At 33.4% G+C, this 72089-nt stretch overlaps 2 protein-coding genes and 1 long non-coding RNA gene across 16 annotated transcripts; 2 read left to right on the top strand and 1 right to left on the bottom strand.

The window, feature by feature from the left end:
* The first annotated feature begins 22161 nt into the window (after positions 1 to 22161).
* Positions 22162 to 26421, top strand: LOC147389086 (uncharacterized). Of its 2 annotated transcripts, none has more exons than XR_015171057.1 (5): positions 22162 to 22460; positions 23225 to 23310; positions 25094 to 25645; positions 25745 to 25800; positions 25873 to 26421. It is a non-coding gene; the product is annotated as an uncharacterized LOC147389086 (long non-coding RNA). The 2 variants fall into 2 exon arrangements; XR_015171056.1 differs by having other exon boundaries at positions 22163 to 22460; positions 25763 to 25800.
* Positions 26422 to 38702: 12281 nt separating this feature from the next.
* Positions 38703 to 47238, bottom strand: LOC147389085 (anthocyanidin 3-O-glucosyltransferase UFGT-like). The gene is made up of 2 exons (XM_086418938.1): positions 46623 to 47238; positions 38703 to 39820 (listed from the first exon to the last, which is right to left on the bottom strand). The coding sequence occupies exons 1-2, from the start codon at positions 47128 to 47130 to the stop codon at positions 38940 to 38942; spliced, it is 1389 nt and encodes a 462-aa protein (XP_086275064.1). The 5' UTR covers positions 47131 to 47238; the 3' UTR covers positions 38703 to 38939.
* A 939-nt stretch (positions 47239 to 48177) lies between these two features.
* On the top strand, positions 48178 to 55431 carry LOC147389084 (lactoylglutathione lyase GLX1-like). Of its 13 annotated transcripts, none has more exons than XM_086419336.1 (11): positions 48179 to 48529; positions 48879 to 48998; positions 49886 to 50146; positions 50272 to 50351; positions 50438 to 50600; positions 51000 to 51071; positions 51272 to 51477; positions 51959 to 52016; positions 52586 to 53076; positions 53212 to 53301; positions 55168 to 55431. In XM_086419336.1, the coding sequence occupies exons 4-7, from the start codon at positions 50338 to 50340 to the stop codon at positions 51350 to 51352; spliced, it is 330 nt and encodes a 109-aa protein (XP_086275462.1). In that variant the 5' UTR covers positions 48179 to 48529; positions 48879 to 48998; positions 49886 to 50146; positions 50272 to 50337; the 3' UTR covers positions 51353 to 51477; positions 51959 to 52016; positions 52586 to 53076; positions 53212 to 53301; positions 55168 to 55431. The 13 variants fall into 13 exon arrangements, with proteins under 13 accessions (XP_086275461.1, XP_086275462.1, XP_086275460.1 ...); XM_086419326.1 differs by having other exon boundaries at positions 48186 to 48529; positions 50244 to 50351; positions 50448 to 50600; positions 51000 to 51125; positions 55168 to 55422; XM_086419325.1 differs by lacking the exon at positions 51959 to 52016 and adding an exon at positions 54856 to 54958 and having other exon boundaries at positions 48186 to 48529; positions 50244 to 50351; positions 50448 to 50600; positions 51000 to 51125; positions 55168 to 55421.
* The last annotated feature ends 16658 nt before the right edge of the window (positions 55432 to 72089 follow it).

Genomic DNA, 72089 nt, shown 5'->3' with positions numbered 1-72089 from the left:
CACGCCAAAAATTGCATGTTTGATATGTTTAATTGTATTTTTTAACAAATTATACGTGGGTAAGATATTTTAACGGGTTATTTCTATAAATTGGGTCTTGTGCACTGCTTAGACCCCGTTTTGATATGAAATTTGTATTTTTTTTTTCAATATTATTGATAAAAATAAATTCTTTAGTTGGAAAATGTGATTTAATATTCAATGAACTCATATTGAGTTGATGAATATAAGAAAATGGATGTTTTATTGAAGAGATTGAAAATTGTAAAAATCGGATAGAGGGAAAAAGGGTATGAAACGGTAAAATGTCAGAGTCACACCCGAGGGGTAATGTCTGCATTTTACGTTGTTGTGTTGTGTGTAGGTTGGTGAACAGATATCCAGAGATAATATTACTGGTTGCATGTTTATTTACTTTCTGTTAGCGCGAGGCGCTATTTACGTTTCCGTTTGTTATTTATTTTAGGCCGGGTGGCCACACTTGCATGGTAGGAAACTGGATATCTATTCTCAACCTTGTATTGTTAATTTCTCTTTTGTTTTCAAATAAAAATTATATGTATATGTAACTATTTTGTGAGCTGTTAAAGAGTTTGTGAATGCTTGAAGGGATAGTGCATCATATCATCAGGAGTGGTGTACTATCTTGGGATGTACGGTAGGGACCACCAAACTCATACGTGGTATGGGACGCGTATGAGAGTTGAGTCACAACTGGAATCCGAGTTTATTCCTCTCTATCTTTACCAGTGAACTTGTACTGTAAAGGTGGTCATATACGAATGGTTTGTATATTTGGGAATCACATGCACGCCTGATAGGCATAGACGAAGATGATTGGTCAGTGATCACTAACAATTTATAGTAGTCGAACGTTCTAACACATCGAAAAGAGACCCATTGCTTACGGTCACGTCAAACGGCCAGCCTGAGCCGGATAAATGGTCAACCAAACGTGGTAAGTGCAGCGACCAGCCACAAAATCAGGAACTAAAAGCTAGAGAGAAATTGTAACATCATGTCCCGACTGGGAGCGATCTAGTCGTGAATCCCAACACTCTAATTCCAATACTCCACCATTGTGTATTATGTATCTGTTGCTTATTTTGATATATAAAATTAAATCCATGTTTAATGTTTCTATTTGATCAATTAGATTTGTATAAAAAGATAATGTTATAGTAAGTACTGTTGATTGATGTAATGTGAGTTTTAAAATGTTTAGTTGCTCATCCATAGTTATATGTACCAGTTGATCGTAGTTTATTTTGTAAAATTTTATATTGTTAAAATGATTTAGTATGCTTATTCGTTCATGCTAGGAGGGGTTATTGGCAGAAATTGTGTTCTTCCTTACTGGGTAACCATTGTTACTCACCATTTCCTTCTCCATTTTTTTAGTTTCAGATCTGAAGCTTGCGAGGCAGGTATAGAGCATGAGTGAGAATCATCTGGTAGGTCAGATAGACAGCCATAATTCATCACTTGGTGAGTATTGGGGTTACACCCCCTATTGGTGTCGATTATTCCAAGAGTATTATAGATGTTGTTTTGAGTGTTAGGATTTCTGTTAGAGTGAGGAATTTTGTATAATCCTGTATTTTGGTTATTCTTCCACACTCTGATCTTTCGTACGTTATTAGACGTATATAAGCTTCCGCTAGTATTATATTTTGTACATGTATGCAGGATTGTATGTCGTTTATCAGGTGCAGGTTGAACGCCTTGGAATGCTAACATAAATAGAAGAGATCATGCCGAAATTTCGAGGTGCCACCTAGTACCTCGAGATCTGACATGTGGATTTGTGTTAGCTTTTCGGCGAGGCGCCACATTCCCCTCTTTGGCAGAGGGTTAAAACAAACTAAATAGCAAATCTATTTTGGTAGATAGTACGATATTCGAATACCAAAACTAGTAACAGTTCATTTTGCAACCTGATTTAACAATTCGTCGGGACATTCGGATCCTTGAGCATAAAACTCTCATCGAACTAAAAGTTGTCAGGTCCTCAAGCTTGAACTCTCGCTGACAATGTCAGATCCTCTAATTTTAGAAAATTTTCCTTGACTAATGCAAAAGTGCACGTGTGTGCAATGGTATGATGCTTACTGAGTAAAATGTGTCAGGTCCTACAGATCTTCTTTCACTGACAATAATGATTCAAAAGTGAAATGCGCTTATGCAACGAAAGCAATCATGACAAGATTGAACAATGAGGTAATTGGATTCATAACATTGTAGGAACTTCGTTAAATTCTATTTGAAATTCTTTTTAGAATTCGAAAAAGTTTGAGTCTCGTTTATCGGACTCGAGCCTATTGTAGTCACGTTTCTCGGGCTAAGGACTTGAACAATCCTGTTAATTCATTCTATGATTCAAAAAAAAGTTGGAGTCTCGTTTCTCGGACTCAAACTTTTTAGAACTATGCTTCTTGGGCTAAGGTTTACAGGAACTTAAATAATCCTATTAATTCATTCTATATTTCAAAAAAAGTTAGAATCTCGTTTCTCAGACTCAAACTTACTAAGCCACGTTTCTCGGATTAAGGTTTACAAGAACTTAAACAATCCTATTAATTCATTCTATGATTCAAAAAATGTTGGAATCTCGTTTCTTGGACTCGAACTTACCAAGCCATATTTCTCGGGCTTAGATTTATAAGAACTTAAAATAATCATATTAATTCATTCTATGATTCAAAAAAAAAGTTGGAGTCTCATTTCTTAGACTCGAAATTACTAAGTCACGTTTCTCGGGCTCATATTTATAGGAACTTAGACAATCCTATTAATTCATTCTATGATTCAAAATCGAGCTCAAAGTTTGAAAGATCGGACCTTTATTAGCTTATCATACATCTGGATTCATAATTATCATCGGACTTCATCGGACTTTTAAGTAAGATTTTCATTTTTATCATGTGATTAAGAACAAAACTTTGAAATTAAATGACTTTCAAAAATGCCCATAGTTTCAAGGTTGACTTTAACTGAAACTTGACTACGAGACTGATGGAGTGAATTACACTTGAAAAATATGAACTCTGATGTATGACAGATAGAAGAACTGACAATCCCTTAAATTTAAGGCTCTTAAGATTATCATATGTGCAATAAGGAATTGATTATTTTCTTTTGAATTTCTTTTGAAAAATGCTTCAGCAGGACTTAAAACATCTTGATAAATGTTAGAATAGAAGATCTTTCTATTCAAAGTGGTTGATGATTCTACATCTTCCATTAGCGAACACTTGAACAAGTAAACATACTCTTGGAGATCTTACAACGTTCAAGATGATTTCTGATTTTTTCAACTTCAACATTGTCTTCATCGGATGTGAGCTCTTGACCGAAAAATGAATGTTGTGGTTTGAATGGTTATACATTTTCTAATTTCTGCACAAGCTTCCTTATGAATTTTTCTTCTTGGTAAGACATTTCCTTCCATTTGATGATGTTTTAATTTTTGTTTAGGTTGCCTTTCCAGGTTTTCAACCTAGTGGGTTTTTTTTTTCTAAAAATACCTTGATTTTTGCCTAGGTCGCATTTTTAGGTTTTCAACCTATCAGGCTTTATGGTTATGCCCTAACTTTTGCCTAAGTTACCTTTTTGGGTTTTCAACTTAGCGGGCTTCTCTTTTTTCTCGATGATCTTGAATATTCAACTTGACAACTTCTTGGCTCCCTGCATCTTAACTGAGTCAATTAGCATTCAGGAGGACTTAATAGGTGAGCTTAGGATATGGTTCGGAAAAAAAGGGTAAAAGGCTCGACTTCCCAAAATGCCCCTAGTTTAATATTATCTCTTTTCTGTCAATTATTTTGATTTTTTTCTCAATGCCCCTAGTTTGACATTTTTTTATCAATTCTTTTGATTCTTTTTTCTAATGCCCTTAGTTTGGCATTCTTTTTTTTTATCAATTCTTTTGATTTTTTTTTTCTAATGCTCATAGTTTAGCATTCTTTTTTTTGAACCTTTCAATAAGGGATTTTCCTTTTAGATGACATTTTTTTAAGAGAATACACATATTCTTTATATGATTGGGTCTGAAGTAACTTCTCAGGTTGCCTACGTGCCTCAAATATTTCTTTTTTTCTTCTGGGATCAGGTCAAAACGTAGTTCATACTTAGACTTGCTTCCCGAGGTTGATTGGTGTGGTTTAGAAAGAAATATATTATTTGATTTTTTTAGAGACTGCGAGGGGCTAAAGAAAATTATCTTTATTTTTTGGTAAGACAGGGAAATAGTTCGACCAAAGGAGCCTCCTTTGGTGAATGTTGCTCGACTTGGTCAAAGTTTTAAGAATTCGATATCTAGATTGCTTTGTCGAGTAAGGTCTTTTTTTGAGAAAAAGTAATATTCATTCTTCTTCTGAGAAGGGGTAATCTTCCGTCTTTTTCTAAAAAGGAGTAATTTTTAGTTTTCTTTTGAGAAGGAGTAATCTTTAATCTTCTTTTATGAAGTTGAGTGAGATTGAGTTCTTTGTATTTGACATTGACTTGTTCAACCATTTTCATACTTCGAAGAAAATCTCATGTTCTTTTGTGAATGATAACTCTTTTCTCTGAGTGAAAAACATGATGGATCTCTTCTTGTAGGTTTTGACACATTTGTGATGATTTCAACTACATCATTCTTGATCAATAATCTTTTATCTTGAAGTTCATCCTCGATTTTATGCCTTGATCTATTTTGGTACAATCTATCCTCCTAAGATCATATAAGAACGTTGTTGAATTTCTCAAGTAAGTTTATTATTTTCTTACGTTCTCCTAAAGATAACGTAATACCCATTTGTACTTTTTGAGTGTACTCTTTAATTGTAATATTTATCAAATTTTATTAGTGAGCTTTAAGTCATTTCTCATGTTAGATTTTATCATTATTGCACATATGATAATCAAAAGCTTCTTTATTTATTAAAATAAAAAAGAACATAGACTGACAAACTTGACTAAAGCCCAAAGTTAAAAATGACTATTTGTACTCAAAGATTGATGCAGCTGAAGCTAAAAAAACTAAAAAGACTTAAAAAGACAACATCATTCTGAATAAAGGGACACAATTCTAAGGTTTATGCCATTTCGATTATCTTCGATGAATGACTTGAACTTGCCTGCTTTTATTATCTCTTCATATTTTGATTCAAGCCTGCCATGTGTTGGACAACCCGTTTCTTCAATAATCTCTATGTTCTTTAGTTCTAGTACTGCCTTGGGGTAGATATGCTCATCTCGACATAGTGGAAGTATACTGTTAGGACCGACTGAATAAATGAAGGAAATTGGGTCAATCGACTCGAATTTGAATAAGGATACCAAGTTCAAAGTAGGGGAGGTTGATTTTGAAAGGTATGTAAATGATTAGTTTTAACATTGGGTATGGTAGGAGCGGGTATGTTGACCTTTCCTTGTTTAATCAAGTCTTGGATAGCATGACAAAGAGTAATACACCTGTCAAGAACATGACTAGGCATCTGATGGAATTCATAGAATTGCCCATTATCCATGTTTAAAGGAAGATGATTAGGCAAAGGCTTAGGTTGTAAAGGTGTCAACAATCTCCTTTTCATCAATTTTTGATAAGTAACACTAAGGGACATTCAAAGATTGGCAAATTGTCTCTTAAGCTTGGCTTGTGAGGGTTGAATAGCTTGAGGAAATAGTGTGAAAGAGGTGTTGGCCACTTGTAAGGAATTGACATTAGGTTTGAAATGTTTGGGTTTTGACTCAGGTGGGTTACCAAAAAGTCCTGAAGAGTAGGCATCTTCAACTTGATTTTCAGTCTCAAGGAGGGATTGAACAGTGGGAAGGTATTGAGGTATCAAGTATTTGGCATAATTTGGAGTGAGATTCATGAGGATAATCTTAACTTGTTCCTTTTCTTGAGGTCATTCCCACAATTGAGCGATTTTAGTTCTCCATCGAACAATGAACTCAGTGAAAGTTTTCCCGGGTTTCTATTTAGTAGTTTCTAGGTTTCTTCTTATGAGTTTAATATCCGTGTTGAATGAATACCGACCAATAAACTCCTTCATCAATTCATGCCATGTTCTTATCCGAGATGAATCCAATGAAATTAGTCAGCGTAGGGCAAGACCTTTAAGGGTTCTTTGAAAAAGTTAAGCCATCTGTTCTTCACTCAAATCCTAAGATTGCATGATGCAACATATACTTTTAAGTGAGTCGTAAAACATCCAATCCCATCAAACTTTTCCATGTCTGGCATTGTGAACCTCTTTGGCCAACGGACCATGAGAAATAACGTCATTGCCTCTAATCCAAGAGTAAGATCATCGGGGTCTTTGATGTTCTTCAAAGTAGTTTCAACCTGAGTTATTCGATGAGTTAAGACAGGGTCAACGTGTAATTGATCATCTTCTTGATTTTTGACGAAGTCAAACACATCCTGAGGTTCTATAACTTTATCTTTTTCCTTTTCAGTCTTCAGGACTTCAATTTGTGTCTGGACAGAAGTGATAATTTTTACTTGAAAAGATTCCAAAATCTGACAGAACGTTGCTCATCCATTATTTTTTTTGTGACGAGGGCTGACTACTTGAAATTGACAATGATACTTTGGAAATACGACTTTTTCCACGGATCCAAAGTGGTACAGATGGTGGTTTAAAACGTTTAGGAGCAGTTATTACCTGATTGGAAGTAAACCAATGTTAACATTTGACTCTTAACCACATGATTAAAATTTCGATATAAATTAGCCCAAGTTTGATGGGAAATATCGAATCTAAATGTACTATAAGTCTATAGTGACCAAGAAAGTGAGAAAGGTTAGACGCGGGTCTATCCCTGATTGGGATTGAACCTTTGATCGAATCTTTTTTATATAAAATAGTCTGTATCTTTAAAAGTGAAACCAATTAGTCCAATTGATTTGGTATTGATCAGTTTGATCCATTTGTCAATTGGGCCAATTGGTTTAATTGGTTTAAATTGATCGGTACATTTCACCAATTGAGTCAGACCGATATAGTGGGTTTAGTTTGAACAGTCTGGATCAGTCCACCCACTTACCTGTTGGTTGGATTAAATAGAGTAACCCGAGAACACCCATAGTTAGTTCAAGTCGTGACCTATAGGAATGCTTCTAGACTCTAGGTCTACTATGTGCAATGCAATTTATCTGGCCACCCTTACCCAAATACACTTATATACCTCTCGAGCGTACTTTATCAGACGGTAGATGGTGATTTGGTTTGATATACCGTATAGGTGATAATCGAAGACTCCAACCCACTTTTCTAAAGTGAAAAGCAGTCAATTTAATCCCTAGTTGAGATGTGGCGCACAATGCTGAGCAAGGGCCCTCTTAAATACTTCTCGTCTAGAATAGACGTAGTCTATCCCCCTCGTACAGTAGGGTACAGCGGGACAAGATTTTGCTTAGGCACTGATTTTGACAAAGAAATGCAATTGGTGAACTTTGATTATCTTTGATATACCGTATAGGTACGAGTCTAAGATTGTAGCTTTCTTAAATGGTTTGGCATCCCACGAGGGGACTAACTATGTTTTAGTACTACGTTGGCAAATGGGACATGTGACTTTGCGGCTTACAATAAGACAAATGCTCAGGTCACTTTAGCCTAGGTGCATTGATATACCTTTCAGTATCACCTGATCGAATGGTACTGATGCCCCAGTTTTGTATATCCTAAAGTACGTGACTGGAGTTATGATTTTCATGAATGATATCGCGTCTCCGAGTAGACCGGGCCATGTACTAGTGCCACGTTGACTATAAGGGACATGCAACTTGCAATGCAATAATATAAACGTGCTTGTGGTGTGTGCAAAATAGGGTGGGGTGTGCCCGGGGCGTTTTCAAAATTAATGGGCTCATGGGTTAGATCAAACCATCAAAATATGGATATTAGAAAATGTGATCATGTAACATAAATATCCAAAGCATCAAGATTAAAGCATGCACGTCAAAATATATATGAATCAAGATCATGACATATCAGACATGCAATCAATCAATGTAGTGCAAAAGAGAGTAAGATGATCAATCAATCAATGTAGTGCAAAAGAGAGTAAGATGATCAATCAATCAGGATCGCATTAAAATGAATATCAATCATCAATCAGACATGAGCACTAGAACCACCAACAATCTTTCCTTTTTTAATTTTTTAATTTTTTAATTTTATCGAGTAGACTTGTTGCATTTTTAGCACAAAAATTCCCTTGCCTTATTAATTTGCTACTCAACCAATCTTGTGAGTAAGAACTTGGGCTGTCCTAACCAACTAAGCATGATTTAAAACTTTACCAAGGGTTATTGAGTTCATATGGACCATCATGTCGCAAATCCAATGTCACAATCTTCTAGATTTAATGGAAAAGTTTGGATCTAAAATTAAAATTCACCTATATATATATATATATATATATATATATATTTTAGCTTTGATCCACGGTTTTGAAGATGAGCGATTACGAAATCCCATATATAAAATTAACATTCAAAATAAAAATGAATTATTTTATTAAAAATCTTCTTTTGAATGTTTTTAAAAATTCAGCTTCCACAAGCTTATGACATTGGATGATGATTTCAAGTGGCGCACGATAAATTCAACGACTCTTACTAACAAAGAAACCTTATTAGATTAGTAAGGCTAGTCCCATTCAAAAAATTTATTAAACAAGAGCTTTTTCATGTTGCTGTCAGCAACATTCACAACCCATCACTTTTGAACACAAAATAAAAAAAAAAAAAAATGCTGCCATCAATGCACCCAATCAAAATTTTCTTTTATACCTTGTTGGCAGCAACACCACTCACACCATTATTTTATTTTTCTTGTTTGTTTGGTTGCTGCCAACACACAACTCCCATTTTTTTTACTACAACCACACACAACTCACGCACATAACTCACTTGTTGTTTTTTTCTTTATGTTGCTGCCAGCAACATTCACAACCTCATTTATATATATATATATAATATATATATATATATATATATATAGGGTCCCGTTCGCCACCCTTAGTTTTACCACACACACTTTAACAAACGCGTTTTGTCTTACATGGGTTAGAAGTTTCGGAATGAGCTGATTTTTGGTGAGGATGATCTCTATGGTGAGGAGATCATCCTCACCAAAAATCAGCTCGTTCCAAAACTTCTAACCCCATCAAAATTGATTTACAAAAAATGGACGGTCCACGATTTTTCAACGTGTAAACATGGGGCTAAACATTTCAGAATGGGCTGATTTTTGGGGAGGATGATCTTCTAATCATAGAGATCATCCTCACCAAAAATCAGCTCATTCCAAAACTTCTAACCCATGTAGGACAAAAAACGTTTGTTAAAGTGTGTGGTAAAACTTAGGGTGCTGAACATTTCCCATATATATATATATATATATATGGGAAATGTTCAGCACCCTAAGTTTTACCACACACTTTAACAAACGTTTTTTGTCCTACATGGGTTAGAAGTTTTGGAATGAGCTGATTTTTGGTGAGGATGATCTCTATGATTAGAAGATCATCCTCCCCAAAAATCAGCCCATTCTGAAATGTTTAGCCCCATGTTTACACGTTGAAAAATCGTGGACCGTCCATTTTTTGTAAATCAATTTTGATGGGGTTAGAAGTTTTGGAACGAGCTGATTTTTGGTGAGGATGATCTCCTCACCATGCTGAAAGGGACCCTATATATATATATGGGTCCCGTTCGGCACCCTAAGTTTTACCACACACTTTAACAAACGCGTTTTGTCTTACATGGGTTAGAAGTTTCGGAATGAGCTGATTTTTGGTGAGGATGATCTCCTCACCATAGAGATCATCCTCACCAAAAATCAGCTCATTCCGAAACTTCTAACCCATGTAAGACAAAACGCGTTTGTTAAAGTGTGTGGTAAAACTTAGGGTGCCGAACGGGACCCATATATATATATATATATATAGAGGGTCCCTTTCAGCAACAAACATTTTGGCAAAACATTTTTCAAAACATGGGTTAGAGGTTTTGGAATGGGCTGATTTTTGGTGAGGATGATCTCTACGGTGAGGAGATCATCCTCATTAAAAATCAGCCCATTCCAAAACTTCTAGCCCCATGTTAACAGGTTGAAAAATTGTGAACCGTCCATTTTTTGTAAACCATTTTTGATGGGTTAGAAGTTTTGGAATGGGCTGATTTTTGGTGATGATGATCTATTCCCTGTAGAGATCATCCTCACCAAAAATCAGCCCATTCCAAAACCTGTAACCTATATTTTCAAAAATGTTTTGCCAAAATGTTTGTTGCAGAACATTTCCCATATATATATATATATATATATATATATATATATATATATATATTTTTTTTTTTTCATTCTTGTGTATATATATTTTCATTCTTGTGTTGCTTAACAGCAAAACTTTTGCTATTTTTTTTTTATTTGGTTGCTAAAGGATAGATGCACACCCTTATTTTTTATCTGATTTTTTTTTGCAAACGACTCGTGAATACAATATGGGCTTGTAACTCAACAAACTCGATTTGACCGAGTCTGACTCGAACCTGGATCGAGTTCAACCTTCCACGAATGAGAAAAAAAAAATGGTTCCCCAAAATTTTGAACCTGCATCTGGTTTTTAGATGCATCTTTTGTGAAATAGTAAACATGAATCAAGCGATCGTAAAGGCCAAGGTTTTGATTCAGAGTAAAAAAAAAACTGAGAGATGATTTTTGCAAGAGAAAGGTCAAATTCTCTATAAGTTTCTAAATAAGAAACAACGTTCAAAAATTTCAAAACTTAACTTCGTGAAAAATGGATCAATCGAGAGTAATCTGCTTCAAATTCATTAAATTTTCTGAAAATTTCAAAGCTTCCAATGTATCCGTTTATCCAATTCCGATATATTTGATTATCAAACCTTTAGATTCAAACTCAAAAACAGAGGATCTTTAATAAAAAATCGAGATCTTAATGATTGATACCAGATCGAAAATCTAAATGTGAAATTCAATCTCTCATTCAGAGAAAGCCATCACCGATCGCTTGCGACAAATGTGAAAACTATGAACTATTGTATTTGAACAAATGAAACAGAGAGAGATAGAGAGAGAGAGAGAGAGAGAGAGAGAGAGAGAGATTAAGGAGAGATAGAGAGAGAGAGAGAGAGAGAGAGAGAGAGAGAGAGAGAGATGAAGGAGGAAAGAGATTAGCAGAGGTGTTTTGTTTTTTGACTGTTTCTTCTTTTTCATGTTGAGAAGAAGATAGAAATAAAATTTGGTTTTTTGTTAATGGCACTCCACCTATACGAAATGTAGTTGTGGCTGTTGCCAACAGCACACCATAATGGTTTCCTTTTTTGTTTTTTGTTTTAAACATGTTGTTGTTGTTAACAACACCTCAATTTATGAAACAAAAAAATTCTTCCTCTTTTTTATTTATTTATGAAATAACAAATTTTTTTTTGTGCTTGTTATCAATGGATAGCACAACTCTCATACTAAACTGAATATTAAAAAAAAAAAATTTAAAATGTTATCAACTGACAAATCAAAACACACACTCAATAGAAAAATAAATCAAAAGTTTTTTTTTCTTTTTTTTTATAAAAAATATCAAAGGATAAATCGACCCATGCCTATTTTTTTTAAATAGCCAACAACCTCCATGCTTCAACAATCATTAATCCATTCTTAACAAAATCAAATTTTTTTTTTGAAATCTTGTACCATTTAGGGTCACCCTAAGTAACCTTCGATTGAACCATAAGAAGCAATATGCCAAATCAAGATATTCATAATTGAGCCAAATGACATTAACAGAAGATAATAAGAATCCAAAAAATAAACCAATTAAATAAAATGGGTCAACCCCCATTTCTCCACATCATCATCCTCTCAATATACTACATTCTTTAGGGTCATCCCAAATAATCCCAAATTGAATCATAACAAAAATGTGCCAAGGAAAAGTATCCAACATCCCAATTAATGATCAATAATAGAGCTAAAAGAATGATAAAAATCATAATAAATAAATAAAAATTAAAATAAAAATTAAAATTAAAATTAAAATAAAATAAAAAATTAAGTCCTATTGGCAATAATTCCCATACTTGGGGCTTTTCAAGTCCGATCCTCAACGGTTTCCAGCAGAGTTGCCATTGAAAGCACCCTCGATCCACGGGGTAGGTGGATCCGCTTTTGACTTTTGAAGTTTAAGAGTCGCCACCTAGTTATTACAGTCTAGGAATCGATCATTGACTTTAAAAATAAAGACAACTAATCTACGAAAAAAAATACAGGTCCGGGGATTACGTTACGGGGTTGGAAGGTGTTAAGCACCAACCCCGCCCGACAAACGTCGGTCTTTACTATTCTCAAATAAAACTACATTGCTAAAATGACCTAAAAAAATAATAATAAAAATTACCTCGCGGATTGCAACGATTCCCTCAGTACTGGCAGAGAGTATCCTCGTATGTATTTCTTTGCTATTCGCCCATCACCAAATTTGATTTCTGATATCCAAGTTGAGGTATCTTTGTGGCGTCCAGCCGAACTCTAACACAAATCCCCATGTTAGATCTCGAGGTATTAGGTGGCACCTCGAAATTTTGGCTTGATCTCCTCTGTTTATGTTAGCATTCCAAGCCGTATAACTTGCACTTGATAAACGACATACAATCTTGCATATATACACATAAAATAAAATACTAGCGGAAGCCTATATACGTCTAATAACGTACGATAGATCAGAGTACGGAAGAATAACCAAAATACAAGATTATACAATTATTTCTCACTCTAACAAAAGTCCTAACGCTCCGAACAAAATCTATAATACTTTTGGACAATTCGATACCACTAGGGGGTATAACCCTAATACTCACCAAGTGATGAACTCTGACTGTCTATCTGACCCACCAGATGATTCTCACTCATGTTCTACACCTGCCTTGCTAAGCTTCGGATCTGAAACTAAAAAAATGGAGAAAGAAATGGTGAGTAACAATGGTTACCCAATAAGGAAGAATACAATTTCTGCCAATAACCTCTCCTAACATGAACGAATAAACATACTAAATCATTTTAAAATATGAAAAGTTTTACAAAAGAAACTACGATTAACTGGTACATATAGCCAGGGATGAGCAACTAAACATTTTAAAATTCACATTACATCGATCAGCAATACTCACTATAACATTCTCTTTTTATACAAATCTAATTGATCAAATGGAAACATTAAACATTCATTTCATTTTATATATCAAAATAAGACAACAGATACATAATACACAATGGTGGAGTATTGGAATTAGAAAGTTGGGATTCACGACTGGATCGCTCCCAGTCGGGACATGATGTTACAATTCTTCTCTGGCTTTTAGTTCCTGATTTTGTGGCCGGTCGCTGCACTTACCACGTTTGGTTGACTATTTATCCAGCTCAGGCTGACTGTTTGACGTGATCATAAGCAATGGGTCTCTTTTCGATGTGTCAGAATGTTCGACTACTATAGATTGTTAGTGATCACTGACTAATCATCTTCGTCTATGCCTATCAGGCGTACATGTGACTCCCAAATATACAAACCATTCGTATACGACCACCTTTATATTACAAGTTCACTGGTAAAGATAGAGAGGAATATCCCGGATTCCAGTTGTGACTCCACTCTCATACGCGTCCCATACCACGTATGAGCTTGGTGGTCCCTACCGTACATCCCAAGATAGTACACCACTCCGGATGATATGATGCACTATCCCTTCAGACATTTACAAACTCTTTAACAACTCACAAAATAGTTACATATATATATTATTTTCATTTGAAAATAAAAGAGAAATTAACAATATAAGGTTGAGAATAGATATCCAGTTTCCTACCATGCAAGTGTGGCCACCCGGCCTAAAATAAATAACATAACGGAAACGTAAACAACGCCTCGCGCTAATATAAATTTAAATAAACATGCAACCAACAATATTATCCCTGGATATCTTTTCACCAACTTGCACACAACACAACAACGTAAAATGCAGACATCACCCCTCGGGTATGACTCTGACATTTCATCCGTTTCATACAATTAAACATATCAAACATGCAATTTCTAGCGTGAATTTTGAAATAACAAAAGAATTCTATATTTTGGAAATACATCAAAAAAATTTCAGATAAAATCTTAAATGCAATTTTCACAATTTACGATTACTAATAGAAATTGAGAGTTCCTTACTATCTCTAGGCGAAAGAATCAAAGCGTGTGCGCAAAAATCGAGGCGATTGGCATGAAAATTGAGATGGACCAAACTTTCAAGTAGCTGATTTTTGAAATCGACCTGGTGGTTTCGAAGATCTCGATGTGGTCGTCATTTCTCCATTCTGCGGTAGAAGACGGTTTGACCCTGAAACGGATGAAAATCGAGGTCAAAGTTACGAAATCTCCATATAAAAATACGGCTGATTTTTGACTATACAGGGTGAAAAATATGAGAAAACGGAAGAAATTTGGGTGGGTTATGCAGAGAATGAGGCTGCGGGCGTTTCTCCCTTCTGCGTCGGAAGACGGTTTGACCCCGCAACGAACGAAATCCGAAGTCAAAGTTTCAAAATTTTCGTATACAAATACGGCTGATTTCTGACGATATTGGATGAAAAAGAAAGTGAAATGAAAAGAGGTTGGGTGGATTTTGTAGATGTCGAGGCTGCGGATCTTTTTCTCTTCTGCGGCGATTGTCAACGGTGAGCCGTTTGTCGTAGATCTGTGGTGGAAGTTTAAGAAAAAAATATAATTTTTTTTTCTTTAAACGTTGGCTGTTGGACGGTTGGAGAAGTCGAGTTTATAAAAAAAATTAAAATTTTTATTTATATAAAATTTCGGACGAATTCGATATTTTGTCAATTGTTTTGAGCGATAATAACTTGATCATCCGGACTCCAAAACTGACAAATGAATACTCTATTTCGTCTAATTTTTCATTTCGGATCTAATGTTGCAGTCAATTTCTATAAATTATGTCTCCATCAAAAATTTACATTTTTACCCTGAGATGACCCCTAACTTGATGTTATTTTCATTTTTGACGATAATTCGACTTCCTGATCTCCAAAAATGACAAATAAATAGTCCATGTTCAATAATTTTTTGTTACAAATCCAATGGTATGATCGAATCTTAACAATTCTTTCTCTACCAACAAGTCACTATTTTAGTCTGATTCGACTCGATAATCGAGGATTTTACAATTTTTATATTCGGACTCGCTTTTAAGCATGCTTATAGGCTAAAATATGTTTTTTGATAATTTTGAATCTAATGGTGAGGTCAGATTCCATTAAAAATGATCAAAAGCATCCTAAAGTTTTACCCCTAAGTCCCACTTTCAAGATTTTATTAAAATTCTACTATTTATTTTTTTCTCGAGATACAAATTAAAAACTTGGGGTTTTACAATCTTCTTCTTAGATCTATGAGTTTTTTTTTTTTTTTTTTTTTTATGGATTTCAAGGTGTTTTGAAAGGGTTTTTGGTATTTTTTGCGTTAAAATTGGGATATGGATGTTAAGTAAGGAGTTATGACTCCAAAATTAGGGTTTTGGGAAGGTTGGGGAGGTTTCTTGACCTACTTTTTCTAGGGTTTATTTTTTTATACGAAAATATGTTATAGAGTATTTATAGATTTTTTTTAGTGCTTGTTTTGATAGAGTTAGTGTTTAATTAGAATTGTTTTAGGTAGAGCTATATTTTAATTAGAATTGTTTTAGGTAGAGTTATAGTTTAAGTAGAATTATTTTAAATAGAGTTATTGTTTAATTAGAATTGTTTTAAATAGAGTTATTGTTTAATTAGAATTCTATTAGGATTTTGACTTTTAGTCTCACTTGATTGACTTTAAGATTTTGACTTTAGTCATACTTGATTGACTTTAAGATTTTGACTTTAGTCTTACTTGATTGACTTTAATTTTGATTTTAGTCTTACTTGATTGATTTTAAGATTTTGACTTTAGTCTTACTTAATTGACTTTAAGATTTTGACTTTAATCTTACTTAATTGATTTTAAGATTTTGATTAGAATTTACTTTAATGTTTTAATAATTAATTTCAGAATTTTTAATTATTAAAAATTGTAAAATTATCGTTTTGCCCTCGGAGAGGACTTTTTAGGTTTTAAATCGTTTTTCAATATTCTAGGATATTTTGGAATCAATTTTTTGTAAGAAATTTGATGGGAATATTAGTTTGTGTCATTTATAAAAATTTTTGTGTGAAATGATCGTGAACTTTATAAGGAGCATTTTCGTAATTTTGTCAAATTTTGTGACAATTGACGAAATGATTTATTTGATTTTGATTTATTTTTTTATGTGTTTGAAAGGATTTTTCTAAGTGTAATGTAGGCTCTAAAGATGTTTTGATGTTAGGGGTATTTTGGTAATTTGATCATTTTTTAAAATGATTTTTACCGTAAAGTTTCTTTTTGTATGAAAAATGATGATTTCTATGTTTTTGGAGTTATATTTTCCTAGCGTAACGTAGTTTCTAAGATTTTGTTGGTTTGAGATACCTCATCCAGATTTCTGAAACATATCTAGTAACAAATAAAGCATTGGACTTATTATCCATCATTGGGAATCGTTGCGATCAGGTTGACGAGTTGATTAATCAGGCGAGTGCAAAATGGGGTGTTTATAGCAGGTTAATGCTAAGGCAGTAAAATATGTAATACTTGGAGATCAACTGTATAGGAAATCTTATGAAGGGCCATTGCTAAGGTGTTTAACCCTAGAAGAAGCCGAGTTAGTTCTAAAGGAAGTGCATGAGGAAGATTGTGAAAACCACTTAGGGAGAAGATCCTTGGTGCATCAAGTACTCTCACATGGCTATTTTTGGTCGTACATTCAAAAAGATGCACTCAAGTACGTAAAGAAATGCGATAAGTGCTAGAGACATGCTTGACTTATACATCAGCCAGTAGTCTTGCTGAACTCAATATTAAGTTTGTGGCCTTTTGCTTATTGGGTGATGGACTTGGTAGGACTATTCCGATGGCTTTAGGAAACTTAGTCTCCCTTCTAATAACAACAAGGAACAAGAGGTCAAGAAGTTCCTCTAGGATCACATTGTCTGCAGGTTTGGTGTTTCCCATACTATTATGTTGGACAACGAGAAGTAGTTTACAAGAAATCAGGTTAGAGCTTTTTGTGAGGAGTATGAGATCAGGAAAACCTTCTCTACTCCGTAGTATCCACAAGGAAATGGTCAAAAGAAGTCACACATAAGGTGTTGATTGATATGCTGAAGAAAAGTTAAATGGGGCTAAAGGAAGATTGATGTCTGCTTTGTACGGTGTAATATGGGCATATATGACTACAACTAGAGTGTCAATAGGGGCCTCTCCATTCTCAATGGCATAAGAGATGGAGGCAGTAGTCCCTACATTAAATGTTCTTCCCATGACTCCATCGAATGTGATCACAACATGGTAAAATGAAAAGAAATTGCTATTGGAGTTAGAGCTATTGGAAGAAAAGAGAAATGACGTAAGGGTCAGACTAGAAGCTTACCACTCAAGGCTGTGAAGGTATTGCAGTAAGAAAGTGAAATAAATACATTTTTGAGTAGGAGAGATGTTTTGAGGAAAGTGTTCTAAAATATAGTAGATTTAAACTTAGACCTGAATTAGGAGAAGCCATATTTGGTATCTAAAGTATGAAGCAATTGAGCTTATCATTTAACAATCATGAAAGGGAAAAATGTGCTTAGACCATGGAACACATGTAATTTGAAAAAATATTATCAATAAAATAGCTCTGACATTCAATCATGAACTAAGAGTAGATAGTTGAGCCCTTTTGTGGGTCAGGATCCTAGTGACCTCACTTTTTCTTGAGTAGTACAACAGTAAGTTTGGCTCTCTTGTGAGTCAGGATATTAGTGACCTTGCTTTGTCCTGAGTGGCATTGAAGTAAGTTGGGCTCTCTTGTGAGTCAGAGTCCTACCGACCTTGCTCCGTTATGAATGGCCGAGTAGTGAGTTGGGTAATCTTGTGAGTTAGGGTTCTAGCGACCTTTTTCTGTTTTAAGTGCCAAAACAAAGTTATTCCTACTAATGAGATAAGACAAAATTTATCTTGTTCCGCCATGAGAAGAAGACCACAAAGTTTTTAAACTTTAATGAGTTAGACTTGATGGTCTTGTTATTTCATGAAGGACATGGTTATGAGTAGAATGTACTCATTGAATAAGGCCCTTAGGGCCTTGTTTTGCTTTGGGTGGAGGGTCACAAGGATAAAAACTAAAAGTTGAAAGTTGTTCTACATAGAGTTGGCATATTATCTTGACACTTAGATATCTTCAGTATATGATTTGTTTATGTTTATGAGGAGCATAATAGAAACTGGGGAGGATGGGATTCCAATGAGTATCTATTTTGCCTACAACAAGCAAAATAGATATTGGGGGGTAGTATGAAGGGGTGATAAATTAGATGTGATGTAGATCAATTGAATTGATCGAAGTAAACATTTCAATAAATGAAGAAATAAATAAAGGTACACAAGGTGTTATAAATAAATTTCATTTCATAAAAAAATTGAAATTACATTTACCCTTAAGAAGGTCTATTCCAATTTTTTTTTCCAAAGAGTTCTATACAAGATTAGGATGGGTAAATATCTTGAAGAGTAAAGCTTGGTTTGGTTGAGTAACGGGATTGGAAGGCAAAGTTGGCACCAAAGTAGTAGCAATAGTTGGAGACCCCTCATCCACTTCAATTACTTTAGCTTTGCTGGCAGCTTCTTCGTTCTACTTAGAAGGGACTGAAGGAAGAAGACTCCCAAAAGTGTAAGCATTCCACTTCGCCAAATGGAGTGGGTTGTTATAAGGAGGGGGTAGTGAATCCTTTTTTTTGGAAGACGACACCACGTCATATTGCACCTTGGCATTGCGAAAGCCCTCTTAGTAGCCAGTCTTCTTGGCTTCACTCGGATGAGGATGTAATTTGCTTTCAGCTTTGACAGAAGCTCCCTATTTCGGTTGGTGTCCTCAACAACCTATTCGCTCCTGGCTTGGTTGACCCTCTTTTCCTGCTCAGCTCGTAGGGTAACATTCTCCTCTATACCAGCCATAGAAGGCTAAGAAATCCTCCTAGCAGTCTTTTATCTCTATGTCCCATCAGAGGATACGCTCTTTGAGCTCTAGATTCTTAGGCTCTACCTGTTTGTACTTGAATTCCAAGTGTGAATGCTCAACTATCAAGTCTTCAAGATGTTAAAAGAGTTGCAGGTTGATGTCTTGAAGCTCGACAAGCTGGAACTTAGTAGCTTGAGTAGAGGCAATGAGTCATCCCATCTTCTCATCTTATAACTAAGCAGTAGAAGCTTGCTCGGTTACAACATGCTATAGTTTGAGGATCGCTATAGCTCCAAGGAAAAGGGCCTGCATAGAAAAAGAAATGGAAAATTAGCTAAATATTAAGAGAAATACAAAAATAAAAATAAAGAGTAGGGGACAAGAGTTTGTGATTGTACCTAAAATAGCTATTGTAAAAATTTGGCAAGGAAGGCCTTTAGGCTATCCTGCTCCATGGACTCCATATCCTTAAGGAGGATTATGCTAGAGAGTAGGATAACGGCCTTAGGATCCTTGAGAGTAGTCATGTCTCCTTTTTTCTAATGCCCTCTTAGTTTGGCATTTTTTTAACCTTTCAATAAGAGATTTTCCTTTTGGATGACACTTTCCTTAAGAGAATATATTTTTGTGTATTTTTTATGCGATCGGATCTAAAATAATTTCCCAAATTGCCTACATACCCCAAATTTGTCTTTTCTCTTTTAGGATCAAGTCAAAACCCTATCAAGGTTGGTTGGCATAGTTTAGAAAGAAAAGATTATTGATTTTTCAAAGGCTGAAAGGGGCTAAAAAATGTTATATTTTTCTTGGTAAGATAGGAAAATTATTCGACTAAAGAAGACCTTCTTTAGTGAAATGCTACTTAATTTGGTCAAGGTTCTAGGAATTTGATGTATTGATTGCTTTATCGAGTAAAATCTTCTTTTGAGAATGAATGGTCTTCAATTTTCTTTTGTGAAATCGAGTATGATTGAGTTCTTTGTATTTGACATTGACTCGTTCAACTCTTTCAAAACTTCAAAAAATCTCTTATTCTTTTTCAAATGAAAACCTTCCTCTCTTAAGTGAGAAGTATGATGGATCCTTCTTGTGAGTCTTAACATTTTTGTCGATAGTTTCAATTGCATCATTCTTGATTGATAATCTTTGACTTTGAAAATGACCTTTGGTTTTATATTTTAATCTATTTTGTACAGTCTATTTTCGATAAAAGGCAACATGATGCTTATAACCAACATATTCTCATAAGATCATACAGGAATACTACTGAATTTCTTAAGTATGTTTATTGTTTTCTCGTGTTCTTCTGAGGATAATGTAGTATCAATTTTCACTTCCTAAGTGTCATTTTTAATTTCAATAATTATTAAGTTTGATTAGTGAGCTCTAAGTCATTCTTCATGTTTTTATGTTCATATCATTATTACTCGCATGATAATCAAAAGACTTATCTATTTTATTGGAATAAAAAAATATAGATTGACAAACTCAATTAAAGCTTGAAAATTAATAAATCCTAACATAAATGACATGACCAACTGAATTTAAAGACTGACACAACTGAAACTAAAAAGAAAACTCAAAATGGGGATATCATTCTGAATGGAAGGACACAATGCTAAGGTCTATGCCACTTTAGATAGCTTCACGATGAATGATTTGAGCTTGTACGCTTTCGCTACCTCTTCATGTTTTAATTCAAGCTTGTTAGATGCTGAATAACCCATTGCTCTAATAATCACTTTGTTTTCAAATTTCGTCACTTTCTTAGGGTAGATATGTTCATCTTGACATGGTAAAGATGCACTGTTAAGACCGACTAAGTGAATGAAGGAAGTTGGGTCAACTAACTCGAATTTGAATAGGGATATCAGGTTCAAAGCAGGTAGGGGTTGATTTTGAAAAGTAGACAAAGGGTTAGTTTTAACATTGGACGTAGTCGGCACGGGTATGGTAACCTTTCTTTTCTCAATAAAGTCTTGAATAGCATGATGGAGAGTAATGCACCTATTAAGAATATGGTCAGACATCTGATGGAATTCACAGAATTACCTATTATCTAAGTTTGGAGGGAGAGGATTAGGCAAAAGCTTAGGTTGCAATGGTGTCAATAATCTTCTTTTCATCAATTTTTGAAAGGCAATACTAAGGGACATTCCAAGATTGGGAAATTTTCTCTTAGGCTTGGCTTGTGAGGACTGAATGGCTTGAAGAACTAGTGCGAAAGAGGTGTTGGCTATTTGTAAGGAATTGGCACTGAGTTTGACATTTTTAGGTTTTGACTCAGACGAGTAACCATAGAGACTCAAAGAGTAAGCATCCTCAACTTGATTTCTATCCTCAAGGAGGGATTGAAAAGTAAGAAGATATTGAGGCATCAACTACGTGGCATAATTTAGAGTAAGATTCCTAAGGATATTCTTAACTTGATCCTTCTCTTGAGGTCAGTCCTATAATTAAGCGACTTTAGCTCTTCATCGAGTAATTAACTCAGTGAAGCACTACTTTGTCCATGGTAATTATTTTGTGGCAAAGACTGACTACTTGGACTTGACGATGGTATTCTAGCAAGACGACTTGTTTAACGAACCCAAAATGGCATAGACGGTGTTTTAGAACGTCTAGGAGCAATTATTATCTAATTGAAATGAAATAGGATTAACTAGTGATTCTGAAGGTTGGACTTTTAACCACATGATTGAAAATTTGACATAAATTAGCTCTTGTGTCCAGTGGCAAACATCGATCTAAATGCACTATAAGTCTATAATGCTCACAAGGGTAAAATAGGTTAGTTACAAGTCTACCCCTTATTGGGGTTGAACCTTTGGTAAGACAAATTAGTTTGATCGTAGGGTGAAATCTTTTTCAGCAAATTAGGTCGAATCTTTAAACCTAAAACCAATTGGTCCAACCAGTTTAGCACTACAAGAAAATTATTAATTAAGAACGAGGGCGTCAAACGGTTAAAAGCCGTTTCTAAGTAAAAACGGTACTAAACCGTTTTAGTACCTAAAACCATTTTAATTTGTATTTTTAAAGAGAAGAAATCGGGATGATAGGTTTGGGTCTCTCATTCTCACAGGAACAAAAAATGTGAACGTGAGAGAACTTTAAAAGCTTACGAAGTTCTTCATCTTTGATGTTTTGAAAACCATCCTCGCAAAACCTTAAAGCTTGTTTCTCCCTTCTTCATCTTCTATTTTTGATTACAAAAACCCTAGATCTCGCTTCTTTTGCATCGATTTCTCCATTCTTCAGCTCGATTTGTCTTGTCTACTTGGGAGCTCCTTCAAAGGAACTGTTGATTCAACCAACAGCTATGCAGGTTCGATCATTCAATCTTCTCTAAAAACCCTTAAGATTTCTTCTTTTTCTTACTCTCTTTTAAAGTTAATTAGATTTAAATCTGGCAATTTTTTGATGGATTCTACTAATTTGTATTAACTTTTATGCAATCTTAAAAAGATTATTAGTTGTAAATGTTGTTGTTTCATGTTCTGATCAGGGAGACAGATACTTTGAATTTGTGGAAGAAAGGTAGGGTTTTGGGTTTTGACATTATTTGATGATTTTGACTTTGCTCTATATAATGGAACTGTGTAAGATTATGATTTGAGGCTTTGCTCTAAAATTAGGATTTAGGGTTTTGACTGTAAATTTCCCATAGGATTGTTGCAAAAATATATTAAAGAATATATGAAAATAGAGAAAAAGAAGGTTGATTCAAGGTAGCCTAGCTTATTGATCTACCAATGAAAATATGACGAATGTTTATGGAATAATTCTTAACCAACTAATCCTTTCTTATTTCAAATTCATCACAATCGAAACTGAATTAAAATCCCTAAATTGATAAAGTTGACTCATATTTAAGTACTTAACTTTACTTATGTTATTCAGACGTCTCCATCCTCACATTCTAAGATAGAAACATCTGTCCTATTTTCTTGTTGAGCAAAGGATATGTGGGTCCTAAACCTTTCAATAGTTATCTTTCCTTTCTAATGCTTTCCTCTAACTTGTTCTTTACTCAAAGAGGAGGAAGTTTTAGTTAATTAAGGTAATTTATTTGATTTATATATTATTTAGGTCCTCAGATGAAATTTGGTAAAGGAAGGTGGAGTTATTTCAGGTGGTGTAAATGAGAAAGGTGAAGATTCTGCTGTGGAAATGTTGTAAGTATTTGTGTTTTCTTCCTGGTTTCTACATTTAGGTGTTTGCATAGAAATATCATATTTAAGATATTAAATATCTCACCTAAAGATGTAGAAACTCATATACAAAAGGAAGGCATCGTGGAAGTGGAAATGAGTGGTATCCATCATGGGTCATTTAGTAGGAGTAATATTGTTGGGCTTGTGGAAGCTTGTATGATAGTGGGAGTGATACCATTTGCTATGTGTCTTTTCTTCACCAAACTTGTGGCTTACACATTCCTGTATTGGTTACCATTTTATTTGAGCCAGACTAGTATGTTTATCCCTCTAATTTTACTTGTTGTAGTATCTAGTTGATAAAATTTCTTTTAGCATATTTGAAAACAGCTTGCTTCTATAAATTTGATCATGACAACTGGATGTTGGGCTAGGTTATTGATTCTCCTTTACTTTTATTATATGAATTAGTTTGAATTTCAACCAAAAACCTCAGTTAGGCCATAAGGTTAGTAACTTAAAGACTTAAGTTTTGAAATAAAAAAAATGCACTGAGGAGCTTTGCAGATTGCAAATAATTCTCTAAGTTGCAGTATATTTACTTGTGGATGTGTTGATAACTTTTTAAGAGTAGTTGAACTGAGAAGGCTCAGACCAATAATCGGCCTTTGTGCCCAACCCTCGATTCCATTTTTAATACCAGTAGCTTGAATCAAACCCCCTGTTTTTCAGCCGTTCTGTAGCCAATGCTATCATAGTCAAACCCTCTAATAAATTTGTAGATTGCCCCCGATCTTCAAGTTGATGAATTTTTATCTGGTGTCATTGGCAACTTTTATAAACAAAACTGTCACATACAAAGTTCTTGTTGATCTCCATCAATTTTTTGTAGGGCGAAGAAGTCAGAGTGAACCAATATGTGCATGAGTCGGTACGCACAATCAGATTTCGATTGGGGGATAGGAAGTGATTTTAATAATTGTGAGAGGGTCATGGGTTTGTCATGGTTGTGTATGATGTCTGGTATGCCAAGTTGAACTGCACACTTGAGTGACATGGAGCTTACGAAGCTACCCATGTGGTTCCATATGTGAGCTTGAGCTGTAAGTAACTCATTTCCTCCCTCCACATCAATAATATGCATCTTGCCTTTGTTTTTCTTCAAGAACTCCTTATATCTAAGTCATGCTTATATAGATGCGTATTTATATGTGTAGTCCCAAGATACTTTTATCATATGGACTGTTAGACCCGTAGTTCAGTTGATTTGACATTTTGAAAAGTAAGTTTGTGGTCGTCCAACCACCCATCACCTATCAGTTGTGTTGTTATGTGCGACCGGCCAAAGTAGGAAAAAATAAATAAAAAAGTAGGGAAATGTTCAGCACCCAACCATTTACCCAACCAACCATTTGTCCAACCATTTTTGTCTTACATGGGTTAGAAGTTTTGGAATGAGCTGATTTTTGGTGAGGAAGATCTCTATGGTGAGGAGATCATCCTCATCAAAAATCAGCCGATTCCAAAACTTCTAACCCCATCACAAATGCTTTACAAAAAATGGACGGTCCATAATTTGTTATCATATCTATTTTGCCCATTTGTCAATGTTTTTCAATGCTTTTTTTTTTGTTGTTATTCTTGATCTCAATCTCTTCCATTATTGGGGATGCTTATTGAAACCAACATATCTCATTCACTTTTTTGCTGTTTTAGACTACTTACAATGATGGATAAAATCTTTTACCAGGCTAAAATGATCTTACTTTTTGGTTATTCTTGATCTCAATCTCTTCCATTATAGGGGCTTGTTCCATGAGGCTTTATGAGTCATGGATAGAATACCAGAATAGTTCCCCCATTGGATGCTTCTCTTTGAGCAGGCAAACAAAAGCTTCTATAGTATCTTTAGTAACTTGATTTATTATTACTAGCTGGATGGTGAGATTTAAACTTTTATGGTGAGATACCACGTGCTTGTGGTATTTTTTTTTCCCGGACATCACACTACAAAAAAATTGCAAAATTGGTACAGTCGTTTATGTTCGTTTTCCCGGACATCACACTACAACCTCCACTTTTAGCAGTCCTAATGTCTCCTTGTGGATTTCCATGTTATTTTTCAATTGTGAAGTTAAATGCTTTCCACTTAGTGGATTGTCATTTAGTTGGTTTAATGCAAAATATTATGTCAGATAGCAATATCCTTTGGCAATCTGATCATATTTCTCCTTCACGATGCTGATGTATTGAGGGAAAACACATGTATTGCTTCTTTCTCAAGGTCTAACTCTTTCATGGTCCTCCATTCCGATTAGTCTCTCTTTCACTAAGGATCGAGTAGAAGCCACTTGAGGTATTTCTTATGTCCATAAATACTTAAAATATTTATATGCATGAGTTTCCCCTTTAGATTTCTTACTGAAATCTTAGAATGGTCATAATATGATTCAAGGTTTGTTGTACATGCTAGGCATTGAGGAATCAACGCTTCCGAGTCACTTGGCTTAGGTATGTACAAAATATTTATGTACATATTTTTTTGGCTTTCAGGTAAGTACTACAAGGTTCTTATACATACAGATTGATCTTTGGACATTTGGAGGTCTACCAAATCTGAAGGTGCACGTAATTTCTTCTGTTGTATTGTTTGGTTTTTTTAATAGTATTCAAATTAGATCTATGGATGCATAAAAAGAGTAAGATATTTAATGTGTTCTACTCGATAAACCTTGTGTTAGTTCTTTGATGATTTTTATTGTACCAACGAGTTTCCTCCTACTCTTGGTCACAAGGAGTAAAGAATATGAAAGGTACCTTCAATATCAAGGCCACTTCCAAAACATGGCACCTTAGTTTGGGTACAAGAGCGAAGTTTGGGCAAGGGATTTGGTCTATAAAGTTTAGGGTTTTTTAACTTTATCTCAGCTCTTTTGCAAGATTTACTGTTCAATGATTTTTTTTTCTTTCCTATCGATGGAGTGTTTGATTTGTTTAATTGATTGTTATTTTAGGGATGATTGGCAAATTCCATCTTCACTGTTCTTCCCTTCTTACGTGCAAGGAGGTCAAGGGCCGCCACCTATGGTACAAGAGCGCTTCCAGAGTATTGTTAGTTAACTATTTTAGCATGTAAGATTTTCTTAATTTTTTTTGGATGAATCGTGAAATTCTTTTTAGTAGGTTTTTTTTGTTATTAATTGAGCTGAATTCTTAGAGAATAATACATTGTGGAGGAGTCGTTGACGATGACCAAATTTTAGAAAATTTAGAATTTAGAAAAGAAAAAAAAACAATACTTTCATAACTAAATTTTATGAAAGTTTAGAGAGGAATTATTAATTATTTATAAACATTTGCTTTATCCCCTAATCTTTGGTCGTTTTGAAAACTTTTCACAGGGAAGACTCTTGTGGACTACTATTGAACTTCCAAAACAGAGCTTTACGAGTGTTTGGAACTTGTAATGTATATATGGTAATGTAGGGAAGAAGTGATGGATAGGTTTCTTGTTTTGGGGGGGTGGTGGTGATTTTATTTTGTAATTTTGTAAATTATGATTAATTGTAATTCTTTTTGTGTATAAATGAATGTGATAGAGAACCTCAATGTTCTCTATTTGAGTCTATTTTGACCGTGATTAATAGTGGTATAGAAAAAAATAATTTCTTTTAAAACGTTTAGATATCGATTCATGACAACTTTTGACATCAGTTTGTAACCAATGTCTAAAGTCTCTGACCTAGAACATCAGTCTTATAGACATTGGATTTTAAATCGATGTCTAAGGTATTATTTTTTTTACTAGTGCTTTCAGCTTTGGAACAGTTTTAAGCCGTTCCACATTCTGAGATCTGGAATGATTTTTAACCGTTCAAAATCCTGAAATATAGAACGACTTCCAGCTGTTTAAACTTATTAACAACGCCTCGATTAAAGACGGTCTGCAAACCGTTTCATACTGGCTTAGGAATGGTTATAAACCGTCCCTAATTATCATGTTTGTTGTAGTGTAGTATTGGTTGGTTAGATCCATTTACCAATTGGGCCAACTGATTTAATTAGTTCACAATGATCATATTTTTTGCCAATTGAGTTTATTGGGTAGGACCGGTATTGCGGGTTTAATTTGAACGGTTTGGACCGATTCACCAACTTACCTTTTGGTTAGGTTAAATAGAACAATCCGAAAGCACTCATGGTAGATTTGAGTTGTAATCTAGTGGGACCGCACTTAAATTTAAGTTTAGGACAAAGCCTAGGTCATTTCAACCTGAAACACCAATATACTATCCTAGTTTCACCTGATCAAGCAGTACGTGGTGCTTCAGTTTGATATACCTAAAGGTATTGTACTGAAGTTTTAGCGTTCACGATCATCTACTATGTCTCGAAGGAGTAGGTTAGCTTGGATCTAACTACGAGGTTAATAAGGGTATGTTGTAATGCTCGTGAGTGTGTGCAAATGGACAAAGTGTGCCCAAGGCCTTTTTGCAAACAGTCAACCATACAAGCCATATACATTCATCAACACCAATCACAAGAAATAATCAAGCAATCACATCCAATCACATACTCACGAAAGAAATGAAAAAATCTAGCATAATCTAAGAGTCTTTTTGAGTCAATTGGGTTAACTTGAGTGAAAAGTCAACTTATAGATAGTCTTGGATTGGGTCAAGTTTGACCTAAATCCCTAGTGGAGTCGCCACTAAAATCAATTTGACTCTTTTTTGCTAAATAGTAAAATGAATTTGATTGGTAAATGGGGGATTTTTTGAAAAATGGGAGTCGACACCTAGTTTATGTTTATGAACAAAAAATAACTCCAAAATAGATCCGGATCGGTCCATAAACAAAAGAAAGGGGTAATGGGTCAGATTACGGGTTTCGGAAGGTGTAGGTACCGAACCCACTCGATCTAGATAATCGATCTCTACTACAATCCAAAACTATCTTATGGTCAAATGCAAAGGTTAAAGTCAAGTTAGGGTCCAATCATCATCAATTTATACTGGATTTTTTAAACTGGTTCTAAGCTAAATTGTTTCCTATTATCATATGATTCTTTGAATTTTGTACAAAAATGAAGAAAACATGAAAAAACCTTAATTTTATCCATATTCTAAAGTTCACATGGCAAAACAATGAATTGGAAATTCATGCATAAAATTTCTGAATTGGCGAAAATCAATATTACATAAAATTGCCAAATCGACAAGATACAAATATATACAAGATTTCTAAATTAGGGGATTACGAACATATGTGGAATTTCTAAATTGAAAAATGATAAACACATGCAAAATTCCCAAATCAGAAAATTATAAAATAAACTCTAAATTCCCAAATTAGAAAGTTACAAATAAACACAGAATTTCTAAATTAGAAAAATTATAAATGAAATTTCAAATTAGAAAGCTATGAATATGAAATTTTCGAATTAAAAATTTATTAACATAAACTTCCAAATTAGATATTATGAATATGAAACTACAAAAATTGAGAAAAATCGATATCCCATAAAATCACCAAATTAGTAAAATATGCATACACATGAATTTCTAAATTGACAAAAATCAATACCACATGAAATTGCCAATTTGAAAAAAAAAAAAAAAAAAAGTATGGGTAAACTTGTCAAATTGATAGAATATGAATATATATAAAATTTCTAAATTAAAAATAAAAATCCATATGCATCAATTTTCAAAATTGACAAAGTAGGGATAGATGCATAATTTTTAATTTATTTTTTAAAATAGTCATCATTCAAAAGCATAAATATTTATCAAATTAGCCATTGCCTCATCACATAAAATAATTATCAAATCGTCACAACATATCACATGTTAGGGTCCGTCGAATCAAACCCTTTTTATACCCAAATATGAAGAATTATTCTAACCATAAATTCACCATATAAAATTAATATAAGCATGATGATTACGAAGCTATCACAAAAAACAAAAATATTTTCTAATCCTAATAGCATAAAAAGAAAAAAAAATAAACTTCTCTTATTATAAATCATATAAAACCAATTCAAGCATGACGATTATGGTTGAAGATTAACATAAGATGTTAATAGAGGGTAGAATAGTCATAGAAACAAAACACGAAAAAATCACCAATAAGGAGAGAGAGAAAAAGAAAGAAAGCAAGAAAAAAATAAAAAAAATAAAAAAATAAAAAAAATAAAATAAAACTAAACTTACCTCTACAACATGATGGCGGCTGAGTATTGTTCCTTCAAACGCAACTTGAGCCAATGAAGAGAAGGAAAAACAACAATAAGACTGTTGTTAAGGTAATTACTGCTGTGTTCAAGAGACGAAAATAAGAAGAAAAAAAAAGGTTGTTATGCTAATATTGGGGACATTCCAAAATAAGAAGAGATGAGGCTGAAGTTGCTGTTACTAGGGATGTTCGAAAAATGAAGATGATAGAACTGAAGTTGCTACTGTTGAGGACGTCCTAAAAAAGAAGATGATAGAATTGAAATTGTTACTATTGGGTGGCTCAAAAGAAGAATAAATGAAGACTGAAAATGCTACTACTGGGGACTGTGGACAACCTAAGTTGAACGGGACCCCGCTCGAAAGGACCCAAAAATACGGATTTTTCAACAAAATTTGCCAATAGGCCTTAAATGCCAAAATCATTGAAAAGTGACATTTTGATCGAATCTAGATTCCTAAGACCCCCTAAGGATCTAGTAGGCCCACCAAAAGGGCTTGGCCTACTTACACCTTCCAACTTTTACCGCTCTGCTCTCGATATAAAAAATACCAGATTTTCAATAAAATTCACCAACGGGCCTCTATGGCCCAATTCAACAAAACATGATATTTTGATCAATCCGATGATTTTCAAAAATCTTAAAAAAGATGAATAAATTTAAAATGAAATTTGGGATACCCACCATCTTTCTTACTCTTCACCACTCCACTCTTGAATCAAAAATACCCCAAGCCCGTTTAGGGCCCATAAATCCTCAACTCTCCTAAATTAATCCCTCACTTTATCCAACCTAACCTAAACCTAATTCCCTATTACCCAAATCCTAAAAAAATCACCAACACATCTAACCCCATCATAAAACAAACCCTACCTAATTCCAAATGACCTACAACCTTCCATAAACCAAGTCCAATACATTAAATCCCACAAACCATTATCCATATCCAATCTACCTCCATACCCATAACCCTAACCCTTAAACCATTATCCATATCAACTAATCACTATCTTGATCATCAAATATGACACATGTCATCACCCATTCTCACTTCCTTCATCCAACCACCTACCCCCATCACCTTTCTCTAACAATCCATCTACCCATATCACCTCTTTATAAAAATCACCTCAACCCATACCCTTCCTTAATCTACCCACCTCACCTTTCTCTAACATAACCAACCACTCGCATCACAACCCATACCCCCTATACCCTAATCCATCATCTTTATCTAAACACCCCCACCAACTCACATCACAACTCACACCTCCCCTCATCATTTATTACAAATTCATTCTCACAAACCTAACATACACCCCTCATTACCAAACTAACACTCATTCTCTTCAATCAACCCATCTAACTACCTCACCTCCCCATCCCTTTTGACACATGTTATCATCCCCTTAACCCCCCTTGAAAATTCAATCAACCAACCTCTTACATAACTCATTCTCCTAATCTAGATACCTCACCTCTTCAACCAACTTAACACTCCATCAACACATCACTCATTTACATTCTCATTCTCTTAAATCAAATATCTATCATCTCACCTCACCAAACACTCTACCCAAATGGATTGGATAGGATCTAAATCATTTGAATCAAAACACTACTCATTTACCCTCATTACACAACTATCCTCATCCCAACTCTAAATTTCATATCTCTCACCTTCAAAACCTATGTCATTATCTATTCCCCCAACACTTCACCTTATTATATCCCTAAAATAACCTCTCAACACTTATAAATACCCTCTCATCTTCCAAAATGGACACCAAGTCTCACACTAAAAATCTTTCTTCAACTCTTTTCTATTTCATTATCACTTTATCACATTAATCTAAAAGAAAAATACTCTCATATTCCAACAAGAACTCAAATAAAAAGACATAGAAGAAGAAGAAGGAAGAAAAGGTCTCAAGGTGAGTAAAAAGAATTCATACCCCCTCTCTCTCTACCCTATCTATATCCTTCTTCTACTATCCTCTCATCTCTTTAATTTCATTTTAGAAAAACATAGGATGTGATGCTCCCCCTCCATTATCTCCAATAGATAAGACTTCAGTTCAGTTGAAAGTATAGGGGTTGTAACCATTTTCACAACAAAATCGATTTTTAAATCTCTTAAATCATTTTGAGACACCTAGTGTTCGGGTCCTTCTCAACTCATGAGAATGGACCCACAACTATAGCCAATACTTAAAAAAACACATATAATTGTCACGGTTAAAGGTTTATAAGGCCATCTCCTTCAATGGGATGATCCTATAATCGAGTCAAAAGTAAATCCCTTTTAAGAGTACAAGTTATCGACACGAGGCACTTATTTTATTTTGTATTTTCCTTCAAAAAAATTAACCAAATTGAGTTGAGGTTACCATTACTTGGTGGGGAGAAAATGGTGCTTAACACCTTCCCTTTTCTCCAATCAAACCGCTTACCTCGATCTCAAGTTGACTAGCACCTTATCCGAACGAGAATCACTAAACGCCAAAAATGACACTTTTTCTAAAAATGTACATCGGGTGACCATTCACACCCTTTTGCAAATATGAATGGTAGAAACTCCAAACTTTCGTAGAAGTGACATTCATAATCGAGAATCACGCATGTACAGGGACGTTCCAAAAAAAAAAGATATGAGGTTAAAGTTGCTCTTGTTAGAGATGTCCCATAGAAGAAGATGGTAGAATAAAAATTATTGTTGTTGGGTGGCTCAAGAGAAAAGGAAAAAAAATAGAGGGCTAAGGGCTATTGTGTTCAAGAGAAGAAGAAAAATATCAAAAATGTTGGTTGCTGTTGTTGAGGGGCATTCAAGAGAAAGAAAAAGAAACAGTGGTTATCTATGTTTAAAAGAAGAAGAAGATTTGAATGTGGTTATGTTGGGGCCATTCAAGAGAAGAGGGAAAATTGATGATAGTGGTTGGATTATTCCTTCTTCAATTCCTATACTTTTCCTCCTATCTTCTCTTTAATTTATTTTCTTCGTTTTCTTCTAGGGAGATGTTTTCTATTAAGACAACCAGCCAAAAGAGAATGAGGAGAATGTGGAGCAACCCCTCTCGAGAAGAGACGTGGAAGGGATTTTATATAGTATTTTGTTTCTATTTTTAGGTTCCTTTTAACTTTTTTTTTTATTTCCTCCTTTTTATTTTATTTTAGGTTGGAACGTCCCAAATTGAAAATTCTCTTCACCTTTTTTTATTCCTTTTACTTCTCATGTTTCCCTTAGAAGAATAAGGGTGTTGATCCCACGTTACTCACGTCTTGATAGTTTTCCATCAATTAAGTCGAGATTAGTTGATTTTTATAGTTTTTTTCGATTTTAAATGATTGTTTTGATTTTAATTCCAATTTTGTGGATCAATTGATTTTTAATTTGAAAGTTTTATTGGTCGACTGAATTTTAGTTTGAATTTTGATTGATCGAATTTTCTTCGAACTTGATTGGATTTTGATTAATTTGTTGATTAACTTTTAACTTGAATTTTATTTGGATTTTGATGAAATTTTGGTTTACATTTTAATTTGGTTTTGAATTTTAATTGATTAGTTGAATTTTAATTTTAATTTTAGTTGGGTTTTAATGAAATTTTGATTTTATTTTAATTTGATTTTGAATTTTAATTAGTTGCTTAATTTGAATTTAAATTTGATTTTAATTTTTAATTTGAATTTGATTTTGAATTTTATTTGGTCAATTAAATTTTAATTATAATTTAAATTTGGTTAGTTGAGAGTTTTTTCAAAATTTTTTTTTTATTTTTTATTATATTTAAGAATCAAGGTTTCTAGGTAAAAGTCGGACATTGAGGTGTGTTTTTGTCCTTTTTTGTAGATTTTTCGTAAATTTTCTTATTTTTATCAATTTAGGTGTTGTTAGACTAGAAATCATATTCTGAATGCAATGAAGGTACTTTCATGATTTTTCGAAGTTCCGAGATTAATGAGGAGTACTTTCGTCATTTTGTTAATTTTTTGTAAATTTTATGAATTTTAACGTGAGGTTTCTTTTAGTTCTAGTGTGATTATTTTTAAATTTCGAGGTCATATTTTCCTAACATTATGATGTCTTTAGGTTATTGATATGTATAACAAACCTAAGCGTACGTACTTGTTAAATAGGGTGTAAGATGTAGCGATCCTAAACCTGCGTAATTTTTCTATATCAAGTCGTAATGAGTAAGAGAGATAGAAGGACTATATATGAAAAGATCAGGGACAGTACTCCTCAACATTCGAGTTCTTTGCGTTCATCATTAAGAACCCACAATAATCAAGTAACGAATTGTCAAATTAAGCATATGCAAAATTAGGGTGTCTACAGGCATCTGTAAACACTTCATTTTACATCAGCCTGATCCAATGACCCGTCACCTGGTTGGTGTGGTTTCCTAATGATGAACGTGTAATATTTGAATAATCGAAAACTTGTGAGAAGTCTTATCCTGATTTTCTCTAGTTCTTTTCAAGTCCTCATAATTCCTATTTTTTATGATCCTATTTTTTTTCTTCTCTTCTTAGCACACTTAACAAAGAAATTATATACGCATATGATCGTCACCATTTTACATTTAATTTAACAAATACGTATGCTTATGATCGTTATATGTTTCAATAATCTAAAAACTTCGCAACCCTAGAAAAATAGGACACCGAGACTTAGAAATAATCATATTAGAACGAAAAGAAACTTCAAACCAAAATTCACACAAATTGACAAAATGACCAAAATACCCCTAGCGATCAATTCACGCTTAGAAACCTCTCTTCACTTGGAAAGCTTGATTTCAAGAAAAATTAAGTCTTTAGAAAATATTTGCAAATCGATGAAACCTAAGGATCTCGACGTTTAGAAAAATAACAAATATTCACATAAAATGATGAATTTTCGCATAAAATGACGAATGTTCTCATAAAATAACAATTTTTAGTTATTGGGAAAAGACACCCATCCCTACGTAAAATGACAATTCTGTCACATGAAACCTAAGTTTGAGATTGAAAATATGAAAATTTAATTTAAAAATCTAAAATTGAAAATTTACACTAGTCGATTAATTTGATTAAATTAATCAAACGATCAATCACCACAATCAATTTTAAAATTAATCATTTGACCTAAATAAAGTAATCCATTAGTTCCACGTGATCACTAAGATTTCGACCAAAATTAAAATCATCGACCAATTAATACGAATTTTAGACCAATCAAAGAAATCCATTGCAAATTAAAATTATCAACCAATTGAGTTCATCGATGTAAAATTTAAGTTGAACGAATAATTTAAAACTAGTCTTTTTAAAAATCAATACTTACCTTAGTAAAATAATGTTCTCTCCTTCGATCAAACACATCAAATCGACAAACAAATTAATCCTAAGCCAATTGAGGTGCCCAAAAAAATAAACAACAAGATGCATGAGATCATAACCCATCTCACACTTGAGTGGTTTCTCTAAGCAAAACTCAAAAAAAAAGAAGAAACTTATTAAAAGAGTTTTATAGGTTGAAGGAAGTAAAAAAAAAAAAGAGAAAAATCGAAATCATGTGGGACTCTCAGTCGTGAGATCTCTCACATAAGATTATAATAGGGTATAGTTCGATTAGAACTCAATCTATTTTTGGAAACCTTTATAAAAACTAGCACACTATATATTTAAAAGAAATAAAAAAATCCAAATAAAAAAGAAGAAGAAGAAGAAGAAGAGAGGAAAACTATTCTAAGACCCGCCTTCTTTTTTCAGTCGTACCATATTCTTCATTCTTACTTTCACCCAAGCAACCCACCACCATCACCATCTTCTTCATTTTTCATTTACATTACAGTCACTTTTATTTGCATCTTCTTCTTTCAATCACGCAACTCACATACCTCCATTAATGCAATTTATAGACCTCTATTCTCTCCCACTAACAAATCCATTTTCACCTTCTATTAACACAACAATCCTACTCTCGGCCTTACCTTATTTCAACACCCACAAACCTTCATAGACCCTCGGCTCATGGCCACAGACCCTCACAAATCCTCAACTCACACCTATAGACTTTCATAAAACATCGACTTATGTCCACTCCCCTTTCACTTTTGATTTCAACCCCCAAACTCACGCACTCTCGACTTCAGTCGTGATCTCAATTTCAGTTCCCAAGTGTACACACTTTCGACTTCAATTTCATTCTCGATTTTGGCCGCATCTCATTTTCGATATCCTTGAAGGCACCATAGCAACAACTTTCTTTAAGAATAAGGTGATTCTCTTTTTTATAATAATGATAATTAAACAAAATCTTCATAATAAATTGAATTAATTGTGATTTCTTAAGGATGCATTAGGGAATTAAATGAATTCTTTCTCTTTTAGGAATCAATTTTTTTTGCATATCAAGAATTTTTTTAAAAGGAATTTCCTAAAATGAGTAGGTCAACTTGTTAGGTTTTGTGCTTGTATTATGTACACATTTTTAGGTTGAGTCAGATCTTGATTTTTATGTATGTAGAGAAGTAAAAGTGGTCATTTATCCTTTTTATGGAAAATTTTTTGTAAGTTGAATATGAATTTTGCAGAAATAAAATAAAATTTTAAAATGTGGCATCGAGTCGACTACTGATTTTGTTTTAAAAAAAAATCAAATTTCCTTTTTCACATGATGACTCATAGTTTTTTTTGGCTTACATTTAAGTTAATTTACAAATCAGTTTTGCCTCCTGGATTTAATCATATATATTTTTTTAATTCTCTAATGTGATCCAAAAGAATTTATTTGGCCAACTTGGCATAAAATAATGATGATGATTTTTGGCTCATAGAATAGTCCACGAGCCTAAATCTGACCCTAAGACATTTTAGGATAAATTTATCCTTAGATTGACTTTAGTCTTTATCCGTTGACCATAAGATAGTCTTAGATCATAGTAGAGTGCGATTATCTCGATCAGAAGAATTTGGTGCCTAACACCTTCTGAAAGTCATAATTCAACCCTTTTCCCATATCTTTTATTTGTGGACTAGGCCAATTCCATGTAAGAGTTATTTTTTGGTTCCTAGACTTAAAAAACTAGGTGGCGACTCCTAATTCCTACAAAATCTCCCCCAAATGTCAAATACTTATTATTATTTATTTATTAAAAAGTGTCGAGGCATTTTTACCAAGATGTATTGTTTTAATTCAGTCATATTAAGTTATTAATAAGTTAACAAGTTTTTAGTAGATTTCTTTTCGAAACCTTGATTCCTTAGTATTTTGTATATATTTTTCTTTATTCTTCATTTTAGGCGTGATTCGTTATTATTGGAGAAATCTATTATATTGGATGTTCATTGTGATGTAAGATCATTAAACGATAAAACTTTTTAAGGGAAGAAAATCTTTATCAATTTTAGATTTCTAGTTAATTGGGATATTTATTATGAAATCCTCCGAATCAATAACCTTTGCTATTTTTTTTTTAAAATTATTTGAGTTATAAAAAAAGAGAACTTAAGAATAAATTGAATTAAGATAATACAGTAGGTCGAGCCTGTATTTGGGCTTTGTTCAATCCATAGACCATGGTCTTGTCCAAGGTCTAGTCTCGAGGCACGTGCAACGTTAGCACGTCACACGGACCAGCTAACTGGGGTGCACCCTTGTGAGTGGCCCTTGATGAATTAATGCTCATACTACGTATCGAACTCATGACCCACGGGCATTAATTGCTTATTGATCTGAAATTGCCATTGAGCCAACCCCTCGGGGTTTCATTCATATAGTTTTGTAGTCGGCTAAGGTTTTAAGATATTTAAATAGAAAGTAAAATTTATCAATTTACGCAAAAAAAAAAAACGAACAAAATTTTTTTACGTAAACGGATAAATTACATAGACCTCAATGTAATTTTACTTTTATATTTAGAAAAATAAATAAATTTTCATTATGATAAAAATAAAATAGTATATTAGTAAACTTAAATTGAGGTCCATTCAGATTATATGTTTAAGTAGATAATTTTTTAATTTTCAATAAACAAATAAGTTTTACTTTTTACATAAATATTTTAAATCTGTGACCAATGTTTTAAAAACCGACTACATAACTGAAAGATTTCCCAAGTAGACCTATCTACTTCGTTTTTATTACAGAAACTCTCCTACCTTATCTAGTTTGCTTCTCAACAAATCTTGAGTGAGATCCACATTATTATAAATGATTAAATGCCTATAATACCCTCAGTTCTTTTAATTACCTACTCATATACTAAGGGTAATATAGGTATTTTACTTATTTTTAAAAGATGTGAGTCCCACTCTCAAACTTTTTAAGAAAAAAAACACTTTCATTACTAAGTTAATAAGGAAAGTTTCCCCATCAATGGCTCGAATACAAAAACATGATTTGATTCCATAGGATTGTAGAGGACAAAATTCTAACAACTTTTGAAGAAAAAAAAAACAATTAATTTTCATCGTTGAATTTCAATTTTAAATTTGGGAATCCTGTAGCCATCCATTTTCAACACCCTAGATTAAGCTCATATATGATTTTTTTAATTGAATTTTTTGAATGTGAGTTTTTCCATAAAATCTAGAAGGATTTATTGCTTGATTGCAAATTTCATTATCCATGTGGGTCCAACGTGAATTAAACTCCTTCCAAAACTAGGGGTGGAACTTGGCCGAGTTCAAATTGAAAATCGAATCAAACCGATAGTTTTGGACTAGTTTGGTTTGGTTTGGAATAAGTCACGATTCGATTCTGAGTTAAGAAAATGGAAAATCGATCAATTTGATTCAATTTTCATTCAAGGCTCGTATAAGATCAAACCAAACCAAGAACTGAATCCTTATGTAATAAATAAATAAATATTAATTTGTTATTAATTATTTTAGAAGTTAGGACATAGATTAATGACTTTGTTTTTTATAGATAAATTAATGACTTCTTATATGGAATTTAATATTTATTTATTTTTTTCTTTTAAAATATACTTCTTCCAAGCAAGTGTCATAGATACTGGCAACCTATAGATATTGGTTTGGTTCTAGTTATTATTTAGTGGAATTGACCTGTGGGTCCGGTTGCAATTTAGCCCAAATCCAAACCAAATTGAACCAATGTGTATCCCTAGCCAGAACGTCTACAGGAACGGGACACAAAGCGTAGGGTACTGATTCAAAGAAAAATGGCTTGGTTAATGGCCCAATGTGATTTATTTAAACTCTTACCAAAACACCCCACGTACACACCGATCATATCCTATACGAACCGGACACCATAATGGATACTGACTGATTCGTTTCTAAAACGCTTTTATAAACACCCAAACAAATGTTTATCATTATTGAATGAAAGATTACGAAAACGGATAAAAAGGACAAAGACATCTCTTAAATAGTCGATATTATATTTTCATCAGCTATTTGCAACTATCCCCAAGAGAGTGTTGAAATTCTTAGTAGAGCTACCACTAGAACCCACGGCCTGCTTAGCTTGTTCTCTAAGTAGCATAACCTTCTCTCTCATTTTCTTCCCATCTTCCTTAGACAACATTGTTTTCAAAGCGCTTACTACTCCATCTCTGGAGAAAACTCCATTAGAAGCTTTAATGCCAATACCCCACTCTTCCGATACCAACCCTCCAGTGATCAACTGATCTCCAAAAATTGGACGACAAATCATCGGTACTCCCCCTGTGATACTCTCCAACAAGGAATTCCAACCGCAGTGTGTCACGAACACACCAACATTAGGATGTTGTAGGACACGTGACTGTGGAGCCCATGGAACCACCATTCCCTTCCCACTAGTACTAGTCCTATCTAAGAACCCATCTGGAAAATGCATCTGTAGTTTATCTTTGATAGACCACAAAAATGTTACTCCACTAGCCTCTATTCCTTCAGCCAAGGCTACAAGCTCATTTGGTGGTGGTGATATAACTGTGCCAAAGCTAATGTATACTACTGAGGTGGGTTTCTGGCTATCCAACCATTGGAGACAACCACCACCACTTTCATCAAGATCAGATAGTGATGGTGATGGTGATGTAAGGTTGAAGGGTCCCACTGTAAGACAATGTTGGACCTTGGATTTCAAATCTTTGATTATGGGAGGGTCTAGTTCCTCGAAAGAGTTGAGAGTGAGAGCAGTGGCACGTGGCAATATTTGGCTCATTCGATCCAACATGCGTGTGAAGAATGAATCCAAATTTACTCCGATGATCTCTGGAGGCAAGTCCTTGACGCGTAGACCTGATAGTCCTGTAATGAAGTCCACCGCTTCATCTTCACGTACTGCAGACACAGTGTGTTTAGAAACTTAGGACTCTTTATTCCATGAGTCGTGATAATACAACTTGCCAGGTAGCATAGAACTTCATGATGCGACAAGTTTGGAAATCATAGATCTGTACGCCTTGGGATGCAGTGTTTCCTGAGGGAGCCGTGCATCCCAAGGCATACAGATCTACTGTTCCCAAACTTGTCCACGTCAGGTAGTCGATTGAATATGCTACCAGCCGAGTCATATTATCAGGACTCTCATTCCATTGTGTGTGTGTGTGTGTGTGATTGTTTGCTCAGAGGCCATTGTTTTGAGATGTAGCACTGATGACATAAGTAATAATACGAGAATTTCTTTAATAATATAATTTTGTCACATTAAAAAATACAATCCAATACAAAAATGTTGTAAATGGTGAAATTTTATGAATTTCAACAAAATTTTTATTTTTCTTAAAAAAGTTATTTTTTACCCTTATATTTTAATTTTAAATTTGGGTGCTCGGTAGGCAACCATTCATTTTCAACACTGTTGATCAAACTCGAAAAAAATTTCTTATTTTATTTTATTTTATATTTTACTATGAAATTTTTCATGAAATCTAGAAGGTTGTGGTGTTAGATTGCCAATATGATAATCCATGTAGATCTTACAATACTTTTTAAGATTTGAAATATAAAAATAAAGATTTTCGGATAGTAGATGTGTGGGTAGGAGAGAGAAATTTATTTCTTATTACTTACATCATCAGTGCTACATTCCAAAACAGTGATGGTATGTGAGCAAACAATCACTCAGGGAGGAGAGAAAATTTCTTTTTATTGTTTATGTCATTTTTGACACATGTCAAACATTTGTTTTGAGCAAAAAAAAAAAAAAAAAAAAGGCACTCATAATTTTCTATTAGAATAAGAGTGCTGATTTTTTTTTTTAATTTTAACTTGATAGGAGGACTCAAAATTCACCAATGTGGCATGGGCAAATAATTGTAAATTCTGTCCCTCAGAGTACACAATCGATTTGTAAACTTCAATTGTGTATCTCAAAGTACAATTGTGTATTCCGAGTAAAAGAATCTATCAATAAGTTTGTGAGTCTCACTGTCAAGTTGAGTTCAAATCATTAGATTTTAGGTGGAGTTCAAAAATCATTAAACTTAGAATAAAGCTTTTCTAACTAGAAAGTCTTATCTTTGGCTGATGTGGCACAAGCATGGAATCATAAATCTCTTTTCTTGGGAAATACAACACTATATTTTTATGGAGATGTAAAGTTTTGTATCCTAAAAAAATGATTTCATGTCCATGTCATGTCAGCGGAGTATTCATCGAATGAAGATTTTTTAATTAGAAAATCGGCAGTAAGAGTGGCAATCCACAGCCGTGTTCCCGTTTCTATTGCAATATATGGTGTTTTGGATTTAAAACATCAACTAATTAAATCTGGTCACGTAGACTGGTTGTCTAACTGTTCTGGGTTCTGATTCTTCCATTAATCATAAAGTGACCCTAAAGTATGAAAACAAAAATACAACTATTCTTTGCAAATATCTTAAAAAAAGAGGCAGGTTCAATAATTTCATCTAATTGCATAACTGTCTCGGTAATTTCCCCTAAAATTTTACTTTCTCTAGGAAAATATGAAAAATATATACTCCTAACCGTGCATTAAAATATCTCTCTTATTGAAATATTTATATCGGAAAAAGGGAGAAATTACTTGTACACCACCTAGAATTCATTGGGCGAAAATTAGAAAATTCGAAGAACTAAGACCCATGAATTTTAAAAACTGAATTTCGACGGTTTGGGGTCATCAAAATTGATTATTTTTCCTCATATTCAACGGTTTAGAGTTGTCAAATTTTACCCATTCTCCATTATTTTGACAGTTTTGACCCTTTGAATATATATATATTTTGATAATTAATGAAAATTTTGACGCTTTGGTCCATCGAATTTTATGTAATTCGACGGTCTTGGCAATCTAAAAACAAAAAGTTGCTCTCTTCCCCTATTTATTTATTTTTATTGAAGAAAAGAAGAAATAGAATGGATCAGATATTTCATGGCTTTTCTGCAAACCTCAAATGTTTTTAGAAGAACAACCATGCCTTGCACCCTAACAAAATAATTTTTTTTAGATTGGAGTGCAATGGGCTTCTTGTGATCTGCAAGTAGTTGCTCAAAAAAAAAAAAAAAACTAGAAATGCACATGAGAGATTGAGAGGAAATGAGATCTGGAAAACAAAGCCAAACCTTCCTAGAATGAAAGTACCAAAATCATAAGAAGAATAATGATGAATGCACGCGTTCTTTGTACACGATTGACATGGTAAGGGTATAGAATCGCACATCTTTCTCTTGTATATCCCGATAAAAATGATCTATGATTATATGCTCTTGCCACGTCAGCCATCCAACTGCTTACCAAGACCGCGTGCATTCATTACGACTTTAATAATAAATAAGGCCAAGGAAACTGTTAAAATGGAGACACATTTAGATGAGTACGTGCTGGAAAGTGATTGGATAGAGAGAAATATTTTTCTTACTAAATAAAGTTTTAAACCTTACACTAAGGGTTGTTTTGCTCAAATGGATTACCACATCAGCAATCCAACACCACAGGCCTTTATGTTTCATTGAAAAACTCAGGTAAAAAAATAATTAAAAAACAATTTATTTTAAGTTTGATCTAAGGTTTTAAAAATGTACCGCTAGCAAACTTTCCCATAATTCCCAAACTTAAAATTGAAATTCAATGGTGAAAAATAATTTTAAATAATTTTTCGAAATTTTTTTCTTAATTTTATATAATTTTGTCATCTACAACCCTGAAGAATGGGATCATGTTTAGGATGCCACAAGGTGAGTCGTGGAGATGTCAGTCTCTGAATGTATCTGCCTCAAGTAACGCCACCTTCCTTGCTGCGTCTGACCAAAATGATTTGTTTTCATCCATTTTCAACCCCAAAAAAAATTTCAGACCCATCTTTACGTGCAGTGGGGAAGACGATGGATCTTGAGGGTAGAAATATTTTTGGTGTTTTTTTTATTCGAATTGGGAGATATCGGATGAGTGGAGAGATTAAAAGAGATTCTTTATTAAAAAAATAATTGAACAGATTTATATCGGATCACAGATTCACGGTAGATTTAATACGAATCCGATCCAAAATTTAATCCATTTTTTAAGATTTCGATCTGAATCCAATCCAAAAAATCAAAATCTTGATCCACAGTCAAATTTTCGGATCGTATTGGATCAAACATTGGATAAAAATCGGACCATAGCCATCCCTAATAAAACTACTTCCACTGTTAGATGGAAGCATTATAACACATGGCTTTAAAACTCGGTTTCGCATTTTGTCTCGTCCAGGCCCGATATCGAGTCGTCTTGAATGAGTTTTCCGATATGTTTGAGACGTCTCGTTCGAGAAATAAAAAAATTGAACGTGAGTTATTAAATCTTAATAAAATAAAGTGACTTGTGAGTTGGTCTTATTCAACTCTGATACCGAGTTAACTCGGGTGATAAGTCTCGATCTCGGACTAGTTTTAAAATCATGTTATAGCAAGACTCAAATAAGTTGAGCTACGATGGATTTGGAAGTGATGTCGTCCGATTTCACTAGGTATAAAATGGGTTGGATTTGACCCAAATATATCTTATTCGAAAACCAAATTTACCTGGCATATGGATCCTTGGAACAATATCCAAATAAAAAAAATGGGTTGACTGCAGTTTAATGTCATTTGACCCTACTTGGATCCGGTTTGATACAAATCCATCACTAGAGGGCCTTGATTAGGATTATATATATTGATTTGCAAATCATATTTTAAAGTTTTTTCAAAATATACTTTATGAAATCTAAAAAAATGTAGTACAACGGTAAAATAGGAAATTATTATAAACCTCCTAACGAGTAAAATAAGAGAGAAAATAGTCAAACATTCCACAACTGTCTGATCCCATTCGGATCTAGATATGGTACTAGTTAGTAAGATCTTTATAAATATCTAGACTTGAATATAAATAAATATACTAAAATCCTGCTCGGGTCTAACCCATTTTATGCCCTGGATTCCACAAGGACCAGTTCTTCTCTTCATCTTGACATGGAAGGAAGAACCCTTTAAATAGAACTGTCAATGTATCTGGTTTGGATCTTATTGGTATCAAATTAGACCTGGACTCGATCGGAAACCAATCAGATCTATCATTGTAAGTCTAGATCCAATCCATTATGATATAATATGCGAAAGCATAAAAAATTGGTTTGGCAGCTTAATCCAAAGAAAAACCTAACCCTTTGATTGAAAAGTTATTTGAGTAAATGGCCAACGTACTCTGGAATGTATCTGATGAGATAGGCCCAACAAATCTTATACTAAGGTGGAAAATGGACTGGTTGCAATAGACACCGCCTTTAACTGTGCTGATGAGCAATACATAGGAAACTGTTAAGTTTTTTACTTGCATAGGAGGAAAGAAATCTATGATTATTTGTACCCTGCCACAATGATGAATGTAGTGTCCAAGGCACGTCAATGTATCACTACTCTTTTGAAGAATAATGCTGAAGTGACCTTATGCTGGAATCTCACATGGCACTTCTTGACGTGAAAGTGTATGAAATCATAAATGCTTTTCGTCAAGATACGAGTGAAAAAACATCTATGGTTCCTATCCACTTTCATGTCAAGAAGTGTAATATGAGATTCCAACTTGAGCTCACTCCAGCAAAACTCCTTGTGAAATTCAAAGTGCAAAATGACGTTAGACACAACTTCAAATGAAATGCATGGCATAATAAATCGACGCACTATGTCGTTGACGCTAAACAAAAGACACATATGTAAACGTGATTGTAGAGCCATGAGATTAAAAAAAAAAAGGCCTAATGGACGAATTATACAAAAGGCATCACTAATTTTCTAAGAAGTGTCCTCAATTACACCTATAATGTATAATTTTTTTATTTTTTATAATAGAAGTTGTATTACACATTCTTGCCGTAAAACAACCAAAACCCATAAACAAAAAAACTAAACTTCATTCAAACACTAATTTCAAAAAAATAAAAATTCTAATTTCATTCGAAGATAAAATAACAAATAAGCTAAGAGTACAATGACCAACCATTTTTAAACACCTAATCTGATAAATAAAATGTTTTTTTTTTTTTACGTACAGGGTCATTTTAATAAAATTAAAAAAGAAAAGAAAAGAAAAGAAAAACTAGGAGATTTGCAATCACATAACCCTATGATCTGGTTGGTTAGTTTTCGAAATTACAAAAATAAAATATTAAAATCCTTTAATTCATATTTTAAATTAAAAATAAGTTCCTCGTACATGTGCGTTTGGGCCAGGTTGTATTGTAATAATAGAAATAGAGAAACACTTACTAAGATTTGAAATCGTACTAAGTTATTAAAGTTAGACTTACTGTTATATATATATAAGTGGGTCTTGGGTTCCGTAGACAACATTCTGTAGAATGCATTTTGTCCTATATAGGCTGAAAGTTTCAGAATGGGTTGATTTTTTGTGAGAATGTTCCCTATAGTGAGGAAATCATCCTCACAAAAAATCAACTCATTATGAAAAATTTAGCCCCAATGTACAACTTAAAGAATTGTAGATTGTTCATTTTTTACCATTAGTTTGTAACCACTTTTCATAGGGTTAGAAGTTCTAGAATCGATTGATTTTTTGTGAAGATGATCTCTAAAAAAAAATCTGCCCATTCTGAAATTTATTTTTGTCATATAAGATAAAACATTGTCTAAGGAAGGTTCACATATGTAAGAAATGCACTTTCCTTATTAATGTAGTGAGACTTTAAGCCTTACTAAGGGTCGTTTTGCTAAAATATTAGATTACAAGATTAGTGATCCAACACCACAATCCTCAAGATTTCATGGAAAAACTCAGATTAAAAAAAAATGGGCTTCACCTAAGGTTTTGAAAATGAACTACTACCGAACTTTCCACGAAACTCCTAAATTTAAAATTAAAATTCAATAATGAATTATTATTATTATTATTTTAATTACATAGAATTTTGTCCTCTATTACTCTGAAGCATTGGATCATGTTATTGGGAGGGTTGTCCTTACCAACTTAGTATGACTAGTTGGACTACATAAAAAATAGTCACTTCCAAAAATATTCTGAGCCCACTGCTTATCCTACGTAAAAATATAAGTATATGGGTAATGTTCAAAGGCCCTAAAGAGACTCAAACATTGTGCCATATATTTTTTCAATGTATGGGTTAGGAGTTCCAGAATGAGCTGATTTTTGGTGAGGATGATCTCTATGATGAGGAGATCATCCTCACTAAAAATCAGCTCATTCTGAATCTTCTGACCTTATCAAAAGTGATTTATAAAAATTGAATGATCCACAACTTTTCAACTTGTAAACTAGAGTTAGATGTTTCGGAATGAGCTGATTTTTGGTATGAATGATTTCTTCACTATAGATATCATCCTCACAAAAAATCAGCCTATTTCAAAACTTGTAACCCCTATTTTAAAAAATATTTGACTCTCTTTCGGGCCTCCGATCGCTTCTTATCTTTCAAAATTTTGTTGGGGCCATGGCCCCTCTTGTCTCCACATGGTTCTACGAGTGGCTGTCCGTTGACATTCTTCCCTCAAGCATGATTTGAGGTTAGTATTTTCATAAAGACATGGTCAGTGTTTTAATAATCGGATCAAACCCGTGGTGTGGTCCAATCGAATTAAACCAGACCAATTTGATTAAAAGTTGGTTCGATTATAAGAAATTTACCATTACAGCTAACTCCAATGGTTTGACGAATGAGATCCGTGTACATATGTGCGTATAGAGAACAAGCTCCAGCAGTCCAAAATGGGATCCATGGAACTCCTCCCATCTCCTCCGCCATCTCACCTACACACCATAAGAACGCATCGCTAATCAAACAGCTTATCTTCTTCTTCGTTTTCTTCTCCACCATCTCGAACACCTTCTTAAAGTTATCTGGTGTAGCTTTAACGAACAGTTCGATCTCTTCTTGCGGTTTTCCAATCCAGACATACTCATCTGGTATACCATCGAAGACATCGTACGATTTCAGATTAACCAAATCATCAACACCAATATCTTTCGATCCCAAGATAGAGGCATTGATTTTTGTGGTGCTGAAGAATGAGAAGGTTATATCTGGTGCTGCAGATGCTAACCTACGCGTAAGGTGAAGCAGAGGAACTGCATGGGTACCGAATGGGAAAGCAAGTACGGCTACGTGAGGTTGACGAGGATTGGTTTCTTCCATGGTATAGGAAATGGTATTTGGTTTGGATCAAGTAAATGATTGATTTATATCTGATGTGAATACTTGTAATAATGGACTGAAGAATTTTTATCTAAAATTTATTCTCCGCTTCACGTGCTGCTCTCCGTTTCGTCCTCTTAAACTCATAGTCGTTGGACGGGAATGGTGGTTAAGTTGTGGAAGTTGGCAAACTTGTCGGGTGTTGAGATATGGATTTGGTGGTTGCAGACGTGACATCTCGTTGTTAGCATATAACTTGCCTTTTTCTTGGAAAAAAAAAAAAAAAGCCGAATCAATCTCTCGTTTCAACACCACTAGTAACAATCAACACCAAAATGACCATATTTATTTATTAGAATAAAAAAAAAAAAAATTCATTTTGTCTTACCCAAACCCAATGCACTGAATCCAAACCAAATGACCATATTTATTACCCAATCCCGAGATCTCTCTACTGAAATAAAACAAAATTTTATATTCTCTTCCTCAATGTACTTAACCTCTTCGGCGTCTCGAGAAATCAAAATACGTCTTCATCTTCCCATACGCATCATCCTCTCTCTTTTTCTCTCTCTCTCTCTCTCTTTTAAAAGTATCTAAATATACCCTACAAATTCTTTCGCATCACTCAATTTTTTCTATTTTTTTTTTTTTAGGATTTTAAGAATAGATATCCTAATTTGCACAGACTTACCTTAATATTTTCACATTTTAAAGAATCTCAAATTTAATTTCAAATAAAAGTCTAAAGGCCTTTAATAGACCCATAATTCGTGATAAAAAAGTCTAAAGGTCTTTTTTAGGATTTTAAGAATAGATATCCTAATTTGCACAAGCCTACCTTAATATTTTCACATTTTAAAGAATCTCAAATTTAATTTCAAATAAAAGTCTAAAGGTCTTTAATACACTATGTGAAAACTTCAAAATTTTACATAAAATATTGTTGGCCTGGCCTGATGAATTTTAGAGTCCAAATTTGTCAGCTAGTAGACCACGAATTTCATCTTTTTTCCCCATTAAATCGCGCGATTGAGACTCTCTCTCTCTCTCTCTCTCTCTCTCTCTCGATTTCTCTCGATCTCATCTTTCTCTGTCTCTGGTCTCTCTCTCTCTCTCGATTTCTCTCGATCTCATCTTTCTGTCTCTAGTCTCTCTCTCTCTCTCTCCTTTGATCTCATCTCACCCTCTGATCACTTGATCTCATCTTTCTCTGTTTCTGATTTCTCTCTCTCCCCCCTCGATCTCATCTCACCCTCTGATCTCTCTCTCTCTTTGCTTTGTCCAAGAGATCTCTCTGTTTTTGATATGTCGAAGTGATCTCTTGATCTCTCAACATTGGAAGGATGGAGAGAAGAAGAAGCCATTAATCTTTTGAAATTTCTCTGTTGATTTTAATGTGAGTTTATCTCTTTTCTCTCTCTGGTTGATAGATCCATAACACTATACTGACTATTGAAGTTGAGATCTAGGATTTTTGATTCCACAAAATATATTAATTTTGATTTTATATTTCCCAAATGTGTTAATTTTGCATGAAGAAACAAAATCTAAGAACAAATAAAAATTAGATAATATATCCCAATGATTTATTAATCTAAACATTGTTCTGGTTTATTTCCTAAATATGGTTCCGTATTTTTCAAAAAATCTGCTTCTGCTGCCTATTGTTCTGGTTTATTTCCTAAATATTGTCCCAATTTGAACACATTTGACACAAAGCAAAACTCGATGTTATAATGATGTAGGTGCTGCTCTAATGTCCTTCAAGAATCTATGTCAGAATGTTCCACCAAATTGGCAGGGATCAGATCCTTGTGGTGATGGTTGGGAGGAATCCGCTGCACCAATTCACATATCACTTTCATGTAGGCCTTCGTTCTACTTTCTTCTCCATCACTTATGTTGGTTATTCAATTTTTTCATTTTGGAATACTTGAAATACTTATCCAACTGATTCCTATATTTTGAAGCATTTAATTTGATGCTTCTAGATAATATCTGAATGAGGAGAAGAGTAAATTACGAATAGGCTTTTAGATAATGTTTGAATGTGGAGAATTTATTGAGACTAATTACGAAAAGACTTCTAGATAATTTCTGAATGTGGAGAATAGTAAATTTTTTTTTTGTCTAGATAAATAACTTATGCAATTGTAGAGGAAATCACAATGTCATTGTCTTTCATATTTATAGTCTGTTTCCAAGAGAGTTTCAAACTAATGGGTACCTTGAACAGCTCTTTGTATGAGCAATCAGTTGTTTTTTTTGTTGATGGATGACTGTATAATATTTGATGCGTCTTTGTTAGAGCTTCTTTATCTTTTGACGACTCTGGTTGGTATTTTGAGCATCTTTGTTAGTTTTTGGCTCTTTCTATATGTGTATATCTAGCTGTGTTACCATTGATTGTCGTTGTAGTGGGTTTATGTTTATTTAATTGAGTGTTTCTTACTTTTCTTGATACTAAGATACAGATGTATCACTAGGTATTGTTATATAGAGGAAAAATGACTTACAAGGAGTTGGCAAAATTGTTTTTAATTCATTTATTTCTCTATTCCTTTTTATATCTGGCCATGTTATAATTCTATGCTATAATCTTATCTATCTTTTTAAAAGATTATTTTTGATGTGCTTACTTTTTTTGTTGATTCATAGATTATGGAGTGGATAGCTATGATTTAAGTTTTAGAAATATGATCATGGTTATCTATTATAAAACTTAAGACTCTTTAACTTCATGGCTGTACAGATTTATAAAATGGCTGAAGACATTCAGACTAAGGGGGGAAATATCACTCGTGAACCTGATCCAGTTAAAGGTGGGTCATCAGTCATTACTTTTGTGAAGGATCATGATGGCTACATTTTTGAGCTTAGTCAAAGGGGCCCAACTCTTGAACCACTTTGTCAAGTTATGCTTCGTGTGGGTGACCTAGATCGTGCTATTAAGTTCTATGAAAAGGCTTTGGGAATGAAGCTGTTGAGGAAGTTGGACAACCCTGCATACAAGGTAAAAAATTTCGCCTTTTATACAAATATATTCCCTGATATGTGTTTTTTTTTTTTCTAAGTACCCATCAATTTCTTCGATTCCATGAACTGTACAGTATACAATAGTGATGTTGGGACATGCAGATGAATACAAGTCAACTGTACTGGAGTTGACATATAATTATGGTGTGACCGAGTACACTAAAGGAAATGTGTATGCATAGGTTAGTTAATTTCCTAATTATCATGTACTCCAATATTTTTTTTATGTTCGTCGTAAAGCATTTATTGTTTTATGATGCATCAATAGTTATTCCCAGATTGCTGTGAGCACTGATAATGTATGTAAAAGTGGTGAGGTTGTTAACTTGGTTACTCAAGAGCTGGGAGGAAAGATAACCCGACAACCAGGGCCAATCCTTGGAAGTAACACCAAGATCACCTCTTTCTTTGATCCAGACGGCTGGAAAACGGTAAATTTCTGAATGTTGTTAATGTCCTACAGTCATACTTCATATTGTGCTTGATTATAATTTAGGTCAAGTTGATTTCTTTCGTCCTGATTATTGACATATGGCAACTCTTACTTGTGTTTTTCATAAATTACATCATGTGTAAGGTCATTGTTGTACTGTGAAGTTGCCTCTTATATGGAAAATTTACAATTAACTTGTAGTAAGTACGTTAACTAATCTGTTTACACTAACATCTGCCAACCATTTACATCAACACCTACCAAGTCTAGACAACACCGTTGTTTGATATGTCTTGTGGTACACTTCTTAGACATAGAGAAATCTCATGAGAGTTGAACAATGAAACATGATTCATGTTGCATACAAGAACCATATGATATGTTAATGTTTCTGCAGGTGATGATATTATGTGTGAGTGACTCATCAATCTACATAAACCATCTTTCTATTAGTGGTCAATGGGAGAAGGTGTGTTTGAACTCATCAATGTCTGCATTGGTGCCTTTATTTGGGGTTTGTTAGGTATGGAAGAAGCAAAGGCAGCTATGCATGCTTTTAAGGGAAAAGTAGTTTTGGATTCTTAAATATGATCAATTACATTCATTGTTGATTTTTTAGAAGATTTGATTGTTATTGGATTCTCTGTTTTAATCTTTGTGATGTTGCAGACATTAATGGGGAGACCAATTCGGTTGTCATTTGGTAGAACAAATTTGAAAAAAGAATCAAAAGATAAGTACCCAATTTAAAGAAATATCATCTGAGATGAATTGTGATGGGGGAGAGCAAACAGGCAAAGCAGATGATATGTAACTCTGCGACTTTATGGGAAGTTTGAGGGTTTTTTCATTGTCCATGCATCATTATTAAATAGGTGAAGCCACTTTTAAGCTTTATCTTGCTTGTGAAAAAAAATATATAGATTGTTCTGAATGTCTTCTGTGATAGAATTCAGTTAAATGTGCTCGTTAGAAAGTTTAATGGTAAAAAGTATAATTATTTTGTGAAGGTTTTTATTTTAAAACTTCCATGATTGTTGTAGAGAGGAGCATAGGTATGACTTAATATAGATTTTCTGATCAAACTATAATTATTTGCTTTCTTGCTTGTTTCTCTTTGTTTGTTTGCGGAAGAAAATCGACATTACAGGAATTGAACCTCCTATATGCAGCTAAACAAATCTTTAGCTAGAAATCTACTCAAAAGAGGGAAGAGTCGTTTACATGTTTTAATTGTTGGTCAAGTTTAGATACCTTTAAAGGATTGATTGAGTAGTTTTCACCACTAACAACATCCAAGGCAGTTATGCCTAGCAGCCAATTGAATATAACTGATTCTTTCGATTTGGTAACCAGTTAACGAGAAGCAGAATACGTTCGACATTGCCATGACGAACAATGCAATCCTTTCAAGGTGGATTTTTTTTTTATTCATATAGTTATAGTTATCTCAAGAAATTTGCATTTTCATCTCATATTATAATCTTTTAAACATATGCTAACAAGTGGTTATGCATGTTACATAGTAGACAAGTATCTCATGCTGCAATATGTGTATATAATGCATACTTGGCACTAGTACATGCCATGATATTCTACTGCACATCCTTAATAACATTATAATGGAGAGATGTTCTGCTTTCATTTAGATAGAGAGGGGATACATATTTCGACGTGATTGAAACTTTTTCTTTCTTTAACAGAGGTTTTAGATTTGATAAATTGTTTTTACAAGCTTGAAATCTCGTCTTTGCTTGTTTTGGTAGTTTTATAGATTCCTAATGCAAGGTTGGGGTAAAAGTACCTCAGAACCTGCTAGTTGGAAACTTCCTTGCTCTTTTGATTCAGGGTTGAATGCATACAAATTGAAGGAATATGAGAGATTCCAGATTGAACTGGGCTTTTAAACAATGATCTTATACTCTTTAGTTGCATATTTATTGAAGCTAAATTATAACAAAAATCCAAAATTGGTGATGGCAGATGAAGGCTTTTAGTAAAGTGACAGAGAACTATGAGGTATATGGATTTGTCAAGGTTGGGAGATATGTTCAAAGGATCAGATGCATCATGAGGGAAACAACAAATATGCAAAAGCTCCATTGCCGGTCCATGGCCTGGTTTAAGATTTTACATTGCTTTTGTCATCTCTTAACATGAATTCTGATTCTTCGTGAAGGACGTTTATCTATGAGAGCCATGTTTTAGCTGGAGCTATCTGTATTGGATATCCAAGAACTTTTACGTGAAACTAGAGTTACATTGCAGCTTTAATTATCAAAACAAAGCTATGTTTCAAGTATCAACTTAACTTTTATTTCATAATTATTGTGAACTTTGACTTCCATTTGTTTGTCATTATTACTATACACATGACCTACGAACTCGATGATCCACAGATTAAGACGTTGATGGGCCGGGTGTATTGTATGCCATGGATGAATCTTTAATCATTTCTTTTCAAAGTATAGGAGGTATCATATATGACCTTTTGCCAAAATATTTTTATATAATATTTGATATTAGTGGATCAAGACTATTCAAAACCTGTCGATATCTGAAGTATCCAATAATTGTTGTGCTTGTTCTCTCTGATTTCATATGAACAGAATTGCTGGGATGTTATTGGAATGGGTGTTACGTATGCAAATATAGCAAACAAGTAAAGGACAGAAGCCCAGGCAGATCATTATCTTTCGGTATATTTACAGCTTAGATGGGCCACTTTTCAATTATGTCTGTTTTTATTTTCGTGCTTTGTGCTAAATGGTTAAATTTGGATTCAATTGATATTTCATTTCTTTTTGTTTGGTCTGCAACTTATCATTTTTCTTTGATTGGTTTTCATTTTCTACAATACTAGTGTTTCTGCAACTTTTCATTCAATAAATAAATACTTGTATTTCAAAATAAAGTTTGCATTTTGTAGATACAAGTGAAAATTATTGGGTATATCAAACTTTGAATTGTTTTTTTGCTAACTTTTATATGTCTTTTCTGTTCTATGCATGTTGTTTTACATATACGAATACTGGGCAATAGTCTTACTAAAGGATTCTATTGATTTGAGAGAGAATTTGGTCTGATAGAAGAGCTATCAATGTACGTTGCAGATAATATTATATATTATACTAAAGGCTTTTACATTTCTCTTTTCTGTTCTATGCATGCTCTTTTCTGTTTGAGTTTTCAATGTACCTAGGTAAGAGGACATAGGTCAAATGTATAATATATATATATATTAAAAAAAAAAATTACAGCAGCGGATAATATTATGTGCCTCTATAAGTATTTTATTCTATTTTCTAAAAATTGATCTATTGCTGCGGATATAAAGATCCGCTGCTATATGTAGTATATTTTAGTAATTAAATATAGATCTCTTGCAGCGAAAAGTGAGATCCGTCATTATATGTAATATATTTTATTAATTAAAATTTGATCTATTACAGCAGATATTAAGATCCACCGCTATAAGTAGTATATGCTATTAATTAAAAAATCGACATATTGTAGCGGCTAGTAAGATCCACTACTATATGTACTATTACTATATTCTATTAATTAAAAAAATTGACCTATTGCAGTGGATATTGAGATCCGCCGCTAAATGTACTACCTACAACAGCTGAATAGATTATTTACTGCTATATTTAGCGACCGAGGTAACCACGACGGATCTTTGGTTCCACTGCTTATCGCCGCAATAATTTTTATCGATGAAAAAATTACCCTGTTGCTGCTGAAAAATCCATTGCTGTAGATAAAAAATGTTGTAGTGACTTCTATTTAATCTCTATGATAGAATATAATACATTAGTAATGATTTTCTAAATAAATTTATTTTTTTGCTTGGTGTAATAGCATCAGTTATTATATGCATAAGATCCTTACATCTTCCTTTTTCAAATTTACTAGATTATGCAACCACTAAGCAAGCAAGCTAGTGGTTAGTAGCAAAGCTAGCACCTTGTACTAGATTCTACAACCAAAGTATTCAAATATAATCATATAACTACTTGATGCACGCCTTTTGAAAATATAGTCCTTCTCAACCTTTCTGGTAAAATCTTTGTAGTGCATCTGATCCTACATGATTTGATCTGTCATTTGATATGAGGAGTTGGTTCGGTTATCCATGACCTTGGATATTTCTTTATGCTATTTATGGAGTTATTTCTTACTTGTTTTTCTCGAATTCATGAAGAATTTGTATATGCCAATATTAATTAATTTGGACATTTATTGATTAGGTGAAGAGCCTATTTCTTAAATTTCTTGAAATTGGGTTTTGGTTGTTTGTTATTCTCAAATGACTTGTTCTTGCAGTCTCACTCAAGACTTTCCTTCAAGAAGGTTAGTATAGTTCAATTTTTACATTTTGATGATTCTCACACTCCCAATATACATCCATTGTCGTACTTTAGGCCATTCCCAACATAGAACTATGTTCTAGCAATTTTGGTAGCATATTTCTTATTTTTTAACATTTGTGAATAAAATCTAGATATGTTTTTCTATTACTTTGGGTTAATATCTTGATATACCAAACCTTTTCCATGTAGGTACGAGAGCGCTATTAGGATTTCGTTTAGAACAATAACAATGTGTGGGAAATTCAAACCTTGAGGAAAATAAGAGGACGCGATAGAGTGGAGAGAGCCAAAAGAGATCATGGGAATCATGACCATTTGTTTCTAATTGTGTCTTATTTTTAAACAATTATGTGACGTAATTTCATTTGTAACTGCCCAATTGCTTTAATTAAAGCTTGTTTACTAATGAAATTTCAATATATAATATGAATTTTGAGTTATTTAGTTTAATTTGGAGCTTGTTTTATGATTTTTGTTTTGTTTGTTATTTTTTTTATTATTATTTCATTTATTGTGATTGGTGAATTAGAGGACCGTCTTATTGTTTGTTAAACCTCCATATTCGACGGTCATATTCTATGGATTACTTTTTTTAAACCCATTCTACAAGAGAATATTTGATAGTTCAGGACCGTAAAAAAAAAAAAAAAAATTCTACAAGAGAATATTTGACGAGCATATTTGACAGGAGGGTCCATCAAAATTTTCAAAATTTGACGGGCTAAGACCGTCAAATATGGTTTTTTTTCACATAGTGATAGACCTATAATCCGTAATAATTGTCACTTGATATATTTTTTCTCTTGTATACATGTATCATTTCATTTTGTTTTAATACCCAAACTTTGTCTTTAATTCATTATCTTAACCTAATCCCATAACCTAAAACATAACCCAGAATCTAACCCATAACTTATGATAAATCCATAATATATTGCAAGTCCATTACCTAAAACCTAAAACATAACCCATAACTAATTTTAAGACCATAATATCAATCCAAGCCCATTTATATTCTAAATCTACTACCTAAGTCCAATACTTAGCCCATTACTCATATCTAAATCCTAAAAGCTCATGGTTTTACATCTTTTCTCAAAAGAAGACACATGTCATACTCTAAAAAGATCAATTTCGAATTTATCTATTTGCCATTACTTTTGGAATCATTTATATGAGGTTCAAGGTCAACGTTATGTTGTAAAATTCATACTATTTTTCATGTATTTTGTTGAGTGCAAGGTTTAAAGTCAAGACCTCTTGAGTGTTATTTATAAAGTGTAGGGATTTTCTTAGCTGATGAAACATAAGCTAAATAAACTTTTTTCTTTTTTTATATAAGTTGAAAATCAAAGATTCTCTTAACTTTTTTATTTGTGAGAGTTGTAGAGACAATTATTCAAATATTTAGTCCTACATTAGATAAATACAATAATGGTATTCAACTAATAAAGGATTCCACTTTCTCTCTCTTACTTGGATGTGAGTGAGAAAGAGAGTGGGTCTCGCGTGCACATGGGGGTTCAAGGCATCATGGAACTACAACCCATTGTGTTTGGGGCCAATCCATTGAAAAATCTTACTGTGTGTGTCTGTGCATGTAACACCCGCACAAGGGGGGTGCAAATATTGGATTTAAGCTTCACGTAGATGAGTGTCAAAAGCCTATTTTTGCTAAAATTTGATTGGTCACTTTCGAGTGCACGACTACCAGGAACGTGATTGTTGAATCTTGAAAACCAACCACCGGAATCTTTTGCACCGTGGATATCATCCTAAAGGAGTGTAAATTTGGTTTTAAGGACATCTGCTCTTCCTTGCCCTAGTCACATCAAAATCGATAAGTTCTTTCCAATTTTCACTTTCTACAATTTATTTTTTGGATTTAAAATATTTGTTTCAATAACACAGAATATCTCAAAAATATTAAAACCAAATTATCTTTTTTGTTTTGCTTCTTTAGACATGGATTTTAAACTTGAACATGTGAAACCAAAGCTACTAAAATCAAAACCATTTAATGGAAAATTTTATCGAAGATGGAGCAAAAAAATGTTATTCTTCCTTGAAGTCTTAAATGTTTTATTTTTTCTAAAAGGAGAAAAATCGATAGAATTCTATCCGAACCTGCAAAACTGGAGCAAAGTAGATGGGATTTGTAGAAATCACATTTTATCTTATCTTTTAAACACCTTGTATGGCATTTACTGTGTGTATGAGACATTTAGATAATTGTGTGGCACTTTAGAGAAAAAATATGTAATTGAAAATATGGGGGTAAAAAAATATGTAGTGAAAATATTTTTAGAATTTGTAATTTTCAATGGGAAGTCGATTATGGACCAAGTGAACGAGTTTCAGAGCATTATTCACGAGTTGACTTATGAATACATTAAATTGCCTGAATAGTTTGTAGTATCGTCCCTTATTGAGAAACTTCCTCAAAATTGAAATGAATACAAGATCGACTTGATACATAAAAAAAAAATGAGTCACTCGAAGATCTTATTGTTCATATTAACATATAAGACATGAGTGAAATAAGAGAAAATAATGGTAAGGTAAAACAGTTTGTCACCAAAGCCAATCTCGTAAAAAGGGACTCTCAGCCATCTAAATTCAAGTCTAAGAAGGTATTAAAAAATGAGAAACTAAGGACAAAGAACACTGTTGGCTTCAAGAATCCAAATTACATTTGTTTCGTGTGTGGTAAACCGAATCATCAGGCAACTGAATGTAGATTCAACAAGAGCAAGGAAAAATCGAAAGGAAACTATGAGAATATAATAGAAACATATGATGACATGATAGTTGCAACTCTCTCAGATGTTAGTCTTGTGAAAAACTCTAAGGAGTGGGCTGTTGATACTGGTGTTATGAGACACGTATGTGGAAACATGGAGATGTTTACTACCTACAATTCTATGGGAGACAAAATGGTCTATTTAGGAGACTTGAGGACATCTCAAGTTGTTGGAAAAGGTAAAGTAATCATTAAGTTGACTTTTGAAAAGACGTTAGTACTCATAGATGTTCTACATGTTCTTGTCATTAGAAGAAATCTTGCATCGAGTTCTCTTTTGAACAAAATTAAAATAAAGCTTGTATTTGTGTCCAATAAACTTGTATTGACTAAGAACGAGATATTTCTAGGAAAAGGATATTTTAATGGTGGTCTATTTGTACTTACATTATAAATGAAAATATATCTTATTTTGCATATCTTATTGAATTAATTTCTTTATGGCATGCTAGACTAGGTCACATTAGTATAAGAAAATTAAATAACTTGAAGAATTTAGGAATTTTACCCAATCTAGAAATTAAATAAATAAGTAAGTGTGAAATTCGTTTAAAATCAAAATTTACACATAAATCACACCATAGTATAACTAGAACTACTTAATCTTATTCATGGTGATCTTGGAGATTTTATAAATGTTGAGTCTAGATGAGGTAAAATGTATTATATTAATTTTATAGATGATTATTCTAGATTTACAAGAGTCTACTTTTTTAAAAGTAAAAATGAAATAGAAGATGTGTTTTTAAAGTATAAAAATGAAATAGAAAATCAATTGGATTGAAAACTCAAGAAGTTGAGATCAGATAGAAGAGGAGAGTATGATCCAAATGTCTTAAGTAAATTTTGTGAAAAGATAGAATTTTCCATGAAGTCACTCCTCCGTATTTACTTGAATCAAATGGAATTATAGAAAAAAAAAAAAAAAGAATAGGTCTCTTAAGGAAATGTTAAATGCATTACTTCTAAATTCTAGAATGCTTAGCAACATGTAAGGAGAGGTTATTTTGATTGCATGTCACATTACTAATAAAATTCTTTATAGAAAAAATTTCTTATGAACTTTGGAAAGCCTATTCACCTAACTTAAGTTATCTAAAAGTATGGGGGTGTCTATGTAAGGCAGGACTCTTAGAAACCAAAAAGAGGAAGATATGACATAAAATAATTGATTTTGCATTTTTAGAATACTCTGAAATAGTACTTTATATAGATTTTTAACCTTAATATCTAACAAAAATGAAGTTGATAGTAATGTCATCATTGAAGTTAGGGATGTTGAATTTTTTGAGGATGTTTTCCCAATAAATGTTAAAGCTTCTTTCAGCTTTAATGACAAAGGAAAAAATGGTGAAAGAATGTGAAACTCCAATTCTTGAATCCTTTCCTCATGAGATAAATCCTAGTGAGGTTGTAGAAGAAATAAAACCTAGAATGATTAAAAAAATTAGAAAAGAAATCAATCTAGAAGATGATTTCTATACTTAATTTAGTGAATGATGATTCGTTATCTTATAATAAATGGCGACATCTCCTGATGTTATTTTTTGGAAAGGAGTTATTAATAATGAATTATAGTCAATTATGTTAAATCATACTTGGGAATTAGTGGAGTTACTTAAAGAAATCAAACCTATTGGATGCAAATGGGTATTTAGAAAGAAATTAAGATCAGGTGGATCAATAGATAAGTTTAAAGTAAGGTTAGTATCAAAGGCTTTAAATAGAAAGAAGGGATAGATTACTTTGACATATACTCTTCAGTCACTAGGATAACTATTGTTAGAGTGTTAGTATCTTAGCTTCGATTTACAAATTAGTTATTCACCAATTAGATGTCAAAACGACATTCTTAAATGATGATTTAGAAGAATAAATTTATATGGAACAACTTAAAGGATATGTGATTCCTGGTTAAGAAAATAAAGTTTGTAGATTAATAAAGTCCTTATATGGGTTAAAACAAGCACCTAAACAATGGCATGAGAAGTTTGATTCTATGCTAAAGTATAGTGAATATATTTTCAATGATTATGAGAAATTTGATTCTGGTGTAATTATTTGCTTGTACGTAGATGATATGTTAATTTTGAGAACAAATCTGAAAATAGTTGAAGAAATTAAATCTTTTCTCAAATCCAAATTTGAGATAAAAGATTTAAGACAAGTTGATGTCATCCTAGGGATTAAAATAATAAGGAAAGATGAAGGATTTGTATTATCTCAAGTCATTATGTAAAAAAAGTTTTAAAGAAGTTTAGGTACTTTGACAGTGTACCTATTTTGACTCCTTTAGATTTAAACATTAAGTTAAAAAAGAATAGAGGTGATAATGTGTCACAAAAAGAACAAACTAAAATCATATAAAGTTTGATATATTTAATGAATTGTAATTGTCCAAATATAATTTTTGTTGTGGGGGTGTTAAGTAGGTGTTAAGTAATCCTAGTAGAAACCATTAAATAATATTAGTAAGAGTTCTCAGATATTTGAGAAGAACCATATGTAGATATATGGGCTTCAAAATTTTTAGAGAGATTTTGAATTCATCTACACGGGTTTAAGAGTCGCTACCATTTAATTAAAGTGTGAATGAACACTATAAAAGATTTTTAAAATTTTTTTTGTTGACTTGTAATGACTCACATATGCAAAATATAAGGGAAAATGGTCTATCTAGAAATCTAAGGTAAGGAGATTTGGTTGAGGGACAAAAAAGGTGTTAGACACATTATCCCTCTCATCCTAAGATGATTACCAATAAATGATCAAATGATATAATTAGGAAATCTCTTTTTTTTTTTTGAAAGTAAGGAAAATTATAGAAAAAGATAAAAGGCAAAAGAATTATAATTTAATTTTAAAAAACTAATAAACTAAACTAATGAGTAATCTAAAATAAAAATGTTGCTTGCTGGAATTTTTATGAGCCTAGAATTCTGATAGGAATCTACATGGATTTCACCTTCTTGAATCACAAGGTTCTTTTTTAGGGTTATGTGCTCACTTGATAGCATCTTTTTGTTGCTTTAGCCTTCAGAAAGTGTTTATGAGTTGGACACCATCATGGAAAGACTAATGACCTTATATATGAGATTTTATCTATTTTTGAGACTTTTTTTGTTAGCTCTAAAATGGCCTTTCTACTTTTCAAATATCACATCTTAGGCATAATATTTCTTAATTGTATCAACATTTAGTAGTTCGGGAAATACTTCGCCATCCATCTCTGTGAGGATTAGCGCCCTTCCAGACATCATTGTATTTACTACAAAGGGACCTTCATAGTTTGGCTTAAACTTGCTTCTTGGATGTTCTTGAATCGGGAGGATCTTCATCAGAACTAGACCACCCAACTAAAAATATCTTGATATAACCTTCTTATTGTAAGGTCGTGCAATTCGCTTCTGATACAACTGTCCGTGACATATTGCAACAAATCTCTTTTTCTCAATTAGGTTTAGATGGTCATACCGTGTTCTAACCAGTCAACTTCTTTCAACTCTACTTTCATAAGGATTCTAAGAGAAGGAATTTCTATCTCAACTAGAAGGACTGCCTCCATCGCATAGATGAGTGAGTATGGTGTTGCCCCAATAGAGGTTCTAACCGAGATTCTATAAACATAGAGAGTGAAGGGTAATTTTCATACCAATCTTTGTAAGTTATTGCCATCTTCTCAATGATCCGCTTGATATTCTTATTAGTTGTTTCTACTATTCCATTCATCTTCGATCTATGAGCCACCGGTCTATGGTGCTTTATCTAAAAATCTTCACAAAACTTTTTCATGTCTTTATTTTTCATGTTGAGGGTTTTATCTAATGCAATAATGCTAAGTAAGTCATATTTGCAAATGATATTCAGCTTCAAGAATCTGATAACCTATCATTTCGTAACGTTTGTGTAAGACATGGCTTCCACCCACTTAATGAAGTAGTTGATAGCAACCAAGATGAATCTATGACCACTCGATGCTTTAGGATTTATTGGACTAATGACATCTATGCTCTAAAGTGAGAAAGGTTATGGTGATGCCATGTTGTGGAGTTCATTTGGTAGTGCATTGATCTTATTGGCATATATATGACATAAGTGGCATTTCTTGACGTATTGAAAACAATCACTCTTTATTGTGAACCACTAATAGCCCATTCTCATTATTTTTCTCGATAATATGTACCTATTTATGTGAAGACCACAGACCCCTCCGCGGAAATTTTTTATGGGATGTTTAGCTTCAATTTCTACTACACATCGAACGAGAACCTCATGGTGTGATTGCTTGTAGAATATCCCATTGCTTAAGAAGAATTGTCCTGCTAATCGTTGAATTATTCTCTTTTCAATTTTTATAACTTCTGGAGGGTAGGTTCTATTTTCTAAATAAGTCTTGATGTTAAAGAACCATAGAGTTTCTATTTTTGCATCCTCTATCTCAATTGATAAATAATAAGCTGGCTCATCTTGAATCCCTATCTCCAAGGGATCGATAGTTGTATCTTCAGTGATTCTAATCATAGAAGCCAAGGTTACAAGTACGTCTGCAAATTAGGTTTTGGGCCTTGGCATGTGATTGAAAGTGATTCTAGAGAAATTAGGACTCAGTTCTTTGATGTATTCGTGGTATGGTACCAACAATTCGATGCAAATTATCATCAAAACAATGAACAAAATAAACCTTGGCAAGTAAGGATCGATTTATAGAAACAACGTTGATTCGACAAATTTTTTAACTCATAACCAACTAAGATTGAAGGTTACCAAATTAAAACAGTTTTAGGAAAGAGTATCACTAATTAACTAAAAGCAAAATAAGAGATAAAAATGCAATGTACCTCTTAGATCGATCAAATCTACTTGAGCAAATCCTCTCCTTAGATTAATTTGTCCTTTACTTGTCTCAATCCTCTTAACAAAACCAATGTCGATGGATCGGAAGATTGATCGGTTAAATCTAAAATGAAATCTCAATGTTTGTAAATAAATCAATAATATAAAATTAAAAGATTTGTATTTGATACTCTTGGTGCAGCATGGTTTAGCTTGAATTTATCTAAGAATAAACCATCAAAATTAAGAAATCAAATACTCAAACCAATAATCCATACTTAAGAATTCTCGCAATGAAAACTATGAAACATAAAGGAAAGGGCAAATTAACTATGAGAGAAAATATTACTGCGGCTTCATTGACCTTTTTAATAGAGGGTCTAACAGACGATTATCGCAAGAAACAACAAATAAGAAAATAAAATAGAGATGAGAGATGAGAAAGATGAAATGTTTTCTTCATTGATCTTGAGTTCTAACATTAACTAGATCATCTTTCATTACAAAGTTTCAAATTAAAAACCTAAACTAAACTAAAACTAAAATAATAGAAGAAAACTAGAGAAAATGATATCAGAAGAGATAAGATGAGATCCTTTGGCTCTGGTCTGTTCTTTTATTTATAGAGACCAGATTAGGGTTCCTTTAGAATTCGAAACACTTTTGTATTTTATAAGGATTCTAAACCCAAACTTTTTAGGTTACAAATCAAGCTACCTTACTAGTGTATGAATCTCGAGATTCATTTTTCTGATGTCACTACACCGCCCAAGGACTACACAGAGCCACGGTGCTTGTGGGCCCAATAAACTTGGATCTTGGTCTTCAACCTTGTCTTGGGTCTTAGATTGCAATGCACTTTTTCATTCGTCTTGGTTTATCCCTTTGGTTATCTTGATTTTGACCTATTACACGTAAATAATCGTAATTAATTTGAAAATACATAATTTATTCAAAAAAAATAATTATTATAAATTATCAATGTATTTTTTTTATTTAGGAGATTTTATGCATTTTTCAACCTTAAAGTCTCTATAAATAGGGCCCTAGAATCAACTTTCTAGGCCCCGATCAATAGCCTCTATTATCGTGTCTACCATTCACCGGTAGTCTAGTAGACAGCTAAAACTGGAGCCCCAAAATACATAGATTTCATTGACTTCCATCTCTACTATTGCCTTGAAACCCACTGTGTATGCATCATATTTTGCTTGATTGTTTGTGCATTAGAAACGTAGCCAGACTACAATGGGCACATGCGATTCACCAGGCTTCACTAAAATAGTCCCAATTTCATTATCCTTTTGATTGACTACACCATCAAAGTGTTATTTCCAACCTGGTTCTTTTTCATTTTTCTTTATTTTTATAAAAAGATTGGCTTCATTTGAAAAGTTGGTCTTTAACAGTTCATAATTTGGAAGAGGATGATATTCTAGATGGTTTGTGATAGCCTGTTCCTTGATTGCCTTCTATGTGACATACTTGATATCAAACTTTGATAGTAGCAGTTACCACTTAGCGGTGCCACTAGTGAGTGTATGTTTCTCAAACAAGTACTTTAATGGATTTATCTTAGCAATAAGTTATACTTTATAGCTTAGTAAATAATGGTGCCATCTTTGAGATATCCAAACTAAGGCTCAACATGTCTTCTTAAGCGGAGAATACCTTATCTTATAATCTGTAAACTTTTCGCTGAGGTAGTATATCACTCTTTCCTTGCAACCTATCTCGTCATGCTATCCTAATACACATCCCATGGATGTTTCAAGTACTGACAAGTACATTAACAAATATCTCCCTAGGGTAGGGGGCACTAAAACTGGAGGATTCAGTAGATACTTCTTGATTTTGTCAAATGCTTTATGACAGTCGTATTCCATTTTAAAGATTCATTTTTTCTTAAGAGTTTGAAAATAGGGTCATAGATTGATGTGAGCTGTGCGATAAACTTGCTGATGTATTGAATTTTTTTTAAGAAACCTCGTATTTCTACTTCTGTCTTTGGTGCTGGCATTTCAATGATTGTTTTTTTACTTTAATTGGATCTACTTCAATACATTTTCGACTTATGATGAAACCTAATAAACTTGACCTTCGTGAGGTTAACTTGGACTTACAATACTTTAAGAAGTTGACACACAATCCATAGGGATTTTTTTTTTTCAAAAATGTGTCATAAACCTCTAGCTGAAGGCTATGTATGAATGACGATAGGTAGGTTGAAGGTTCTCAAATCTTTAAACCTCTACACGAGCTGAAGCAAGTGTTTCATTGGTTAGTAATTGAGTTGGATATTTTCGTCTTCATTTTTTAAGGTGAGCGGCCTCAAAACGTAAGATTACTTGGATTCTAGGCTAAAGAGTTTTTATAGGACGGGTGGTTTGTGCATTAGCTATGATCGAGAGGTACATAAGTGCATTTTAAAAAATCAAAGGTGTGCCAACTTTACAAGTAAATCAGTCTCACAAGGTAATCCAAATCAATTCCTCATTATTACAAACATTCACTACTCGAAAGAAAAGAACACAAAGGAAACACAATAATGCTAGTTATAAGGAAAAAAATAGCAAGTTAATATTTCAAAATCTACCAATAGTCATTAAAATCTGATTTGAACCCTTAAAATCCCCAGTGGAGTCGTCAGGTTGTAGATATATAGGCTTTGAAACCTTTAGAAATGTTTTGAGCTCATCTGCTCAAGTTTAGGAGTTGCCACCATTCAATTAAACTGTGAATTGGCACCATGGAAAGGTTATATAAAATTCTATTTTTTTACTTGTAATAACTCACATATTTAAAAGATAAGGGGGAAATGATCTACCTAGAAATATATGGTAAGGAGATTCGATTGAGGGACAAGGAAGGCGTTAAGCACCTTATCCCTCCCATCCTAAGATGGTTACCAATAGATGACCAAATAGTGTGATTTGAAAATTCTTTTTGGGTTTTGAAAGTAAATGAACTTATAAAGAAAAGTAAGAGGCCAAAGAATTATAATTTAACTTTATGAAATGGAAAATTTAAACTAATGAGTAAATTAAAACAAAAATGTTGCTTGTTAGAATTTTTTGTGAGCTTGGGATTTCAATGAAAACCACATGGATATCATCATTTGGAGTCCTAAAGCTTCAAAATAATTTATGTGCTATTTAGGGAGACTTTATTTATTAGTTTGATCCTTTGATACAATTCATATTTTGAACCACACCATATGCGAATCAAGACTACTTATATGAAATTTCGTTTATTTTTGGATTATTTTTGTTAGCTTTAAAGGTTGAATATAGGTCCATAGGGACTTATACTCTTATTTGTAGTCATTTTAAAAGTGAGTGTATGCAAAGTGTATGCATGTGATGGACTTATCAAGAGAAGTTTACCTCCAAGGAAGGTTTGCTCTCTAGTTCTATTGCCATCAAAGAAGGTAAAATAAGAAGAACTATTATTCTAGGAAACTTAAAGTGCAAGTAAAGTAAAAAAAGTAAAACATTTACACTATGAATTTAAATTGCATGAAAATAAAAAAATAAAATAAAATAACATAATCTAATACTTTAAAGGAGCTTAACGAGGACTTATTGGGGGAGATTATCTCTAAGAGAGATAACATTTTCTCCCCAAGCCTTTAAACTAGAAATTTAAAGAACTACATTAAGCATCAAGCAAGTAAGCTAAGTAACAAAAGTATTCGAAAGTAAAGAGGAGAAGAAAGTAAGAAGAAGGGGATTAAAAGAAAAGGTTGGAGGATTTAGCCCCACCTTGGTCAACTTTTTTACTTCCTTATTCTTGGTTTGTTCTTCTAGGGATTTTTAGAGAGATTTTGAAGGAATAGGAAAACTTAGAGAGGTTTGGGTGAGATTTGGATAGAATTTTAAATCAGCAAACGAGCTTTTTTTCCCCTTACCTTAAAAGGGTATCCTATTTATAAGATTTTGGGAGATCCTTGGGGATAAACTTGTCGTAAATCACAAGATTTTCAATATTTTCAACAAAACCTTTATAGAAAAATAAAATTGCATATCCTCTCATCGGGCTTGATGGTTTTTCACTCATCTATGGGTCTCACCAATTATGATGATCAAGAGGATATGATTATAAAAGGTCATAGACTCTAGAGAATTTTTTAATGAGGGTAAAATAATCCTATGTCATTAGATTTGGATCAAATCTTAGAGAACTAGGCTATATGGCATGCAAATATGGACTTGAATTTTGAATATTAAGGTCATTTAGTCTAACTAATTCTCTAACAACTTAGGATTAAGAATGTCTTTGTTCACAAGTTTTAAAAAATTCTATGGGTTGAGCAAAATTGTCAAAACCACTTGAATTTGGTTTAATTACATCGACCCCTTTAGAATTGAGGATAAACTTGGAGGATATAAGGGTAATTTACTTTGGTTTAATTCTAACAAGATGATGCTAAGGTAGTAATTACACTCATGTGGGGATCAATTTGACCAAAGGCCTTGGTTGGAGGAATAAGAAAATTACAAGAAGACTAAAGTAGTGAGATTGTTGAAGAATTGAAGGAAGGTTAAAAAAGTAAAAGAGAAGGATTTTCTTGGGGAAAAATTCATTAAGGAGTGGGTTAAAGAGTAATTATCTATAATTAAATTCGAACACACATGGGTTTGTAATAGAATTGGCCTTGGGTGAATTAAGGCCTAAACAAAAATTATGCTTGGTCGTGGGTCACTCTTGAACCAAGAAAAAATTACTCTTGGCCATGGGATACCCTTGGCTAGGCAAAGAATTAAGCATGGTCAAGGGTGAGGTATGGTTAGGCTTAAATTTAAGCTTTGCCAAGGGATAGGTACAGCCAGGTTTAAATCAAAATTTTTTTAAAATGGCCTTCATGCCTTGTAGTTGCTTGAAAATGGGATTTTGAACCCTCTTAAAAATTACCTTGGGTCAAGTTCCTTCTTAGAAGATTTTTGATGCTCTCGGGCTCGGCTTAGGCAAAAATGAGGTGTCTACAGATAGCATGACAACACTATCATATGAAAAGGATATTACGTACAATGAAAAATCAAAGTATATCAATATTTAATATCACTACATTTGATAAATGACTGGACTAAAGTAGGTATTCCTATCACATATTTCTACAAGTCAGATGGTTGTATGTCATTTGACTAAGCCCATTCCCTAGGACATTTATCAGACTCATACTAGCAATTTAGGACTTTGTAGCTGTTGAATAGTAATTATAGTAGATTTAAGTTTTTTTTTTTTAACTCATGGATATTGATTTTATTTTTTTCATATGATTATGTATTCTATTATTATATTGCATCAAATTTGGATTATCTTATGTACACACTTTTAACCATTTTTTGTGAACATGAACTTATTTTTTGTCATCAGGCTAAGGTCATTCATTCACATAATGACTGCCCTAGAGCGTAGACTACGAGAAGGGTGAAAAATTATTTAGAAATGATTGAATCAATTTACAAGGTATAATGATTGCGAATTGGAAAAATTTATTAATGTCTCTTCAAATATTATCGAGATGAGATTCATAGGAATAGAACATTATTCATAGCCCCATAGAATCAAATAGCCTGAGAAAGTTGGATGTGAACTTCAATTAGGTGCTCTAATAAACAATTAGATTTAGGAGTTTAGTTTAGGAACTTATAGTGTGGCTAGACTCAAATCCACCTGGTGTTAAGTTTGACCAACTCTTAAGGAGTTCCAATGTAACATGTAAGTCATACCACTTGTGCTATTTATTTCGATCTTATTTTACCTACATAAATAAATAAATGATTCCCTATTATTTTTTATATATTGTGATTACATTGCATAAGTGGGTAATCAATGTACCCTTAGTGACTAATAACGACTACATTATAAAATTGAGGTCAATGTTAACTGACTCTAACTTATCACCTTTGACTATGATTTATATGGTTTAACAGAACATAAGTAGGACAATAACTTAACAAAATCTAAGCAACATGAAGAGTTAAGAAAGATTATTTGACATCCCATTCTAATCATAAATTGTCACAATGACTAGAGGTTGTGCCGGCATAAATACTTATATTTTTCAAAAGTTTTTTATATTAGCATATTTTCAAGTATATAATATATATATATATACACTAATTATTTTGTTTTTCTAAAAGAAGCTCATGTATTATGTATTGCTTTAAGCATGGGCTTGTGAGGGATTGGAAAATGCTCAGTCTGATGCAGTCAAATAAGTCTAGGGAAAGTGTGAATTGAGTAGATGAGATGTGTCTTGTCAATTAGATATAAACTTGGCATGATAGTCTCTCCGAAAAATAAACTCCCTAGAGTCGCGCACATTATTCCTTCATATGAAGAGAACACCTACATTGCTTGAGACGAGGAGATATTTGTTGTATCGTACTATGGACAAGTGGGAGATGGTGGTCCATTGGCGTTTGTATGGGCCTTGGTTGATGGGGCATACATGTGGACCCTGTTAAACAATCCAAAAACACACAGAAAAAGAAAAAGGCTCCTGTTTTATTGATTCTACGTAAAAGCAATTGAATACAAAAAGAATGATTTAACCTAAATATAAAGAGACTATATATAGGTTAAGTCAGAAAATTGAAAAGACTATTCTACCCTTAAATAAACAATAAATAAAAAATAAACCTATATTTCTTAACATCTCCCCTCAAACTCACGATGCGGCAGCTACAAGCATCGAGAGTTTGCCAACTAGAAAACAAAAACGAGAAATAGAATGTGACTTGGTAAAGAAATCTGCGAGCTGCAAAGAAGAAGAAACAAATGGCAAAGTAATGGTGCCATGCTTGAGATGATGACGAGTGAGGTGACAATCGATCTCAATGTGTTTAGTTCGTTCATGAAAAACCGAGTTGTGAGCAATCTGAATAGAACTCTGGTTGTCACAATACATAGGAGTGGGATGGGAAAGAGAAACTCTCATAACTGCAAGTAACCAGCGTAACCAAACAATCTTTTTGGTAGTAGATGCCATAGCACGGTATTCTGCTTCGGTTGAAGATTGAGAAACAATAGATTATTTCTTGCTTTTTCACGAAATAAGAGAATCACCCAAAAAGATACAGAAACCAGTAACAGACTTGCGATCTGTGGGATCGCTGTCATGATTAGCATCAGAGTATGCACGCAATTCAAGGGAAGAGGTGGATGAAAGTAAAAGACTCTGAAAGATTGTACCCCGAAGATACCGCAAAATACGAAGAACAGCTGCCCAATGAACTATAGTAGGAGAAGCAACAAACTAACTAACAACATGAACAGCATATGCAATATCTGGACGAGTAATAGTGAGATATACCAAGCTCCCAACAATAGTACAGTATAAAGTAGGATCTGACAAAGGTAAACCATCAGAAAAAGAATACTTTGCGTTAACCTCAATGGGAGTATCAACAGTCTTATTATCCGTAAGTCTAGCTCGCTCAAGAATATCTGCAACATATTTTGACTGAGAAAGAAGATAACTTCTGGGTGAGCAAGCTACCTCAATACCCAAGAAATATTGTAGAGAACCCAAATCTTTCATTTCAAACTGTCTAGCTAACTCTGTCTTCAAAACTGAAATACCATCAATATCATCACCAGTAATAATCATGTCATCAACATATAAAGACAGAATGATACGACCTGCATCAATGCACTTAACAAAAAGAGCAGAATCATGACTACTAGAAGTAAATCCAAGGGAAGAGATCACAACAAAAAATTTCTCAAACCAAGCACGAGGTGCTTGTTTGAGACCATATAATGCTTTCTTGAGCTTGCAAACAAACCCAGAATCATGTGGAACACCAGGAGGGGGCGCCATATAAACTTCTTCTTGAAGATCTCCATTCAAGAAGGTATTTTTAACATCAAGTTGAGAGATATGCCACTGACGAACTGAAGCTACTGCAATAATAGTACGAATAGTAGTCATTTTTGCAACATGAGCAAATGTCTCCTCATAATCCATACCATACTGTTGAGAGTACCCTTTTGCAACCAACCTAGCTTTGTATCGCGCAATAGATCCATCAGAATTAGTCTTGATTTTATATACCCAACGACAACCAATAACACTCTTACCAGGAGGTAGAGGAACCAAATCCCAAGTACCTGTCTTATGCAAAGCAGAAAGTTCCTCATCCATAGCTTGTTGTCAAAGAGGTTCAATAATTGCCTCTTTATAGGAAGAGGGCTCAGAGATACAATGAATAGAAGCTAAAAAGGAAGTAAAAGATGAAGAATAACAAGAATAAGCAAAATCTGGTAACTTTGTAGACTTACGAGTGCGTATGGATTGGCGTAGAGGTGGATCCACAATCTCAGACGGAGCTTGAGAGACCATAGGAGAAGAGGAAGCTTCAGGTGTACCGGAAAGCAAAGTGTCAGTACCAGCAGAATGATCAATACAAATTGGTTGTAAAGATAACGGTGTAAGAACATGAGAAGGGGTATTTGAAGTACTAGGAACCTGAGATGACAAACTATCAGAATCCTTAGAAAAAGGATATATACGAATAAGATCAGATCTAGTCAAGTTATGAGTAGTGGATGGAATAGAAAAGTAAGGTATATGCTCGAGAAAAACAACATGACGAGATACATAAAGTTTCTGAGTTATTGGATCAAAACAACGATACCCCTTTTTACTTTCACCATAACCAAGAAAAATACAAATAGCAGATCGAGAGGACAACTTGCTGCGTTCTACATGAGGACGAAGAACGAAACAAGTACAACCAAAAACTCTAAAGAAAGAATAATTAGGAGCATACCCATACAACTTTTCGAAAGAGAAAACCTGAAGTATGAGAAGATGGAATTGTATTAATCAAACTTACAGCAGTAAGAACAGCTTCACCCCAAAACACACTAGGAACATAAGCAGACAACAAGAGAGAACGAGCAGTTTCAACAATGTGCCTATGTTTTCTTTCAGCAACACCATTTTGCTCAGGAGTATCTGTACAAGAAGTTTGATGAATAGTTCCATCTAAGGCAAGCAACTCACAAAATTTATCAGAAGTATATCCCCACCCAAATCACACCTAAAACATTTGATAATAGTAGAATGTTGAGTTTTAACAAGAGCACGGAAGGCTGTGTATATCTCAAAGAATTCAGAACGATATTTCATTAAATAAACCCAACAATAACGAGTATGATCATCAATAAAAGAAACATAATATCGAGACCCTCCTTTTGTGGCAACAGGAGAAGGTCCCCATACATCAGAATGAATCAAGTCAAATGGATAAGAAGAAATAGAAATACTTCGATTAAAAGGTAAAGCTGAAAATTTTGCCAGTTTACATCCACTACAATCAGAAATATCAGAAGTTTGCAAATTTCATAAAGCCCTTGTAGAAACCAAAAATCTCAAACGAGAAGACGAAACATGACCTAGGCGAGAATGCCATAAATAAAAACTAGAAGAAGAAGGACTCAAACGAAAAGAAGACAAATC

This window comes from Akebia trifoliata, chromosome 12 (genome assembly GCF_017979445.1).
Source record: "Akebia trifoliata isolate Shusen 1 chromosome 12, ASM1797944v1, whole genome shotgun sequence".
NCBI lineage: Eukaryota > Viridiplantae > Streptophyta > Magnoliopsida > Ranunculales > Lardizabalaceae > Akebia > Akebia trifoliata.
This window is presented reverse-complemented; position numbering and strand designations above follow the sequence as displayed.

What these genes read in the sequence shown, in the direction of transcription:
- LOC147389085 (XM_086418938.1), bottom strand. Translation starts at nt 47,130, where the DNA reads ATGGAAGAAACCAATCCTCGTCAACCTCACGTAGCCGTACTTGCTTTC. An exon ending in CATTGGAGTTAGCTGTAATG is followed by an intron (nt 39,821 to 46,622) that starts GTAAATTTCTTA and finishes CTGTGTCTGCAG; the next exon opens with TACGTGAAGATGAAGCGGTG.
- LOC147389084 (XM_086419330.1), top strand. Translation starts at nt 48,915, where the DNA reads ATGTTCCACCAAATTGGCAGGGATCAGATCCTTGTGGTGATGGTTGGG. An exon ending in AATTCACATATCACTTTCAT is followed by an intron (nt 48,999 to 49,885) that starts GTAGGCCTTCGT and finishes ATGGCTGTACAG; the next exon opens with ATTTATAAAATGGCTGAAGA. An exon ending in TGGACAACCCTGCATACAAG is followed by an intron (nt 50,147 to 50,243) that starts GTAAAAAATTTC and finishes TGAACTGTACAG; the next exon opens with TATACAATAGTGATGTTGGG.